The sequence below is a fragment of the Phytophthora infestans genome, genomic scaffold (assembly GCF_000142945.1).
Source record: "Phytophthora infestans T30-4 supercont1.54 genomic scaffold, whole genome shotgun sequence".
Classification (NCBI taxonomy): Eukaryota; Oomycota; class Peronosporomycetes; order Peronosporales; family Peronosporaceae; genus Phytophthora; species Phytophthora infestans.
Genome location: NW_003303705.1, coordinates 240658 through 309327, shown reverse-complemented (window position 1 = coordinate 309327; position 68670 = coordinate 240658). Strand labels below are relative to the sequence as shown.

Genomic DNA, 68670 nt, shown 5'->3' with positions numbered 1-68670 from the left:
AAATGTGGCGCTCATCGATCAGATGCGGCTAAAGCTCGACGTGCTCAAGCTCGAGTGTGGAGACGACGCCAACGCCTTTGCAGATGGCGTCAGCAAGATGCTGGCTAAGGCCAAGGAGCAACAGGCTAAGAAGGCGGCAGATGTCGTCAAGACAACTAAGGACGACATCAACATCCAGACATGGGCCGCTTCTTCCGGCTTGAATCCGCAACTGACACCCGAAGGACTTGTTTACCATCACATTCGTCGTGGCACGATGTGAGACGGTGACGAGAACCCTTTTTTTATCTTCTGCTGGATGCATGGACTGCAACAATTGGCGCTTTGGTTTCTTTTCTTTTTCGGTTGCTGTCGGCATCCCGACAAAACAAAAACAAAAATTCAGCTGAAACCGAAGGCTAGGAGGAAAGGAGCGAGCACGTGAACGCTTGGATGGTCATTTCGAGAATAGCGTCGCGGAAGCAGAAGACGCGAACGAGAGCAGCAAGCAATTTCAATCTTGTAACATATCAAAGTATTGCATGACCATTTTATGAGTGGAGGACGTTAATTTACATTTTGTAAAGTACTACTGGACATACTACGAAGTACTACTTTTAAGATTTCTACTTGAAGAAGTAAACAGCAGTACGAGTCTGATTAAGTAGTTGTCGTTGATATGCTTATTATAATTTGTAATGAAGAAAACATATACAGCAATTTAGATAAATGACTTACGTACACACCTACTTAGACCTAGCTGTGGGCTTTCCTAGCAAAATGGTCACTTACAATGCCTGCCGCACCATGTTCTTTTGCGCATCCGTCAACTTGGTGGGGAACTGCACGTCAAATTCCACCACCAGGTTACCTCGCTGCGAGGGTCTCTTCTGCAATGGCATTCCTTCGCCAGCAATCACAATCTGCGTGCCAGGCGCGATAACTCCTCCAAGAGGAACTGGCACCTCGCGTCCGTCCAGCGTCTTGATTGTCAATGTGCCACTACCCAGCAGAGCGTCGCGGAGTGACAGCTTGGCGTGGTACAGCAGGTTGTCACCGTCACGTTTGAACTTGTTGTGCGGCTTCTGCTTGATAACGAACACGATGTCTTGAGCAGGTCGGCCGGGTAGAGCGTCGCCTTGACCCTCGAAAGTCACCTTCGTGCCGTCCTTCCAACCTGGCTTTACGCTGATTTCCAGTATCTTCTGCTCCTCGCGCATTTGGTTTGAGCTCGGGTCGTGTACCTTACGCGTGATCTTGAGCTTCTTTGTGCAGCCTGTGTACAGTTGCTCCAGTGGCACTTCCAACTCACTTTTAAGCTGCTGTGCACGTGGCTGTCGCTGCTGGCCGAAGGGATCGTGGCCTCCAAAGCCCCCGCTCCTCATGCCACGCATGCCACCAAAGCCCATGTCGCCGAACATTGAGGCCATGGGGTCTCTACCCTCAGCCTCGTGAAGATTGGAGGTGCCGAAGAATTGCTCAAAGATCTTAGACGGGTCTGTGGAGTGGAAAGAGAAGCTTCCGCCCGGGAAGCCGTTCGTTGACGTCGTGTACGTGAAGCCTCCAGGCATTCCACCCATTCCATCCATACCACCGGGCACACCTCCCTCGGGTCCTTCAGGTCCAGCAGGCTGGCCTTTCAGCCCCTCTTCGCCGTACATGTCGTAGATCTCGCGCTTCTTCTTGTCGCTTAACACTTCGTACGCCTCGCCGATCTCCTGAAACTTCTTCTGGGCCTCGTCACTGTTGTTCGGGTTCTTGTCTGGGTGCCACTTGAGTGCCAGCTTACGGTACGCCTTGCGCAGCTCGTCGTCTGTGGCGCCCTTACTCACGTTCAGGGTTGCGTAGTAGTCCTTGCCCATGTTTGTGTTGGTTGTGTTGCGTATCTTGCTTTCGGGTTCTTCTTTGCTTTTTGTGGCTTTTTCAATTGTGGAATCAACTGTTGAAGTGAAATGCAGCTCTTGGTGTCGCGAAAAGGTGACTTCGCGAAAAACACTAGAAAATTCGAGATCATTACTGTTGATTGGCTGAAAACAAAATGGAGAACGAATATAATTGGGAGATAGCTTGAGACAATCTTCTAGACTTCTCCGGCGCTCGCGCGCACGCTCTCGTTCGTGCTTGCGCAACATAGTGATGAGGACATTCTCTCGCTTTTTCCGGTTGACGCGATAGTTGGATCTGCAGCATCATACGGAAGGATTCGGACTCGCGGTAGCTGGTCACAGTTTTCGGTACATCGCCATCGTCACGTGTGCTGCCATAACGCGACATGAGCTTGGCACCGCGCGATAAATCACTTGGCACTTGATCAAGGGGCAAGAGTCAGCAACTGGAAAGTCAACTCCACGGTGAACACGACCAACCTTTTAAACCGCGGCTCCTGCAGTCGGCATCGGCCAATGCCACCAGCTTCGGACAGCGCAACTCTTCTTGACAACCGGAGCACATTTCCTGCAACAGGCATACTATCCCGGTAAGTTCCTATCCCAACAACTCTGGCAAAGGGAATGCAGTCATCACTCTGGACGTACGACTTTTTCCAGCCCTCGAACGACTTTCGAGCAATGACAAGCGCTGGAAACGCGAAGACAGAAAGTTAGGATCGCGAATTGGTCAGCGGGAGTAGACAAGTGCTGAAAATTACTCAACGTACTTGAGAATTTGACGCTCTGTCTTGGACCTTTTATTCAGCGCGGCTATCGTTTTCATACGACAACACTCCCGTCCACGGATGGTGGAGAGGATATAGTCTCCAGCAGCATTGATCGTCTCTTGGCGCCGCCGAGGTTTGGTATCCCACGGCAACTCGACGATGCCTCGAATAAATACGTCCACTTTGTCAGGAGCTGCCTGACAATAGAGATAGCACACCGACATGTTGATTCGTCGTACGGACACGTCCGACGCCCGGTCTTCTGTCTCTACCGACTTCATTAACTGAAACCCGAAGCGTTTCCCCGCCGTGACCATAGAGTCCATGCGTTCGACCCAGCACAGCTCGTCGGTGAGTCCTGGTATGTGGCTAACCTTTTCCACAAACTTGAAGATGCAGCTCAACGCACCGATCCAGTACGGAAGCATCTTGAACTGTGGGGTGGTGTGAACATTTTGCGCGCGCTCGGTCGCCAAACCGCATGTACAGTCCGTCCATAATCTCGTCTAGTGTGCCGGGCAGCGTGCCGCCTCCAAAGGCACTTACCATCACAGTACGCAACACTCCCAACGAATCGGAACTACCGGTACTGCAATCGCTTGGAAGTGAGTGTCGCATGCTGAATGAGGATTCGCGTAGCTCTACACGCTCCGTGTACATATCAATACGGCAGCGTACGAATTCCATGTACTGAAGCGCCGTCTTGGCGATAATACCGTCGCTTGAGACCACGAAGGCGCGCAGCGAGGCAGCTTGGTCCTGCTCATCGTCCGCCATGGCCAAAAGTGATTCATTTATTCTGAACCGGTAGGTACATCCAATTATTGAACAGCGGGCTTTTAAAATGAAGCCATCGAATCGTCTTTGGTAAAAATTTACTGATTTACAAAAATCGGTTTGTTTAAAGACAAACCATTTTTTGTTTAAAACATTTTACTACAGTATTGGTTAGCATATCTTGCGCCTGTAAGTAAAGCTCCCGTCGTTGCAGATGTGGCTGCTAGAGCTCTACTCACTATTTTCGTCACCAGCATTCACCGAGTCTCTCGTGTTGCGTACATGTATCGAGTGAAGAGTTGTTGTCGCTCGGCGAAGTTCGATATGGTAATTTATGGGTGACGCTCGGGCTATAGCATGTGTCGGTGGCGCTCGCTAGTGTCAGTGACGCTCAGACTGTGGTTTAAACTGTCGACCTGGTTTATGGAACTCTTATTACTCGTTGCTTGGTGGCGTCCGTGTGGTGTTGGAAACCCCAGGCGAACTCTAGCTACAAATATAGCTAGGAAGACCCACAACAATATGTCGCTCAGAACGGCAAACGATGGTTCGTGTGGACCTGAAACTTCCAGTTCTGTCCTTGCATCGGTACAGACTGAACCTAGCAAACTACTTATATAGGCCAACCAGTAAAAATGATAACACGCTACTGGCACGAGCAAAGCCAGTAGGTATTTTGAATCTCGTTGGCCGTTTGGGAAGGTGTGGCGACGGCTCAAGTGTTGGTTGACATGCGAAGAGATCCATAACGGATCGTAGTTCGATCTCATCCACGGTGTGACAGGTGGGTAGAGCTACAAGTCGCAGACAAGTCTCTTGCTGGTGTTCTATACACCATCGAAAGTGGATGCTACAAGGCAGCACGCATACCCAAACAAGTGCTCCACTGTTTTTATGACTATAACAATCTAGGTCTATCGCGAACGACTTTGGCGCACGTATACAACATTTCGAAAATCGATATTAGCTGGATTAAGGGTTAAAAAGAATCGGGGAGATTTGACCGTGCTACGCCGATGCCCATCGGAAGCTTACCCCAGAGCTGCGGCCGTGGCTGTTTAACCTTACCAGGAAAGTCCACTTGCGTACTTTGATCAAGCTCAGACCGCCATCAAGCAACACCACAGTGTAAGTATTTCGAAGACGTCAGTGTGGAGGATACATCACGACTTTGGATTGACGTGTAAGGTGCTGAAACGCCGCGAGATCCACATCAAAGAGTGTGGTATATTTTCCGGTATACTGAGGAACTTAATCACATCACTTGGAACTACCGAAACAATGTTGTTTTGGACGAAGTTATCAAAAAATATAGAGAAATGGTTAGAAGAGGGGCTACGCTCTACGAGGTGAGAAAGTGGCGATACGCGGTGATTTTCAGCGAAAGCCTAGGGTTTCTATATTGGCTTTCAGAGGCGTTAATGACATCAACGACTATTTCGAGACTGTCGGGGCCTTTGGTCGTGTCTATTTCGTGAGGAGTTACCAGGGAATTTGCGTACGCTAAGAGAGCCAACGTTCGCACTTACCCTAGATCGAATTCTGTGTGGTTATTAGGCGGAGCGAATAATTCACCGCCATCTTGAAACTGCCCCATACCTGAGAAGTCTAGGTATAGTGCCAATTCTCCTGTGTACTGCCCATGTTTAATACTATTGAGTCCATGTTTGGCCACACTAAAGCAGCATTCCGGTACCACTATAACGAGTCTAGAGGGCGTGATTTAATGCCGACACTGTCACAACGTTTCGGTGGTTCGAGAACTTCAAAATACCGAAGGTCTTCAAGCACTGTGGTGTTTCAGAAATATGGGAGACTAGTGAAACGGGTAGCTATGGAGATCCGTTTGGGTTTCATATACGTGATGTATAGATTTCGATGCGTGCTGACCTGATAGCTTTGCATATCGGCATCCCTAAGTTTTGCAATTCTTCATTTTTCGTGTTCCAGATGTCCATATTCTGGTACATATCCACAGTGTTCAGCAAGTATCAGCGCGTACGCGGTCTCACTTCTGTCGCTCACCACGCCATAGGCGAGTCGGTCACGATGGGCGTAACCACGACGATTACCGCGGGTCTTTCGATCCTGTCCCGGACAGACCTTCACGACGACTCCTGCGGTCGACTTGTTTGATGATGACATCTTTACGCCTGAGCTATTGCATCAGGAAGAAGCTGTACGGCAGCGAGAACATCGTCGAAGCTCACAGCAGTCTCGAGACGACGTTGAGTGCGGACATCGTCATGAAGAGGAGGCGCAACGTTGAGCTGCACTTGATGACGAACCATCGCGGTCAAGTACGGAATAATTGACGTCATCATGTGATCGACTGACGCCTCTGTGCTCTCAGCCAGCATGGCACGCAACGAATCCTCGTTGAGTGGTGGAGAACCATCTATAGGCACAGGCGGAACACTAGGAGCCATCTCCGTGGATTCATTGGCTACAGGAAGTGCTGCGGGAGCTGCAGCAGGAGGTGAAGGGTCCGGAACAGGAAGTACCGGAGTTTCAGTTGATGAAGGTGCAGTCGAAGCAGGTAGGGCTATGCTGAGGGTCGCTCGAAACCTTGGTGCCGCCCTCCTGTGAAACAAGACGAGGCATATATATGGTGATAAGCAAGGTACCGATGATTCACGAGGAAGATGTGGTGACTTACCACCAGCTGCTCACGCTCACGTCATCGGCAAGGTTGGAGACACTGGAATGCTTGAGACGCTTGGACATCTTACGACTTGATGGCGAACTGGAGAATGAAGAAATGTCACAGCTGGCTCCAGTACCGTGGCTCTCATTGCGACAGGGGCAGCTGTGGTGTAGTGAGCCTTCTCCAGAGGTGCGGATAATCGCCCGTCAACAAAGATGCGGCCCCGTTGAAGATGTTCAAGCGATGAACCCTCAGTCACATGATGTACGGTGACTCCAAGGTGCAAGAGACTCGACGGTGTCACTACCGAACACTCAATGGATACTGGATACGGTCAAGATGTCACTCAATCCAGGCTGTATTTATTATTTGTAATAGAGTGGCCGGGTTCACATTCAGCGGACAAGAATTACCCATCTAAGGTACGAACTATCGGTGGTGGTTGGGATGAGTTCGCGGAAGACTCCACGACTCTTTGAAGGCACGTTTACCGTCTGATAAAGGGGTGCGAGCTGTTAAAGATGCGCATGCGATAGTGCAGACGACGATTGGCGTGCAAAAAGGTCCGCAACCGATCATAGTTCACTTGATATTTGTAAACATAATTAGGATTCTTATTAGGAATAGACCCGAAAGGGCAAACATAAATACAGAACTGAACTTCCACTCAAGCACACAGAGCGGCGTCCGGCTTAAAGAGACTGTGTGTGTATTGGCCGATAACTGTCGAAAGGTTTACGTGACGGCTTATTGTTGCCAATTTACACGACTGGAAGTGCTTGTATAGCATTCCTTTTTTTTTCAACCGAGTGTTGAACACTCGGTGCCCTCGTAAAAGGCATACCCGTGCCTGGTACCCTCCCGCTGTTGGAACCACGAGGATTCATAACACCAATTAGCTTTGCTCGTGCTAGTAGCGTGTTCTTATTTTTACTGGTTGGCCTACATGTATATAAGTAGTTTACAAGGTCCAGTCTGCCCCGGTGCAAGGGCAGTTCCTGGGTCTTCAGGTCCGCCCGAACGATCGTTTGCCATTCTGGTAGACGTATTGTTGTGGGAGCCACATAATTACATTTGTAGCTAGAGCTCACGTGGGATTTCCCAGCACCACAATACTGGTCGTGGGGCGTCGAGATCGTAAACGAAAAACTTGTTACTGTGCAAGCGATCAGCCGTATACTGAAGCATCACAGCCAGCTACGATGCGACGAGCTCGCTTCGCTGGACTTCAAATCCTGCATGGTTCGCAATGGATCCTACGATAGCATCTACCTCTGCAGTCAGCTGCCAGGCTTCGTGTAACAGACACCTAAAGACAGATGCATCGTCATCCTTCTCACAGTCCTGGAAGTAGCAGCAAAATTCAATGTAGTTCACAATTGAGCGCTGGAAGAGCTTGATTGTGTAAGCTACACGCGTACCACAGTCCCACTTTGTTGTCAACCTTGGAAGGCTGTACAATGTTTGCACGTCCTCCAGACGCAGGCAACGCTGTTCAGTGCAGAAGTAGCTGTTCAAGTTACGAACACGCTTAATCAAGTCCGCCTTTCCTCGAGCACTCCACTGACAGTGCAATAGTAATGCTCGCGCTTGTAGGTCGCTGTGGGTGGGTCGTACACCGTTACAGTATCTGTGTTCTCGCGCCTTCCCATCGTGTGCTGCAGGCACAGGTTAGAGAATACATTGTGCAGTCGGTAGGCACGGACTTCTCGAGCAGTTTGAAACCCTGAGAGCACGGGGGGGTGTATCGGACCCCGCCAACTGCGTCATGGCGTTAAAATCGATGCCGTACAGTCCGTCAACCGAGCGCACGCTGCCGTCTCCATTTCCACGGACGCATGTAGCTCATTGGCAACCGTGACAAGTAAAGCGACTTCTCTAAAAATTCCCGCCTCAACAATCCAGCTCACAGACATTCCAAGCTCCCCCGTTTTCTATTAGACGTGCTTCACGTGCCGTGGTGTAGATAAAGAAATGGAGAGTGACGGGCTGCAGCAAACTCTCGCAGCAGCAAACGGGCCTCCGAATTTGTCAAATATAGCATCTAATAAGTCTCGAATGTCATAGCAGACAAGATCTTGGCGCCAGCATCACCTGTGGGCCGCTGGATGAACTGCTTAAAGGACTCAGTCGCTATTGTGTTGAAAGGTAGCCCAGATGAGACTAGCCAGTGGGCAATATACACGCCGATCTCCTTCTGCGTCGGTGCCCAGAGCTTCTGGAGGGTACCGCGGTGCTTCATCGGCCGACCTTCAATCACTACGGGAGCAGCTCATTTGTTTTTTTTGCACCCGCGTCTCGCTAGTGAAATCGTCGAGGCGGGTGGCTGCCTTCTTTAATCGCTTCGACGCCTCTGCTTGGCCGATCAGGTGATTACGGTGGAGTGCGTACATGGGATCTTTGGCGTTTGAGAGCGGTGCAGCGCACGTTCTCACGCCATGGGCGCAGCGTATGGATTGCTGGTGAATTCTTGAGTGCACGAAGTGCACACGGGTGTAGCTTCCTCGCCGTCCTTGGTCTCGAACGGAGTGACCAAGACGTGCAGAACATCCCATACCCATAACGGCTTCCTTCCTGTCGATAGTGGCGAACGGATAGTATAATGCCGAACACATCGCCTGACAAATCATTCGTCATAGTCAAGTCTATAGTTGAGGACATGGATCCCACAGGGCTCCCCGGCTCGGGCCAACGAAAGCATCGTCTGAGTCGTCATCGGTGCCGATGAGTGGCTTGAATCAGAAGGCTGTCTTGCATACGAGGGCTGACTTGACAGGTCATACAGACCTTGGCCACCGAGCTCACTCTCAACAGATGGTGAAGTCATCGTTTTTCACCTGTAGATGCAGACGGCAGTACAAAATCGATCGGAGAGCTTGCCCGAGACGTAATGATCGGTGTTTCAGATGTGATGAGCCCCATGCCCGCACACGACGTAGGGGACATCACCGACAGGTCAGGACGGGTACCGTCAGTGCTGGTTTACTTCATTGGCGTCTTAGAAGTTTAGTTATTGATCTTTTGTGCGGCTGGTATATTGCAGAATGAATTGGTGCGCACCAACGTCGAGATCCCGAAGTACGATATATGTGGTGCTGGCAATTCCACCTATACTCTAGCTACAAGTGTGAATAGGTAGTCCCCACAACAATACGTCTACCAGAATGGCAAACGATCGTTCGGGCGGACCTGAAGACCCAGGACCTGTCCTAGCACCGGGACAGATTGGACCTTGCAAATTGCTTATATAGACCAACCAGTAAAAATAAGAACACGCTACTAGCACGAGCTAGAAGGTGTTTTGAATCCTCATTGTCCCAACAGCGGGAGGGTACCAGGCACGAACTTTACGAGGGCACCAAGTGTTCAACACTCAGCTGAAAAATAAAAGGAATGCAACACGCAATCCCAGTCGTGTAAATAAGCAAAATAAAGCCGTCACGTAAGCCTTTCGATAGTAATCGGCCAATACACACACAGTCTCTTTAAGCCGGACGCCGCTCTGTGTGCTTGAGTGGAAGTTCAGTTCTGTATTTATGTTTGCCCTTTTGGGCCTATTCCTAATAAGAATCCCAATTATGTATACACATTTCAAGTGAACTATGATCTGTTATGGATCTCTTCGCATGTCAACCGACGCTTGAACCGTAGCCGCACCTTCCCTTACGACCAACGAGGATTTGAAGCATCGCCTGGTCTTCGCAAGAGTCGCTCTAACCGCCACCAAGCGTTCGTACCGTCGCTCCCCAGTTTAGTGTCACTGAATGTGAATCCGTTCGTCCCATTGCTACCAATACAAACAGACTGAGCAGCATTTCGGTCTCAGTTGAACCCCAGCGAGGGTTCGTTAGTGACATAGTCGAGTCTTTGGCGCCTCGAAGTCTCTTCCTGTCAGCTGACCTTGGGTTCGTAGCTTGAACGTCTTGAACCTGGTCATGACCCTTTTATCGGATAGTCCTGGGCGATTCCCGCGAAAACACTACACAACATAGAGAAGCCTTGCTATAATTATTAAAGCCCCAGTGTGACCGAAGGACGATGGCCGCTTCCATCCTTAGGCCCTGATTGCGGCTAGCGCCAGCTAGCTAAACAATATGCAAAGCTTCGATCAGGAGCTCAAAACGATTGAACTGGAGATAGAGCATTGATAAAAAGAACAAGACGCCCAAGGATCTCCAGAATTTTTTTAGCTGCGAGGCTGTAACGGGGTACGTTGCCCTAAGTGTACCCTGGTTACATGAAGTGTGACACTTCACACTTCAGGTGTATGACACGTCATTCTCCGGGATATTTGGTACAAGGTACCAAGGTCGCTCAAAGCCAACCATTGGTCAAACGACATTGCATTTCTATAGGTAACTTATAGTTTGTTTTAAACCCAAACTTTATCTACCTATAAATATACTCAGTTTACAATCTACCTTATTTAGGTCACTTCGCTCTCTTTTGAATAAAGAGGGGACCTGTGAACTGCCGTTCACTGAGAGTTTGTATACTCTCGGAAGATAACTTCCTCTAGCGCAAGGTGCTGTGTGACCCCGTCACACTTGGTAGCACTAGTAGTCAATCCACGCCACCGCGGGTAGACTACCTGAACCTCTCCGAAGCTCGTTGCCATGGATAGGAACGACTTCTCCCATATAAACGACTCTCAGTTCGAGTCGGTTCGGAAGATGGCAGCATCTTCGGGATGGAGGCCCTGCAGGGCCAGGTGGTGTCAGCACCGGCTGAGCAGCTCGAGCGCGTCAATGCGTTCGACGCGTACGAGCAGGGCCTCATCACGCATGTGCGGGAGAACCTGCAGGCTCCGGCGGCGGACGCAAATCCGCCTCAACCGAAGCCAATACGGCTGAAGGTTAAGCCATATGAAGGGAAGGAAGGCGAGAACCTTCACTTCTGGGTCCGAGAAGTAGAGCTCGCGATGGACGCGGCTCTGATCAAGACCGAGCAACTTCGTGTTGCTTTTGCACTCTCCAACCTTAGCGGTCGTGCTAAGAGTTGGGTGTACACACGGGAAGCAACATCCCCTGGATGTTTCACATCCTGGGCTCAGCTGTGTGAACAGCTTTGAGCCGCGTTCCTCCCGGCGAACTACGAGTACCGCCAACGTTCGCGCTTCCTCTCGTGTAAACAAAGGAGGCGCGAACTGCACGAGTATGTGCAAGAGATACGGGAGCTCACGGCGTCCCTAGTGGGGAACCTACTCAACGAACACATCAAGATGACTGTGTTCATGGACGGCCTTCGAGTGGGCCCCGCACGCACTCAGCTGTTCCGGGTGCAGTCAAGCACTCTTGAAGAGGCGATTCAAGTGGCTCTTCAAGAAGAGTACAGCCATCGCCAGGCGCGTACGCCGGCCTCAGCATGGTCTGGGAGTTCCTTGTCGGCTCCCGGTCGAGCAAGCCCCAACGGACCAGTTCCCATGGAGCTCGGGTCCGCCGAACAGCGTGACATCCGCTGCTTCGGCTGCGGGAAGATGGGTCACTTCAAGCGCGACTGTCCCGCGGAAAGACTCCGCAGACGGTCCTTCCCCAAGCCCGTCCTCAAGGGTCGCTGGCAGAAGCCAGGATCCCGGGAACAGGGGAACGCCGGGAACCAGTAGGGGCGGGGCGCCCTACTGGGGAAGAATTAAGTCTTCGTGATGGGTGCGCGGGTGGCGCGTATTACGGGGACTTAGCCCCTGAGAGTCTTCGCACTCTCGAATCGGCGAAGAGCAGCGGCGGGTTGCTCGTACTACACGGATGTGTACGGGGATACGATCATCCCTTTAGAATCTTGATAGATTCTGGGGCGTCGAAGAATTTCGCACGCCGCCAGACGGTTGCTCGCAACAGCAACAAGCTGTCCGATGCTTTAAGAGAAAGCAAGGGCAACGGGACGGTGTCAGTGCGACTGGCCGACGGGAAGGTCGTCACTGTCCCCAACGTCCAAGTGAATCTGGCCGTCAAGTTTGAAGACTTTGACAGCCTCAAACAGTTCACTGTTCTCGATACGGATCCATATGATATGATCCTGGGCATGCCCTGACTTGAGAAGCACGAGACCTGGATCGAATGGCGAGGCAAGGCAATCGGTGCCAGCCGCCCTGCGCAGTCCGACAGAGCATTGGTGAGTCATATTCCCACCTCTGTCAGGACCCGGGGCGCCCGCAAGGGCTGCTAGGGTACCAAAGCATCCGGCAGATGCTTGGAAGTCGTCGACGTATATGACGACTCCGAGGATGTTTTGATGGTGGCAGCGCCCAGAAGAGGCGCTGGCCAAGTGGGTACCTTAGGTCCACAGGCGGGTAGCTAAGTTCCGCAGACAGCTGCAGCTGCCACGAACACTGAGAACAGCGTGTTCAGAGTGGGTAACAGAGTTCCACTTACGGTCGCCCAGACCTTAACTGAAGAGGAAGACGTCGAATACGCTTCCTGTGTGGGTAACACAGTGCCACACGCGGTCGCCCAGACCTTAACTGAAGAGGAAGGCGTCAAACACACTTCCTGTGCGGATAACACAGTGCCACACGCGGTCGCCCAGACCTTAACTGAAGAGGAAGGCGTCAAACACGCTTCCTGTGTGGGTACCACGGTGCCACACGAGGCCACGAGTGCCTCGGATGTCGTAGCGCCGACATTCCTAGACGTGGGCAGCAAAGCTCGATGTCACGGTCGCCGTCGTCAACGACGCCGCCGCCGCCTCAAGTCGGATCCGAGCTCCGTTCCGATAGACGTCGCTTCAAGCGACTCGGAGTCCAGGGCCCGGGCTCCTCCGACAAGGCCGGTGGAAGAGTGTGTCACATCTTCGATGGCGAGACCGGCTTACCCGTCAAGGCATCTGGTGTCCACTTGGAGCCGTTGCCAGAGGCTGCAGAGATACTGAACCTCGAGGAAATGACGGCTGGGTCTTTCCTGACCAACCTCAAGGCTGGAGAGATTGCTGAGATGGTACTCATGAGACCTGAGACCACTCGGGAGGAGCTGAACTCCTCGTCTGTCTTGGATGAGAACGTCCTGGAAGACCTGAACAAGCAGCGTCAGACGCGCTTGGGTTCTGAGATTCTTAAGAACCCCAAGGATCCGGTGTATCCTTTGGTGACGGAGTATGCGGACGTGGTTAACAAACACCCACCGACCCAACTCCCACCGGATCGTAGCGTACGGCACGAGATTGATCTCGTGCCCGGCACAAAGTATTGTGTCACGAGGCAATGGCCTCTCCCGCGCGAGCAGTGCGAGGTCATTGATGCCTTCTTCGCCGCGGAAGCGAAGGCAGGCATGGTGCGGGAGTCGAAATTCCCGCACTCGACGCCGACTTTCTGCGTTCGGAAGCCGAACGGAAAGTGGCGTCTGGTTCACGCTTATAACAAGCTGAACAACGCAGCGGTGCCGGCCCAAACACCAATCCCACGAAAGGATGTGTTGTTGAACAACATGGCCGGGAGCGTACTGTACAGTGCGCTGGATTTGGTAGACGGATACTACCAAATCCTGATGCAAGAGAGCGACATCCCGCTCACCGCGGTAAGCACTCCAAGCGGCATGCTTTGGGAGTGGCTCGTCATGCCGCAGGGCTTGTCTAACGCCCCGGCGACGTTCAATCGCCTGGTGACGCAATTGTTCCGCCCTTTGCGTACCTTCGTACAGACGTACTTCGACGACATATGCGTCCATAGCCGTGCCAAAGGAGGCAAGACGGCCATGGAGGTGCATCTAGGACACCTCTGTCGAGTGTTGGACGTAATGCGAGCGAACAAGCACTACGCCAACATCGACAAGTGCGTTTTCGCGTCACCAGAGATTAAAGTTCTCGGTTGCTTCATAAGCAACGTGGGCGTTCGGGCTGACCCAGACAAGGTCAAGGCCATAGCAGCATGGCCGACGCCCCGATCCCAGAAGGATCTTCGAAAGTGGTTGGGCTTGGCCAACTACCTTCACAAGTACAGCGCAGGGTACGCGGGCTTCGCTAAGCCCTTGTCGGTCCTCCTTCAGATAGACGTCGACTGGCGCTGGAAGCAAGAGCACCAGGATGCTTTTGACAGCATCAAGGCCAGTCTCCAAGAGGCCCCTGTTTCTGGCTCTGCCGGGCGAGACGAAGCCGTTTAGCGTCGTCTGCGATGCCTCCGATTACGCCATCGGGTGTGCATTGCTGCAGGCCGACACGGCTGGACACGAACGAGTCATCTCGTTCCAGTCCAGGCAGCTCAAACTCGCCGAGCGGAACTACCCTGTCCACGACAAGGAGCTCCTGGCAATGAAATATGCCCTTGTGAAGTTTCTTGTTCACCTTCTGGGCTCTAAGCCCTTTTTGATCTACACAGACCACGCGTCCTTGAGGACGGCGACTAACTCGCCTCACCTCTCCCAAAGGATGGCGAGGTGGCTGTCCTTTTTCGCGGAATACAACTTCCGCGTCGAATACAAGCCGGGCAAGCTCAACGTGCTTGCGGACGCCCTCTCTCGGCGTCCTGACTATGAGTTGGCCCACATCACGCGGGTGACTACGGATCTATATGATCGGATACGCATGGCGTATCGGGACGATGAGGCTGTCGCGCCTATCATCAAGTTCCTTATGGCAGGAACGAGCGCGAAGTTCGACTGGCTCTCGTCGCGACAGCGCTCACGGCTCCACCAATATGAGTAGAAAGATGGACTCCTCTATTACCGGGTGGAGCCCACTGATTCTCCACGGGTGGTCGTACCCAACGACGAGGATCTGAAGTTCGATATCCTCGCGGAGGCGCACGACGCGCCCTCTAGCGGCCACTTGGGCCGCGAGAGGACCTTTCTGTCGGTCTCTCAGTCCTTCTGGTGGACCCACATGTACAAGTGGGTCGCCCGGTACGTTAAGACATGCGAAACATGTCAGCGGGTCAAACCCGCGGGGCACTCTTCGGCTCCACTACAGAGCCTGCCCGTACCGGCTGACTGTTGGAAGTCGATGAGTCTTGACTTCATCTTTGGGCTTCTTGCCGACGGACACGGCAACACCGGAATTTTGGTGTTCGTGTGTCGGCTGAGCAAGATGGTACATCTTGCTCCAGTTCCCGTCACTGTCACAGGCGAACAAACCGCGAGGTCGTTCGTCGATGGCGTGTTCCGCCATCACGGTCTCCCGGAGACAATTGTCTCGGACCAAGACCCGCGGTTCACTGCTGCGTTTTGGAAAACGCTGTTCCCTTTACTGGGAGCTCGTCTGCAGATGTCCACTGCGGACCATCCACAGACAGACGGCCAGACAGAGCGCGTCAATCGAGTGCTCGAGGACACTCTGCGCAGTGTGTGCGCGGCAGCACCACGTACGTGGTCGACGCAGCTTCCAGTTGTTGAGTTTGCGCTCAACAATGCGGTGCACGCGTCCACGGGGTTCACGCCGTTCTACTTGAACGGCTTCCGTCACCCCAGAGTGCCTCTCACTCTTCGAGGAGATACTGACTCCTCTATTCTAAGTGGGGGAGAGGCTCGGAAAGCCCTTTCCTCCCAGGTCTTAGATGTGTGACCAGTTTCGCTGCGGAAACAGGTGGAATCCTTTCTGGATACCAAGCTGAGCGTTGTCAGCAGGGTCCGCGATGCCATGGCAGCGGCCCAAGATAAACAAAAGGAGTACTCAGACAAACATGGAAGAGGAAAATTAAGTATATTTAAGGTTATGGACTTAGTGTTGCTAGACACGAGAAACCTACCTCTAGACACTGTCAGCTCTGTCGGCAGCAACAAACTGAAGCACCGCTTCATCGGACCTTTTGCAGTCCTGGCCAGACATGGTGCGTCGTACACCATCGACCTGCCAAAGTCAATGACGACGCACCGACGTTCTATGTTGGACGTCTTAAGCGGCACTTTGACCCGCAGGGGGTTGCTGACTCGCAGACCCCCCTTGACCCAGCTCCTCGAAGCGAGGGCCGGTCACAGACGTCGACGAGGGCGTCGGAGCAGGCACCCAAGCCTCGGTCGGAACGGCAAGGCTGCGGTCAAGGCCGTACGCCGGAGGGGCTCCGTATGAACGGACCCCGGCGCCATACGCCGAGTACGCTAAGTACGCCGGGTACGCACCATACGCGTACGTCTGGAAGTGGGCCGCAGGCGGCTCCGGACGTGGCAGCAGAGCCTCGATCCGTCGGATCATGCGAAAGGCCTCGTCCAGATCGGACGAAGAGGCCCGGCGATCAGCCCGCAGGTGCAGGCTCGCGACCTCTCGCTCCAACAGGTCCAGGCGGCCCGCAAGACGAGCGAGCTCGCCCTGATTCTTGGCCTGGGCGGCAGCATCACCGTCAGTCCCAAGGCCAAGTGCAATCTCAAGCACGAGGACACGTTGACGAAGGCGGTCAACCTCAGGGCCCTGTGTCGGACCCGCAGTCGGAGCACTCGGACGAGAGTGGCTTTCGGGAGGCGCCGAGTACTCGTACTCGTACTAGGGCACCTCCGCCCCTGCTTGACCGGAATGGAGAAGTCCACCTCCACGTGGAGCGGATCCTCCAGGAGCAACGGCGTTGCGGTAAGCGACAGCTCCTCGTGAAGTGGAGGGGTTATGCCCACTCCGAGAACTCGTGGGAGCCGATTGAACGGCTCCTGATTGACTGCCCGAAGGCTGTCGCAATCTGGGAACAGAAGCGCGGCAGCTTCATAAGTAGTCCGGGGCTTCTTGCCCGAACGGGGTACGGACGATGAATACATACCGTACCCGCGCTCATCGTGAGCGCTAGAAGCCGCGCGCTTCAGGATGTCCCTTGGCAGCATACGCTTGCTGATCAAGTGGGCAAACCTCACACGAAGATCACGCTAGTCCAGGATACGGGACAGCAGCTGATCTTCATGGAGTTCTCGTAACTCCGTGGCTGAGTACTTAAGAGACTCCACCCATGCCCAGAACATGTCCTCACAAGAACTCCACGTGGGACAGTTCTCGGGCATAACCCAGGGGCATCCCCAAAGAGGATAGAGACCACCCCGGGTCTCGGGCTTCTTACGACAAGTCGTGAAGTCCTTGAGAGGGATGCGGTGTGGCGCGAGAAGCACACACCGAGCAGTCTCCAAGTTGTCAACGAACAACTGTTCTTTCTGAACAAGGGCTCGTTCATAGATGCCCCTAGAAGTGTGACCGCCCACAAGGCCACGAGGAGCGACAAGAAAGGGTATTGGCCTTTCGAGGAGAGCTTTGGGGCTGAGCTCTAAGAAGAGGTCAGCCCCAGAGCTCTCCTCGGGAGGTCAATACCCTCTTGAGCTGATGGCAGCTCCCTGGTTGACGGGTGCCACCACCGAACCCCCACGCACACGCTGGGCAGCTTGGAACTCCTCCTGCTGCTGGTCGAGGTCATTCGAGACCTCCCGGGGCTCAACGATAGCACCCTCCTCCTCCTCTTCTTCCTCCTTCTCCTCCTCTTCATCCGAGGAGTCGAAGATACTCTGATAGGAGTGTTGAGTCTCCTACTCCTCGCGGAGTGGAAACTTAGAGGCTGTACACTTCTTTGAGGGCTTGGCACCTTCGGCTTTAGAGGCCTTAGCACGCGCAAGACCCTCGGCAAGCGAGAGACGTTTGCGAGGATTCTCTTCCTCATCGCCACCGGCTTTGGGAGCGCCCTTAGCCTTGACGGCCGGACTCTCAGAGCGCACAGAGGTCCTGGGACTGTGATCACCTTGATCACTAGCGAGCGACTGCACGCTGTCATCCTTGTGCTCACTGGGCACTGGGCTATGCCCTCCCACAGAGCCCGCAGGAGCATCGTGCGTGCTCTCGAACTCGGCTTCGTCCTCACTGCCAGAGTTGAACTCACGTTCCACGAACCGAGGGTTCGGACGATTGTCTGAGGCCGAGGGCGACGGACTGCGGCGCTTGCTTGCTCGCTTGCCCACAGCCGCGTCACCCGAGGAACCGATCGCCTCGGAGGCCACCTGAGTAGCCTCCTTGAGTGCCGAGCCTTTGCCGTGAGACTTAGTGCTCTTGGCTTGCGCCTTACCGGCCGCAGCCTTGGAGCGTGTCTTAGCACCGCTCTTTGCTGTGCCACGAGGCATGGTAACGGTCGAATTGGAGACCTAGACGAAGAGCGCACAGGCTGTTGCTCGAGGCTCTAACTGTGAAGTGAGCCTCCGCCGCGTTTGTGCGGCCAGGTCGATGGTTTTCGACTTTGAGAATGAGCGTTTGTGACGAACACCTCTTCATTCTGATTGGTCGGTGAACCGAACCTAAGTGGGGGAGGATGTAACGGGGTACGTAGCCCTAAGTGTACCCTGGCTACATGAAGTGTGACACTTCACACTTCAGGTGTATGACACGTCATACTCCGGGATATTTGGTACAAGGTACCAAGGTCGTTCAAAGCCAACCATCGTTCAAACGACATTGCATTTCTATAGGTAGCTTATAGTTTGTATAAAACCCAAACTTTATCTACCTATAAATATACTCAGCTTACAATCTACCTTATTTAGGTCACTTCGCTCTCTTTTGAATAAAGAGGGGACCTGTGAACTGCCGTTCACTGAGAGTTTGTATACTCTCGGAAGATAACTTCCTCTAGCGCAAGGTGCTGTGTGACCCCGTCACAGATGCAGTAGCTCGACAGTAACCGGGGAGTAGTTCACCTTCGACATCTGAGCTACTGGTGATTCAACTAGTAGTATTTTACATACCGCCTCAAATTACTAGTTACAATAGCACTTTGAGCAGTATGTGTCAGTAGATAGTAGTGCACCAGTACCGCTAGTACAAAGTATGTCAGTTCATTCTGACAACATCAGCGTCATGTATGGATGGGTTGGTTTTTATTTGATAAAATCTGGTCCTAAAACCAGGTTGTATTCTTTTGTTTTTTGCCTACTTTGGTTTATTTAAGAACCCAATATATCTGCGTATCACATGTACATGTACTGCAGTTGTAACGGGGTTACATAGTGTGAAACACACAGGGGTACGAAGTACCCGGAGAGTTAACAAACTAGTGCTACCAAGTGCAGCGGGGCTGCCGTAGCTTTAGCGTCAGAGGAAGACGTTCGACTCAAAGAGTCACTAATACTAAGTTCCTTATCCAAAGGACACTTACAGCCCAAGACCAGGGCTCAAAGTTAATACCTTAACTTTTATGCTTCAAAACCATAAGTGTTTTATTTACTATTATTGCGGCCAAGCCGCCTAGGGGTAAATGTATCTGTTTAACTATCTAGCATAGTTAAACCTAATCAAATGCATAACGTGTGGCTTTCGGCCAACGTACTGAGAGACCTTGTTAACTCTCCAACTTATGTACTGAGCGTTTGTTAACTCTCCGGGTACTTCGTACCCCTGTGTGTTCCACACTATGTAACCCCCTGAAGAGGGACGTCCAGAACTTCGCGGTGAAGCGCGGGTCTCGATCCGAGACAATTGCCTCAGGCAAGCCATGTTGGCGAAAGACTCGGTCTAAAAACAGCAAAGCTGTACCTTCACCATCAATGGTGTCCGGCACTGCCGCTAAATGAGCCATCTTGCTCAATCGGTCTACAAAGACCACTATACCCGTGTTTCCCGCCTTATCCTTGGGAAGGCCAAACACAAAGTCCATACTCATGGACTGCCAACATCCCTTGGGGACAGGCAAACTCGCCAATGGCGCTGCCGTGCTCGGCGCGGACTTTGTCCGTTGACACGTCTCACACGTGCGTACATAGGTGCCGACCCACTTATACATCTTGGGCCACCAGTACATCGAGCTCACCGAGCCATAGGTCTTCTCCCGACCTAAGTGCCCGCCCATGGGCGTATCATGAACCTCATAGAGGATTCGATACTTTAGATCCTCATCATGAGGAACGACTACACGAGGGTTATCCTCAGAGTCGGTGCTGTAGTACAGCCGGCCGCCAACGAGTGAGTATCGATGCAGCCTCGCGCGTAAGCGCCCACACAATTCCTTGTCAGAGTCTTTAAACTCTTCGCTCCCAAGAGCCCGTAGCAGCGCTACGCACATGTCGTCTTGTGTATACGCTCCGCGTATCAAGTCAGGCATTGACGACGTCACTGTCGTGACATGAGCTAACTCGTAGTCCGGCCTGCGCGAGAGCGCATCGGCCACTACATTAAGCCGCCCCGGCTTGTACTTCACCTCGAAGTTATACTCGGCAAAGAAGGAAAGCCATCTTGCCATTCTCTGAGAGAGATGAGGCGACTGTGTCGCAGTGCGTAACGACGCATGATCAGTAAAGATCACAAAAGGCTTAGAGCCTAGCAGGTGTACCCTGAATTTGACTAGAGCATACTTCATTGCAAGTAGCTCTTTGTCATGAACTGGATAGTTCTTCTCTGCAGCTTTGAGCTGGCGAGACTCAAACACGTTCACGCGTTCACGCCCTTCGGCGTCTGCTTGTAGTAAAGCACAACCGATTGCAAAATCGGAGGCGTCACAGACGACGCTAAACGGACTATCCGGGTCCAATAGCGCAAAGATCGGAGCCTGGAGAAGGCTCTCCTTCACAGCCTCAAAGGCTCTGTCGTGCTCGACGTTCCAGCACCATGGTGCGTCCTTCTTAAGGAGATCTGATAATGGCCGAGCCATCTCCGCGTAGTTTGCGCTGTACTTGTGCAAGTAATTGGCTAAGCCTAGGCACTTGCGTAAGTCCTTTGGTTCTTGGGAACCGGCCAGTCCACGATGGCCTTGACTTTGGCAGGATCTGTCCTTAAGCCTCGCTTCCCAATGAAGCACCCGAGGAAAGGTATTTCCTCCGCGGCAACGACGCACTTGTCCAAGTTGGCATACAACTTATTAGTGCGCATGCACTCGAGCACCGCTCGCAAGTGGTCAATGTGGTTATCCACGTCTGACTTTCCGTGCTCGGCACGACTATGGACGAATATATCGTCAAAGTACGTTTGAGCGTACGCCCGGTGGGGCCTAAACAGCTGCGTCACAAGACGATTGAACGTTGCTGGTGCGTTCGACAGCCCCTGGGGCATCACCAGCCACTCCCAGAGCATACCGCTCGGAGTACTCACCGCTGTCAGCGGAATGTCGCTCGCTCTCATGAGCAATTGGTAGTAGCCATCGACCAAGTTGAGCGCGCTGTACAGCGTACAGCCTACCATGTTGTTCTGCAGAACATCCTTGGGAGGAATCGGCGTTTGCGCCGGGATAGTGGCCGCATTTAGCTTGTTAAAAGCATGAACAATGCGCCACTTGCCGTTCGGCTTTCTGACACAGAACGTGGGTGTCGAGTGCGGAGACTTACTCTCACGCACCATCCCTGCCTCGTGCTTCGCACGGAAGAATGCGTCAATGACGTCACACTGCTCTCTCGGCAAAGGCCATTGCCTTGTTACGCAGTATTTGGTTCCAGGAACCAGGTCAATCTCATGACACACGCCTCGATCCGGAGGCAGGCCCGTCGGTGGGTCTTTCGAGACAACGTCTCCATACTCCTTCACCACCGGGTAGAAGGGATCCGAAGGATCTTTGAGGATCGCCGATCCACTTCTTGCGCTCAGCGCCTTCTTGGTGTCCTCTAGGACCGCGTCGTCCACGACGGATTAGGAGTTCAACTCCTCCTCAGGTCCCAGCAAGACCACCTCGGCTAGCTCGCCTGCCTTTAAGGCTTCGCCAAACTCGGCAATGGACATCTCGTCCAGCTCTAGCAGAGCATCTGCAGCGGGCAGAATATCAAGGCTGATATCGCCTTCTACCTCCCCCGTCACTCCGTTCACGAGTGTATACAGCTGTTCACAGCAATCACGTGGAGCATCACCGCTCGTCACGTTGGACACATCGTCCGACGTCGAAGACGTCACAGACGCCCTGCGTCTTCTTCCCCTCTCCCTCCGCGACCGAGCCCGGCCGGATGAGGGCGGTGTGGCGACATCTCCGTCACCACCACCGGGTGCAGCAGCACCATCACTCCTCGAAGAGGATACAGTGTCTCGCAAGACACTCGGCTGAAAGCCAAGAGGTTCTTGACCTTCACACAGTGAACTAGGTGTCACACCTGCATCTCCTGGGCCACGCCCATGATGCCTCGACTCGCAGCCAACCGCGACCCTCGGGTCACGCAGCGGTAGGTCATCGACCAGATGCACACCACTCAGTGGATTACGCGCCACTCCGCGCTCGTCCTCGCCAGGACCCGGCGGTTGGTCATTGACCTGACCTGCACCGCTCAGCGGATAACGTGCCGCACCACGTACGCCCTCAGGGCAAACAGCAACCTCGTTGCTAACAATTTCTGACATGCCAATGTCCAGCACTACGGCCGCCTCGGCCTCGTGCTCGCGCCAAAAGCGCTTCTGCTTCCTAGCAGAGGTGGGTTCATGACTCACCAAAGCTCCACTAGGAGCAGGGTGCGACGCACCCAGCGTTTTCGACTTCCAGTCGATCCATGGCTCATGGCGTTCCAGCCATGCCATGCCAAGGATGAGGTCATACCTCGCATCCAGGTCTAAGACCAAGCAGCGTTCACGCTATCGAAGTTCTCAAACTTCACTCCAAGGTCGACAGAGACCTTCGACACAGTTACCAGTGTCCCCGTCGCGAGACGGACAGAGCTCGTATCTCTCGTTGGCACTTCCAGTGCCTCAGCATACAGCTGACTCCCTTCTAGGGTGGAGCGACGGGCGTAGTTGCCCGAGGCTCCCGAGTCAATCAAGACTCTCCATGGCTTTGCAAAGCCCTTCACGTTTGCTTGAACGACCAGCAAGCTGGGCTTGCACACACTATTCTCGTAAGAGAGCTCAGCTCTCTTCGGGGCTGAGCCCCGTTGCCCTCTACCTCCTCGAGGTACAACAGAACTCAGCTCTTCCCCAGTAGGCCGCCCCGCGCCTACTGGGAAATGCCGTGTCCCGGCGATGACCCCGAGGGTTGGCTCGCCGGAGCCACGCGCTTCTTGCGCAGAGGGCAATATGCCCTCAAGTGCTTAGTGCTATTGCACACAAAGCATCGGCGGATGCCGGCACGCTGCTCCGCAGCAAGAAGCTCCGCTTCTTCATCTTCAGCATAGCTGAGGTCCATCGGCTCTGGACCGCTCGAAGAGCTTGCGCTACTAGCGCTCCAACCAGGTCGAGCCGACCTGAAGTTGTGCTCGGCATTTAATGCCACATTCACCACCTCTCCGAAAGAGTTAGGGTGTACACGGAACACTTCCGTTCGAGCTGCGCTCACACGAAGTCCCTCCATGAACACGGTCACGCTGACCAGTTCCGGAAGAGGGTCCGCCTCCATTCCGGCGATAAGAGCTCTCAACTCTTGGACATAGTCCAATAACTCCTTCTTACTCTGGCGGGTAGCAAGGAACTTTGACCGGATACGGTACGCCTGATTAGGCGGCGCGAACACGCGCGAAAGCTGTTGCTTCAGCTGATCCCAAGTGGGAAATGCAGCGTCAACAGACGTGCCGCACGTTAGTGCCCATTCGCGAGCGCGACCTCCAAGCCTGGAGATAGCCAGCGCCACGCGCTGATGCTCAGACTGAAGCAGGGCCGATCCCATGGCCATCTCGACCTCACGGGTCCAGAGAAGGAGATTCTCTCCATCCTTCCCCCTCGAAGGTTTTTACGCTCACCATGAGCGGTTTCAGTCTCATGGACTCTTCACGCGTCATCGATGCCACCGCCGTTGCGGCGCTCATCTTCTCTTGGACATGCTCCAAGAGCGCGTTCTCGTAGCGGGAGAACGATTCCAGCCTGGCAGTGACCGCCTCTGGACCTTGCGATGCAAGATGAGCCACGCCCTCCGGGCCAAGCAAGGACATAAGCTTAGTAAGCGCGTCCTGCTGCGCCGGGGGCAAATTCGCGAACACGGGGTGTTCCATCCTCGCAGAGGATATAGTCAACCGACTCAGGAGCGGGATTGACTACAAGTGCTACCAAGTGCAGCGGGGCTGCCGTAGCTTTAGCGTCAGAGGAAGACGTTCGACTCAAAGAGTCACTAATACTAAGTTCCTTATCCAAAGGACACTTACAGCCCAAGACCAGGGCTCAAAGTTAACACCTTAATTTTTATGCTTCAAAACCAGAAGTGTTTTATTTACTATTATTGCGGCCAAGCCGCCTAGGGGTAAATGTATCTCTTTAACTATCTAGCATAGTTAAACCTAATCAAATGCATAACGTGTGGCTTTCAGCCAACGTACTGAGAGACCTTGTTAACTCTCCAACTTATGTACTGAGAGTTTGTTAACTCTCCGGGTACTTCGTACCCCTGTGTGCTCCACACCATGTAACCCCATTACAGACGCAATGAAGAAAGGTTTGAGGTCGGAGACCAAGTTTTATTAAATGCAAAAAACGTACCTACTCATGCCGTGTCTGCAGTCTTTAAGACAAAATTGAGACCACGGTTCATAGGACCGTTCAAGGTCGTGGCCAAGAAGGGCCTAGCGTATACGCTTAACCTTCCGAAGAAGATGCGCACGCATCCAGTCTTCTACGTTGGCTTACTCAAGCCGTATCAGGACCCTGCTCGGGTGAGCGCGGAGGCGTTGGCGCCAACGGTGGCTGGGCCACGACAGGCTGCGCAACAGCGGGAGGCCGAACCACGGCAGGCTGAACGACAGCAGGTGGCGGGGCCACAAGACGCAACAGCAAGTCGATCTGACCTTGCAGCTGAGCGACTTGACGCTCAAGGTCCGCGACTCGGTTCTGAACCGACTGTGGTTGCTCAAACCAGTGCACGCGGTGGTTCGTTTCATCGAGACCATCTGCAAGGCGATTCAGAGAGTCAGTCGTATCATGGAGATACTGGTTCAGAGAACCTACACGCTGCTCCAGCGCGAACACGTCGCTGCGACTCGCGACGCGAGAGTCCAGCTGCGGTTCGGCCCCTCCTGCTCTGCCCGACGAGCACGGCGAGCTCCACTTCCATGTGGAACGCCTGGTGGCGAGGTGCAGGCGCCAGGGTCGTACGCAGTAACTTGTGAAATGGAGGGGTTATCCTCGCTCACAAAATTCTTGGGAGTTTGAGATTGTCCTCCGGCAGGACTGCCCTGACGTCGTCGACGCTTTTGATCGGGCACACTCACTTCCCGCCGCTACGGCGTACGACCGCGTCGTCAGGCGCCGAGCGCTTCCCGCCGCTAGAACGCGGGGATGACAGGTCGGTGGCTGAGCTCAAGCTCCGACCAGTGGCTGTAGCAGCCGGCTCATAGGAATGAGCGGCGCTCGCAGCATGAGCGAGAGGTGGTGACGCCTCGAGGTGATGGGGACGGGGTCCCTGTGTTTGTCGACGTGCTATCGACTTAGCGAAGTCTAAAGCGCAAACGTCTCTCAAGACGAATATCAGTTTCAGAGAAACTTGCTCGAAGAGCATTGTAGGAGGGGAGCCGTCGAGCTCCCTCCACCCAGCTTCGGAATTGTGCTTCATAAGCACGCTGGGATTCCCCAGGGTTGAGAACAACCGGAATGGTTCGCATAGAGGGAACCGGTTGGCGGTTGAGCTGCATATGCAGGCGCGCCTGATACTCCTGAGGAGTTGTGACATGTGGAGTCAGATATCGCTCTCGGAGCCGGTGCCGCTGCACTTGCTCATCAGCTGTCGAGGCCGCAGGTCCACACGTGTACGTGTTTAGCGGCTGCTGCTCCGCGAGGCGGGCCGCTTCGGCAGGGTTCCGCGGCTGAAAGCCGTAGTCACGGCGTAACGTTAGAACAGGTGGTCGGACCACAGGTCGGAACGACTGCGAGCGCTGCTCTTTGAAAACTGACGGCTTTGGGCCTCGTCCAGGTCATTCGTAATGACGTTGGGATCGTATCGATCTTCCTCGTCACACCGCGACGATAGCGAATCAAATTCGAACGTTCAGAGAACGGATGCGGTGTCCGCAGGTCTCTTCTTGTTTGAGATCGCGCCGACGAGCGGCTAGACCTCACAGAGGAAGCTGGAGAAGACGCGGCACCAGTTTGCGACCTCGGAGAGGTTGGGTTGGAGTAATCCTCACTACCCATGGGCTCGTCGTAGTCGACTTCGCCCTCTTCAAGTTCCGAGAACAGAACATCGTTCCCTCTGGGCGGCGCCCGCGGCTCTGACGAGCTTTGAGCTTTGCTCTCTTCTTGTTGACGGCTCATGGAGCGTTGACCGTGTCGAAGGCGATACTCTTGGTGGTACTCTGCCACAGAAAGAGACGAAGATGCTCTTGGAGTAGGCGCGGAGCGCGAGCGTAGGTCTGAGACCGCTTGAGAGCAAGATGCGCGCTGCGCTTGAAACATTGGGCCGTGGGCCGACGACGAGAAGTTGAGCATCAACGATGCGTAGGCGTTTGTGAGCTCACGGAGCTGTACAACGCTGGGGTGAGGTGTAGTAACCTCCGCCGTCTTAACAAGACGTGACCTCGCTGAGGAAAGTTTCGAGAACGGAATGTTCTCATCTTAGTGGGGGAGAGTGTAACGGGGTTACATAGTGTGGAAGACACAGGGGTACGAAGTACCCGGAGAGTTAACAAACTCTCAGTACATAAGTTGGAGAGTTAACAAGGTCTCTCAGTACGTTGGCCGAAAGCCACACGTTATGCATTTGATTAGGTTTAACTATGCTAGATAGTTAAACAGATACATTTACCCCTAGGCGGCTTGGCCGCAAGAATAGTAAATAAAACACTTCTGGTTTTGAAGCATAAAAGTTAAGGTATTAACTTTGAGCCCTGGTCTTGGGCTGTAAGTGTCCTTTGGATAAGGAACTTAGTATTAGTGACTCTTTGAGTCGAACGTCTTCCTCTGACGCTAAAGCTACGGCAGCCCCGCTGCAGCAGTAGTACTTACTATACTACTATATATATTCCTACTTCTATTACTACTACTCGTCCCATATTGTGAATTCCGGTCAAATTTGCCATATTCACCGGCCTGGGTTGAATCTATCGATACAAAATTTAATCTAAGGGAAACGACCAATTTGGGGCCGGTTTGCACGAAAAGTCTTTAGGGCGGAGCTGTGAGAACACTGGTGAAGAAGAGCACAAAATATGACAGATCCTGGAAGCCCGCGTTTTGCGCTTTCTAGGAAGGCTGAAACCTCAACCCGATTGAGTATTGTCGTATTCGAGGCCGCGATTCAAACTGACGGCTCGAAATGCGACCTAGATTAGTTAGAGGCCGGAATTTTGACTTGCATTATGTATGCTTTGTAGCTCGCCATCGAAAGGGCTAGGATAATCATTATATGACATATTTGGGCTTGCGAAGCATATTGGATAGGTTATTTATTCTCAAGGCTGTAGCCACTTTTATAAAAACGCCACAAACGGGAAAGCTCTCCACGGCGCACACGACACGGCACGGATCTCCGGCCTCCCTGGGCCCGCGAAGACGCCTTCGCCTCCCCACGCGCGTCACACACCTGCCCAAGGGATGTGGCTCGAGCCCCCTGTATTCCGCTGCTCCAAGGCCCCCTCCTGTGATGTGCTAGTACCCGAAAGGGCGGGGGCCATGCTGTCTAATTCAAAAGCGCAAGAAAGCGCACGAGAATCGACGGTAGCGGGGCAGTTAATGTCGCTCTCGTTTTGGTAGGTGATGTAATTCTTCGGTTGCAAACACGTCAGTTAACCATCCACTTTATTTGCTATGCAGCCCACACGCCTACACTAGTACGAACTCGATGATCTCAGTAGCACAGTCAGTCGTCGATGGGGCTGGATTTGGCTGTCGGCGCTTCTTCGTAAAATGAACGGCCCTGGAAGCTTGAACTTGCTGCAGCACCTCGTGAGTGAGAAGGCGCCCACCAACAGAGGCCCGCTTCCGCTTCTTGTCGTCGTTCTTGCGCGGTGCAGCCGGTAGTTTTAGAATTTCACCCTCAACGACAGCTCGCATTTGTAGCCATGTGGCAAGCTGCACGTGCCGCGGAGCGCCATTACGGGAAAAGTTTTCCAGGCGTGCGCCCATCTTGACTAGCGAAAGTGGATACAGTCCGCAGGCCTTAAAACCCCTCGAGACGTTGCGACCCACCTTCGCTCCTTTCCACGCGAGGCAAGACACCTGGATAGCATCATCTTTGCTGATATTGAAGTAGCCATTGTCGTCTTCTTCTACCAGCTCACTGATGAGTTTGCGAATCTTGCTCTTAAGTGTTGCGAGTACAGCTACATCGAGGGGCTGGAGAAGGTGGGTTGCATTTGGAGGGAGAAAAACCAGCATCACATTCAAATCTGCAGCAGTGTCGACCACCGAAGCTGAGTGGTGGGACCCACACCCGTCCAGAATTAGCAACAGCGGGCGTGGCGTAGAGCTAGGCACTGAGTGTGCGAAAAACTTCAGCCATTCTTCAAAGAGCCCGGTGCTCATAAATCCCGAAGGAGACGTCGAGACAGCCGACCCAGGGAGGCCGCTGTTTTCCAGCAGCCGGGAGGAAACCGTTTTTTCAGGCAGAATAAAAGCTGGTGGCACCACAAACCCACCAGCATTTCACATGCAACGATAGTAAGATGGAAGTTAGCAGTAGGCTCAGTATTCTACACATTACTTGAGCCACGCACCGCAACCACGTTTTTGCTCTTGAGCTGCTTTTGAAACGCGGTTTCACCCATATTGAACACTTGAGAGCTGTCCAATTTCAGCTCTATCATTAGTTTAGCTAGCGTGTTGATGAGATCTGTAGGGATAACGCAGTTCCGCTTTAAAGAAAGCGATTGGGCTGTTCGTCCTGTAAGCGCATGAAAGCGAGCCTTGAAGCGCTTGTACCAAGCCTCCCCAACATCTTGGCCACAACCCAGCAACGCTATCTCTTGTGCCTTGAATATAATGTCAGAGCGGCCAACCGGACGGCCAACAAGCTGCCGTCCAACAATCCAATCGTAGAGATGCTGCTCCGCTTCTTGAGGAAAGAACGCTTTGGTACCTTTCGAGCAGCGACCAGGGATCCCCCCTCCTTGAATGTCTTTATCCACTTCGTGATTACTCGCTCATGTGCTCTGAAGACTCAGAGACCACAACAATCGTCTCGCCTGCTTGTACTTCAGCGATTATAGCTTGCTTTTCTGTTGCAGTGTAGATTTTGACCATCGCGCGCGTTTTGGAAGTGAGCTCTGTTCAAAATTGCCTTTCCGCGGTAACCAACCATGTTCCCGCCAAGTTTGGGCTCATCAAATTGTATGGGTTTCGTACTTTAGCTGATTTCTACGAATTAGAGACAGAGACACAAAACTGCAACTACGCATTGGTCGAAATCACACCGGCCCCAAACTGATCAACCGGCCTCAAATTGGTCGTTTCCCTTATTTGAAAATCAACAGACACAGCTACGGATGGTACCTTGCTGCTCCTTTTAAGTCCGATATCGTCCCTAATGTGATTAGTGAGCTCAAGTGCTTACCCATCTTGGAAACTTCGACTAGAACCCACAGTACTTGTGTGCAGCTGGTATTTGTTACTTCGCGGTCTCCGTGACATGTCGCCTTATATTCTTGGTCACAGCAGAAACAGTCATGACGCAGTATTGTTCTACTCAAAATTTTCGTGCGCACTTCTTTAAATCTGTTATTGACTTGCCTGGAGAGATAATCCACTCAAGTACGAAATACAAGCGCTTAAGTACGATCTGAGAAAACACTGAATAGGGCGAAAACGGCAAATTTGGTCGGAATGCACAATATTTGCACTTTACCTTACACTGTACTTACATGTGCTTAAGGGCCGTTCCGAACCAGGATCGCACGGATCGCGATCCGGAGTGAATAGGGGGAAATAGGTGAAATCGCGATCTGGTCGTTCCGAGCCGGATGGCGCTCCACCGACAACTCGTGTACCAATTCTCGGGTACATCTACACGAAGTTGCATTTGGCAAAAGCAACATGGCGACAGCTCTAACAAGCTCGAAGTGGTCTGTTACCGCACCGCAGAGCGCTCGCAAGCGTACTATCCAGCCGCCGACATCTGAGGACTATGCTGACTGGACGTCAGACCAGCTCAAGCTTGAATGCACCGCGCGTAAGTTGAACGTAGTCAAGAATACATGTAAGCAAGACCGCGTGAAGCTCCTCTCTGCCTGGGATACAATCAAAGACGGTGTTGAGCTTCTGGTCCGCCAACAGCGTAAGAGAGCGACTAGCTCACGCGAAGAAGAGGTGAAACGGACGAAGAACTGCATGTTCCGCCTGCTAAATGTGCTGTTTTCCGATCGCTTCTTTGATACATTCTTGGAGACTGGACATCAGCTGCGCCGTGAAGAGCTGGATCAAGGTGGATCTACATTCTGGACTGACGTAGCAACGGAATTTGGATCTGACAACAACGAGTTTGACACGCTAATCTCCGACGATGAGGTTTTTGAAGGCATCGATCCTTCGGTTGTGATGGCACATTCAGCTGCAAAACTCCAGCGAATGTGGAAAGAAGCAAGCAGCAACTTTGCACGAGCGGAAGCAGGATCCAAAGTATCGGGTCAAAATGGTCAAGACTTCTGGGATTATTGCAATGGACGGACAGATGTCTATTACGTGGATCGGTGGTGTGAGCACCGCCAAAGCAGGAAGAGAATTTTGCGCAGCCCAACGTTTATGCAGACAATGAAGACGACTCGACAAAAGAAGGTGACCAACAAAAGAATACAGCACAAAACCGGAAGCGACGCAAATCCTCAAATGCAAACGTCGTTGCCGACCTACTGAAATCAGTACACGAACTTCTAGAGAACGAGATCAGCAAAGCACAAGAAGATACGTGGTTGGAGCAGAAATTATTTATTCAACAACAGCAAGCTACTCACAAGCTCTCGACACTAACTGCGATGCTGGACCGAAGTATGACGGCGATAGAGCGCTTGAAAGAGCTTCGACGCGAGTATATCAGCAAGGGCATTGATGCGTCGGCAGTTGGCCTTGAACTGGCAGGCCGAGAACAAAAGAGGCTGGTGCTGGAGCAGAAGATTGACGAGCTTGAGTACGAAGTGCTGAACGGGTTTCTTTGAAGCGATTTGTGGTTAGCGCACGCGGGGGCGTCTGAGGTTAAAATTCTGGATGTGGCTCACGATCACTTGACGAAGTATGCGACCTTGGGCATCGCTGCGCAAATCATCCGATTCGTAGTTGTCTGTTGGCTGGTATGAGCTTTCAGGGAGATTATGGTACGCTGCTGAAACAGCGTGAAGACTAGTTGTTGTGTTCTCAGCTTTTATTCTTCGATTGATGCAGAAGTTGTGAAGCTTCATACACGTTTTAATTACGCGGCCAACGTTCTTGAAGTCCACGACAAGTGGTCGCTGAAATATTTGCCACTTGTTCACCAATAATCCAAATGACATCTCGATACGAATGCGTAGTTGGCTGAGATAAAAATTGAAGTCAGAATACTGCCTGCCCTTCAACTCCAACTTGGTAAAAGGCACAAGTAGCGAGTTCGATAATGGGTACGCATTATCACCAACGATATAAAACCCAAGTGGCAGCTTCATGATGTCCTTGCTCAGCTTCCACTTCTTGAACGCGATGGAGTCGCCCACCTTGTCGGGAGAATCGAAGCAATAGCCCGTGAAGCGGCACAACGAGTCACAGAGAGCTTGTACGTTTAGACCATACATTTGATAGTGTCCAGAATAAAACGCAGCCACATCAGGTACCTCTTTTGCGCTTGGGGCTCTAATTTGGCACAACCAGCCGTCAATACAACCCGCACAACCGCTTAATATCTTGTCTGTGCTAATGCTGGAAAATCCGTCTGCTAATTCCTGGATTCGATCCTCTGATTCCACGGGTGAGCGAATACGAAGCTGGGGACACTCGCAAATCGCAGCCATGACCTCGTGTATGATGTCGTAAAACCCAGAAACCGAAGTACCGGCGAGACCACGAGTAGTGTGATAATTACTTCCTACTAGCCACGAAATTGTTATATGGAGCCTATTTTCGGGGGTGACAGGTTTGATACCCGTCCGTCGAGATGACTGGAGGTCGTCACGAGCGAGAGCAGGTCGCAGCAGTAGCAAGAGGTGCTCGAACGACTCCACATCCATCCTGTAACAGCGCTGGAACTGTCCTTCTAATAGTAGGGTTTGCTTGTACACAGGCCACTCCAACCGTCTACGCTTGAAACATTGGCCTTGGCCAGGGGGAAGAGCAGCAAGAGATCCAGCTATCAGCAGTAGGCAGCGACGGCGGCTAGCAGCAGCTTTTCTCGGGCCCTCTGTCCAACTTGCGAGAACATTCATCTTCTTCGCTGCGATAAAATCCGAAGATCCAGCCCTGCTTGCAATCCCAAGGTCAGATCGCAGCGATTGTCTAATCAAGAAAGTTACCCTTATCTCGACTCTGAATTGGCCAATCACAGAACGTTCCTGGGATTGCAATCCCGGTTCGGAACGGCCCTAAGTACCTATTTATACCGGTACGAGCCTTCCGAATGCTTCTTCAAGTGTGCCCAGAATTCTTGTTGAAATTGGAAATGAACTTCTACTAGTAGAAAACTGTGCCTTCCACACGTGTTCAAGCACCACGATAGCCACCCATTTAGCTACTTGCGGCGAGTACCATCGAGCGACCATGGCAAGTGCACGACAATATAACCATTCGAACCAGTAAAAAACTTAAAAATATTTGGGTTGGTTTAATTGCCGAAAATTTAAACTTAAGCACTCGTTATTTAGCCCTGAAATTTTGACATTTGAAAATACCAATGTATAACGGTAGATTTGCTTGGTAAAACTGCTGTAGTCACTACAGACCTGCACCAACATAATACTTAGCTTGCATATCGCACTACGACGCCTTCTTAAGTACCATTGCGATGACAACGATCGCCACGAGAATGGAAACACCGATGCCGAGCAGACAGCACATCTTCTTGCGGTATGACTTCTGGTGCTTGATGGCCTTCTGTACCTCCTTGTTGCCCTGCTCCACGTAGTTGGCGGCTGTGCGTACTTGATAGTCTATCTGGTCCAGCAGTTCACCCTGCTGCTCCACCAACAGCGCCAAGTCCAGGAACATTTGATGCAGCTCTGCCACACTCTGCTCCAGCTTGAGCACGTCCTGGTACTTGTCCTGGCAGTGGAGGAAAACGTCGGTGATGGATTCGGCTGCCCCACCCTGCAGAATGGCGCTTTTGTAGATAGATCCAGGATCTCCAGAGCGCATAACTGCATCGATCTCTGCCTCGGATGCGTCGGGCTTCACGATCTGTACCTGCCGCTTAACCTTGTTCTTCATATCACTCTTGTATTTTTGTTGAGCCTTCTGGTACTCCTTCATGGCATCCATGAACTTCTTGGTCAGGGTAGCGCACATGTTGTCACGGATTCTAAATATGATATAGCAATTTGTAAAGCCCCCGAAGTTTGTAAATTCCACATTCGAGCATACCGGACTTCAGACAGAGGCGTGTTCTTGTCCTTCTTCCTCTCAGCTGACTCTTTCTTCAGCCGCTCCAGTAGTCCCTTGGCATGAGCAGCTAGTTTATTCGTGGTCTCAATCACGATCCCGAGCTCGGTACTAATGGCTGGAAGGATGCACGGACGGTTAGCGGCGCGGTTAGAGTTTAAAAAAAGGCTGGGCCATACGTTTTTACCTTGCTCTTCAGTATTTGACGTCGCAAGGATGGCTTTGCTGTTTAACTCCGTGATCTGCTGCGAAGCGAGGCTGTATCGATGAGAAGGCGAGAGCACTGCGAGTGTTAATAGCACTAAAGAGAATGAGGTACAAAGCAGCAAGTGGACCTTATATTGGCGAGGTCCATCTGCATTTCCTCGACATCCTTAAAAAACACCTCCATGAACTTGGGACGAACGACGCCACGGCTAAACAGACATAAGAATCGATATTGGTAACGAACTACGAGTAGAATTATAGAAATCAGAGCCGATAGCTTTTAGAACTGTGCTTCACCTCTATGGTCACCCATTTACAAAGCATCGTTAGCTTTCCACGACATGAGACTGGAACCCTAATATCACGGAACACGCACCTCAACATCAATGGCGACCTGATCTCCCGGAGGGGACTTGCCTTTGATCTCTGCGAGCCGATCCAACATCTTGCAATCTCTGTGTACTCGCCGCTTCTAAGTGAATTATATTGCTGCCTGTATTTTCTCGGGGCATGCGACGGAACGGGCAGTTGTACAGAGCTGACAATGCAAGTCAGAGTGGTCGGTCATTTTCCTTCTGCACAAGCAGCAACTATGTATAGCTAGCTCCGTGAAACGACAAACTCAAGTGCTTGTCTGGATAAGATGCTGTTGCGAGTCTGTCGATATTTCTCTTCTCGAAAGACAAGTTCAGAATCCTGTTTGCGCTGTTCTAACAGTAAAAATCAAAGAGCCCTGTCAAAACTGCCTTGGTAAGCTTGAAGTCCAATTCCATTTCGCTACGTTTTAACCGGCATCTCAGCTCAGTATGATCAACCAAGGAGATAATATTCTCCTGCCGATGCAACTTAAGTCTGCTGGACCACCCACCTTCAACGACCTCGGGGTCGCCATGTAAATAATCAATGAATTACCTACCGGTACTTTACCCAACACGAACTATTTCACCGTCCTCAAATCCATATCATTGGTCAAAACATAGCTATCTAATCTTTACTATGCCTACTTGGGAAAACCCCTAGTTGAGCCAAAGGCCCCCTTCCAGCGGAGTCTTTGAGTGTGTAAACTGCGCCAACACTCTTCGCCTTCTCTCTTTGCGCGTGCCCCACGGACGTATCTCTCCCCCCTGCGTCCGTCCTTCCTGCCACCACCACGCTCGCGGACCGCAAGAGAAAACGAGGCGACGGAGGGATGTCCCATGACGGATACTACGCCTCCTCGCGGGACGACGCGCCGCCACCAGCCCCGCACAGCTCCACCTCGGGCTTCAGCGATACCGCCAATGCTAATTTGCACGCCATGACTGGATCGAACGGACTCATACCGCGTACCCACGTATCGCTACCGCCACAACTTCAGGGCGACGAGGACCAGTCCATGAGCGACTCGGACCGCTCCAACTCGTCGTCTGCACTCAATTTATCGCAGGCTTCTGTCGTGGATATCGTAAAGGAAGGTAAGCGCGTCGTTGCCGCCTTTCTGAGAGAGACGCAGTGCTACGACGTCATCAAGAACAGTGGCAAGGTCGTGGTATTTGACGTCAAGATCCCCATCAACCTCGCCTTTTTCGCACTGGTAGAGCACGGTACGCACACACACCAAGCAGGATGTGAAATTATGCTGACTAATTTCTGTATTTTGCTGCCACTAGACATCAAGTCGGTGCCCATTTGGGACGCCGAACAGGGAAAATTTGTGGGTATGTTCACGGCTACCGATTTTGTCAACATCTTGCGTCATTTCTACATCCGTGGGTCGCCCATGAACGAGCTAGCAGAGCACAGTATCGTATCCTGGAGAGGTAAGCTGCTGGATGAGTAGTTTATTGCTGCAGGACTGTTTCTTTAGCTTAATGCTGCTGTCTGCGTTGCTATAGCAATCCCGCGATCCCTGTCCATGGCACCAACTCGGGAAGAAATGGTGTCGGTCACACCAGAGCACAACCTCTACGACGTTTGCAAGATGCTTCGCGACAATCGGCTTCATAGACTTCCCGTAGCAGACCCGACCCAGAACTCGGTCTTGGCTGTCATCACGCACAGCGGGATTTTGGAATACCTTGTAGCCACCTTCCGTGAGCAACGCAGACTGTTCGACCAGCCCATCTTCGATCTAGGCATTGGCGTCTACAGCGGCTTCGTGACTGTTCCTGAAGATATGCCGCTTATTCGCGTGCTGCACACTTTAATTGAACGGAGGGTCTCGGCGGTGCCGATAGTGGATCCAAGTGGTAAGAGTTGGCTAGTGTTTTTTTTTCAATGCATGAATGCTGTGGTGGTGGACTCACCGCTGTTATTGGTGCCAGGCGTTGTTGTGAATATTTATTGTGTATCGAACGTCACCGAGTTGGTGAAGGACCGGTCACTTACCCAGTTAGACATGCCCGTGGGGGAAATTCTAAGGATCCAAGCTGCTGAGGTGGGCCTATAAGTCGACTACTGTAGTGTATTGCAGTGGAAATGTGTAGACTGACCGCAATTTGTGCTGCTGCAGGGCAACGTCGGAGAAGGTTTACATTTATGCTACAAGACTGACACGTTGCATATGATATTCGAGCGGTTCGCTGCGTGCAAGGCGCATCGCTTTGTGTGCGTGGACGAGTATTCGCGCTGCGTAGGGCTCGTATCTCTTAGCGATTTGTTTAATTATTTCCTCGACTAGCGAGCAAAACTTACAAAAGTGTCTTGCGCTCAGACGACAGAGGACAGACAGACTTAAAAGGAAATGAAAACACCGACCGCAAGTCGATGCTCGGGGCAAGAAGAGCAAATACTACTTGTAGTAGTACTTGTATATCGTAGTACAGTTGAGAGAGGAAGTACAGTGTATCTCTTGACAGACATTGCTAGGCCCTTACCACCACATCAACCGCATATTGAGGCAAACATGATCTGCAGCGTACGAAGCGTAAACGTTAATTAAGGTACAGTAACACCAGGATAATGCCACCACGACCGGTAGCACAACGTTCGCCTTGTTACAAACCCGCCAAAGAGCCAGGAGCTCGTCAAGTTGAGGACCTCAACACTGGAGCCACGATCACTGCACCCGGAAGGAATGCACGCCTCCGTACAAACGGTTAAGGAGGAATTGACTGCATCGCGGTCGCCTTCATTAATCGACAAACATATTCTGATGAATGTGCCCGACCTCGTTCAATCAGCGCAGTGTCCCAAGGTGGCGACGCAGTTGATCCAGGTCGCAGGAGGGCAGTCCGATGGGCGGCTCGCGTCCCAATGTCGTGTATCTGTTATAAATTTTGGCCAGCAGATCGTCCTTCTCGCGGCGCTGTGCGATGCTACGCGCCTTGTCCGGGTCTGCGTGGCCACCCTGACGCCAGTCTCCCATGCGAGCTTCCGCTGCGTCAGCCGCCCGCGCCCGCTTTTCTGCAGCAGACGGTTGGACCCCATTAATCTGCGAGCTTCCTCCAAATGTGTGTCCGCCTCTAGGCTCCTGTTGTGGGCGCTGCTGTGGCCGTGCGGTCTCCGATACGGTCGAGAGCTGCGCCTTCGACGAGCAGCACAAGACTCTGCTCCCGATACTGCGCTAATCAGTTTCTGTTTTGGGCTTCAGCCTATCTAATCGAATACACCTTGCTTAAATAATACTTGAAGCCGAAACTTATTAACTTTGGGTGAAGATGATTCGCTATTCTGGGTTTCGTAGCTGCTCGGCCATCCGTTGCCACTTGCCTATCCTCCCACTACCAGTGCCGAGATAGAGATCTACGTAGGCAGCCATGTCGTCCGCGATGGCCAAGATCGCCGAGCTGGAGGCCGAGTATGCTCGTACGCAGAAGAATAAGGCCACCATGAAGCACCTGTGTCTACTCAAGGCCAAGATCGCCAAGTTGCGCCGCGAAGTGACGGACGCCGGCTCCAAGTCTGGCGGTGGCGGTGCAGGCGAAGGCTTCGACGTCAACAAGGCCGGCGATACGCGCGTTGGGCTCGTAGGCTTCCCCTCCGTGGGCAAGTCCACACTTTTGACTAAACTCACTGGCACTTTTTCCGAGTCGGCGTCCTACGAGTTCACAACGCTCACAGCCATCCCTGGAACGCTCAACTACCGCGGCGCTCGCATCCAAATCCTCGACCTTCCCGGTATTATTGAGGGTGCCAAGGACGGTAAAGGTCGCGGTCGACAGGTCATCGGTACAGCTCGTACTTGCAACGTCATTCTCATCGTGCTGGACGCCATGAAACCTGCCACACACAAGAAACTCATCGAGTTCGAGCTCGAGGGATTCGGTATTCGCCTCAATAAGAAGCCAGCCAACATGGTTTTCCGTCGCAAAGAGCGTGGTGGTGTTAACTTCCAGACTACCGTCCCACAGACCGAACTGGACGCCGACACGGTCTACCAGATCCTGCACGAGTACAAGATCCACAACGCCGATGTGACACTGCGTGCCGATGTGACAGTAGACGAATTCATCGACCAGATCGAGGGCAATCGCGTGTACATTCCGTGCCTGTACGTGCTTAACAAGATCGACCAGCTCACGATTGAGGAGCTGACCATCATTGACCAGATCCCACACAACGTCGTGATCTCAGCCCACCACGGATGGAATCTGGACGAGTTGCTGGAAACGATCTGGGACTACTGTCACATGATCCGCATCTACACGAAACCGCGAGGCAAACTGCCCGACTACAACGCGCCTGTTATTCTACACGAGGAGAACCCGACGGTCGAGAATTTTTGCCAGCGTATTCACAAGTCACTGCTCAAGGATTTTAAGTACGCCTGGGTCTGGGGATCTTCCTGTAAGCACCAGCCGCAAAAAGTCGGCAAGGAGCACCAGCTACAGGACGAAGATATTGTGCAGATCGTCAAGAAGGTGTAAGGATGGAGCGTAGCATTCGATCCAATCGAGGGACCTCGGTCACAATGCAGCTTCAATCGATGTTTTCTGCTAGCTTTGATGCGTTCCGGATGCCAACGACGTCTAGCACCGACACAAATGGGTACGGTGGAGCGATTTTTTGTAGAATCTTCATCCCTCAATCCTGGCAATACACAGGATAGCGTCGATCGCTTCATTGCGTCTTAGTGACGCACTAATACACATGTACTACTGTACACATTTGACTGTAGCTGGGCTAAATTGATACTACTGGTAGTACTATGTAGTATATCATTGTGTAGTAAGGTATTGAAGGTATTACAAAGTTGCCTACGCCGCGTCTATCGGTTTTCTACAGGTTGACACTCTGCTGTTTGCACTGGTTAAGAGCATCGAGGTAGAACTGGCAGGCTGCCACGTCGTTCGAGTTGCGGTCGATGCAATCCAGGAAGGCCTTACTGTCGCTGGCGCACACGGCGGCCGAGGACTTAGTGGTGGGAGCAATAGGAGCAGCAGCGACGGGCTGAGGTACGGGCTCGTCCTTGGAGCCACTGAAGGAGTCGACGACGGCGTTCACACCATGTCGGGCGATGGCACTACCCGTTCCGAACGCAAATCCCTCAGCGACAGTAGAGAGAAGACCGCCGCTGACACTGGGAGCGGGTGCGCTGACCGGAGTAGGGGCAGGAGCGGCAGGCTGCTTTGCAGGGACGGGCGCAGCCTTGGTCGGGGCGGGCTTGCGAGTGGGGGCGCTGGAACGACGAGAGCGAGCCATCTTGACTTGTATTTAATATTAGCTTCAGCTGGTCAATTAGATTGTAAGGTAAACACAAGCTGCCTTTTTACAATCATTCTGATTGAATATCCATTAAATGTAAATTTTACATACCGGTACCCCGAACGTTCTGGAATCCGATTACTTGTACTGGTTGCTTGCTAGCTTGGCAACTACTCGTATGGATAGCGTGCAAGCAGCAGAATTGTGGCAAAACATCGTTAAGCTTACCACGACAAGATATCGAGAACAAGTTTTATTCGGAAAAATACGAAGCAAGAAGTTTGCACAAACTGCTGCTTTATTTTTAGAAAACTTTTGCTTTGTCGGGTCTGTACAAAATGAGCAAGCAGGTGAGTAACTCATACTTGTACTTAGTATGAATAGTGTACAACAGGTAAAAGCAAGATGCTCCAGTAATCCAGAAAATTTAAAAATCCTATACCGGTAGAACTAGGTACATGTAGCATTTGTGTTTACAGTCCCATCTCATTTACCGGTACCCGTCTGAAGGAATCGATTGAGGACGACATTAACAGCTTCCATAGATCATCTTCTGCAGGTTCAACTTGACTTCCCATTGTGCCATTGCCGTTGTCCGTTGCAAAAAGAGGGTTTTGCTGATTTTGAAGCTTAGAGCTGTCCATCGTAGCAGCCGCGGGAGGGTTGGTCGCCATGAAACTTTTTGGTACAATCGGTCCCGTTGATGCTCCTACTTTCATTCGCTGCTCCTCCAATTTCTCTCGTTCCTCCAGAATCAGTCTCAACTTCTCCTGCGGAGATTCCATCGCGCCGATAGCGCTGCGAGCACGGTCTACAGACGAGGATACCAGGATGTTCCAGATACTATCATCATCTCCATCCATTGATTAATCGCTGAACAAAGGATTGCTGCCTTTAGCAAGCGGGGTCGCTGTCGTGCCTCCAGTCGAGGAAGAAGCAAGTAGCGACGCTAGAAAATTTGTTGTAGAAGTTGTCATTGCCGTCGGTAACGTCGATGCAGAAGTTGTCGCCAATGCCGTGGCTGTCGTGGGGATCGCACTTTTGCTCTCAATTCCGGTGCAGGATGATGAAACAAGAAAAAACAACGCCGACTTTACCGTATCGTCCGAGAACATTGAACCGGTCGGTGCGGCCCCCTCTGGTCCGGCCACTTGCCGAACTTCATCTATTCCCTGACATGTCCCGTTGGCCGTATCTGCAGCTTTATTGAGATAGCTAATTGGGTCCGGCAGATCCGAACTCGCCGGGAGTAACCCGCTTCCTTCCACGAATTTGGCTAGGGATAGAATTCCGGGCTCTGGATCGTCCGAAAACAGAGGATTCTTGACTTTTTGTGCGGTAATTGGCGGTGTCTGGGCGGTTAACGGCTTAAATCTCTTTGGTATTTCACTGACCGTTGTCTCTGTTCGATGTCGCTTCTTCCCTTCCCTCGGCGGCATACTGAGTGTCACCTTCAGGGAAATCGGTCGTTTAGAAGTTACAGCATGCGTTGTAACATTCATACTTTGAGTTTCACCATTGAAATTTCGAGGGGTTTTAGCGTTTCGCTTAGGTTTCCGCTCGATTTTACTCAGCCGAGCAGGTTGGCCCTTGAGGAAGTCTGGGTGTCTGTACTCTTCACGTGTGTCGTCCTCCTCGCAGTCGCCGCGCATGAAGCCATGGTCCACGAGCTGCTGGCGGAAGGCACAGAGGCGGCCTCGAAAATAGCGCGGTAAAATTTGCGCGTCGAGTGCAGCGCTGTCATGAACGGAAAATGACACACCACCCTCGTCCCAACTGATGATAGCCGCGCTCTCGTGGTCTAAGATACGGTAGAGCTTGCGCACGAAGCCCGTCGGTATTCCCACCGCCATGGCCAAAGTGGTAAGAAGTGCGGTGGGAAGCATATGATATGTGATTGGATGAAAACGGCACATACCGGTAATGTACCCGTGCTGAAATGTAGATGTCATTGAAGCAGTTTTAATAGCTTACATGCTAGCACAAGTTATTAATAAGTATTAATGATATTAATAACTGTTAAAATTAATTCACGATGCACTTGTCCCTTTACCAGACACCCAAAGCATGAGGTTGTTCAAGGTCTCGTCGGAGAACTGACCGTTTTCGACGATACCTGGCGGTAATGTCGGCAAAACCACGGGTGGCCGGCCGTCTGCGAAGATATTGTTGATGCTGCACGTAGTGCTCGTGCTGTCAGTATTCGTCGTGGACGTTACTGTGGCGCTTACAGTTCCAATTGAGGCAGCAGCATTTGCTTCCCGTCCGTCAGTTGACAAGGACGTGCTGAGCAACGATAACAGAGCCTCCATTACGTCTTCAGACATGGGTTCACCTTTTGGCGGAGCTGTGGCGTCTAAAGGGCGTACAGATAACCCGTCCACAGCCAGCCCTTGCACGAAGTTGCTTAATGACTCTTCTTCTCCAAATAACGGATTGCCGGCCAACGCTGCTGGGTCGACGACAGCATGTTTAAATTCTGGTTCGGGTTCTTGTTGCACCGGGTAGGGCGCCACTCGATGCACCCCTCTACTAATAGCTCGGTTCTTTGCTATCTTGATGTCACTTGTTGTACCAATTGTCACAGCAGTAGTCTTGCGCTTTTTCTTTCTAGGAGGCCTCTTCCTTGGCAAAGGCATGTGTGCGATCTGGTTGAGTATATCTGGACAGCCACGTCGGAAGAACCGGTGGCGATATCTCTCCTGTCCTTGCTCTGTTGTCTCGGATACGAAGCTGTGCTCTTTAAGTTGCTGACGGAAGGCGCTGAGCCGGCCGCGGTAGTATCGAGGCAGCACTTGGCTCTCTAGTGCGTCATTGTCGAGCATCACGAAGGACGTGCCATCGTCATCCCAGGCGATGACAGCCGCACTCTCCTGGTCCAGAATGCGATACAGCTTGCGCACGAAGCCCGTGGCAATGACTGGTAGAGCAGGTGTTTGCATTTCTGGAACACTTGACAATTTGCAAAAAAGGTTTAACTCGACACAGCAATTTGAAGAATGAACCCGGCCGGCGGAATGATTTTCACTTGGTTTAAGTAAGGGCTCTGTATCTTAAGGTGTCAAAGGTGTCCCGCCAAAATCTGAACAGTGGGACCACGTTGGGCGCGGGAGGAGCGTACAATAAAGACACTAGTAAGTCTAGTTACCTCATGCAATAATTGCAATGACAATGTCATTGACATTCCTGCCACAGACTTATTCACGTAGGCCTCACATCGTGTGGGGCTTTGTCGTCGTTTCGCTATGGCGCCAAAAGAACTTTCTCTTGGATTTAAGCGCCAAGACACCAACTCATGAACGAGCGGTCACTCTTCAGGTTCACCATGTATTGCACGCTTTTTTTTTTTTATTGTCCATGTACTGTACTACGATTTCGTTTTGGGTTACCTTTGTGGACGGAAAGCAAGCTAAGCTAAGGTCTTCATTTTTCGTCCCAGCTCGTCGGGGATACCGACTTGCGTTTTGTCAGTTTGTGTGTGTTCGGCGATAATCCCGCGTCTGACTTGGTTGGAGACTTGTCCCTGTTAAGTAACGATACCAAAGAAGTTCTCCGAGCTTCATTTCTACCGGGCGACAGATCACCACAGATTTCTTCGGTTGTCACGACTCCGGCCAACGGCTCGATGTCAGTACGCATTTCGAAGATTAAGGCTTCAATGGCGCGCGAGTTGCGAGTCGACATGCTAGGCCCGGGGCGCCCATTTGCATCTGCTTTGCCTGTTGAATCCATTTCCGGAGCTTGAGGCGGTGTGGCCGAAGTTGCGCTATCGAAAGCTGGTACGATAGCTCTTAGTCGACGCGTTAATGTCGAAGTAAGAGAGCCCACCGTCTCGCTTATATTTCCCACAAGACCACTCGGCCGTCTCTGTAATTTATCAGTCTTCACCCGTGGTAATTCACCAGGGGCCATTTCGGCCGTCTTTGTCTCCTTATCTCCTTTATCTTCAGCAGGTTGAGACGAAAACACGAAATTATTTTCTGTCACTGGCATCGCTTTATCAACTCGAGTGCCGTTAACGTTGTTAGCGAGCGCTTTGCGGGCGTTATTGAGCCGTGACGACATTTTCATCTTGAGTTTCATCACCAGAATAAAGTTATTGACTGGTGTGAAAGCAGCTTCGATCTCCTGCTGCGTTACCATCACTTCCCGACTCGAAGGTCTTCGAATCAGTTCATCACCTGCTCCCAAGAGCCACGGGTGGGTTTTGAGCAGCGTAACCGTGATACGTTTGTGGGGGCTCTTCTCCAAAAGCTGAGTGAGTAGTTGAGCGCATTCAGCATCAAGATCGGGCGGTAGAACCAACGGATCCTCGCGAATTGACATCATCACATCACTCAATGATGCGACGCTTGTGCCGAATGGTAGCGTCCCAGATAGCAAGGTGAACATGGTCACCCCTAGCGCCCAAACGTCTACCTGATAAGGATCATATTCGTCACCAGTCGTGCATTCCGGGGCGAGAAAATGATACGTCCCTTCGGTACTACGGAGCTTTAAAGCAGCCGCATCCCCACCTTTGGCTGCAGCTGATAGTTCGTCTTCATTCATATGAGCAACTCCAAAGTCAGCGAGCTTGTACCGATCACCAGATAGAAGAATATTCTCGGGCTTGATGTCGCGATGGCAGATATGGTTACGATGCACTAGCAACAGAAAGGAACAAGTTGTTAGTAGCTGGCTGGTCCAGGCGTTTCAATGAGTTTAGAGCAACACGCGTACGAAAGACTAGTGCAGCGACGACGTCACGCATGCACTCGCGAACGGTTTCCTTATCTAGTACACCCGTCGTGGAATTGCGAGCAATATAGCGAGATTTCTTGTCGTCCCAGTGCATGACCTGACCGCCGCGGATGAGTTCGAGCACCAAGAACAATTTATCGTCGGCCGGGCTATCGATGACCTCGTACAACCTGACGAGGTTCGAGTGTGCTAGCTTTTTCATGATAGCTACCTCTTTTTGGACTTTCTGGAGATGGTCACACGAAGCATGTTGATAATCTAGGCAAGAAGGTGCTTTCAACTGAAGCAGGCTACCTGGAAGACGTTGGAGAGAACAAGTTTCCCGTCGACACGTTTGTACTCGCGTTTGCGCTTCAGGATTGACTTGTTGACGATCTTGAGCGCCTAGATCGCCACAGAATTGCGTGTTGGTATGTACAAGCACTACAAGCGTCACGTTTACAGTTGATCACTCACAAACTCAACCCCTGCGTCGTTCTGGCAAAGATAAACTTTCGAAAACGTGCCCTCGCCCAGCATATCCATGATCTTGTAGCTGTTCACATAGCTGGTAGCTCCTACAGAGTTTACCTGTACTTCGGCGGTGTCCGTCTCGATCACATCCATGGCTCGTTCGCGACTGTGGTCTAACGTTTTCAGTCCCAAACGAACCCCCGAAACTAAAACGCAGTGTCTACAGCCCGAAAAAAACACGAGGTCACTCATGTTCGCAGGACTATCCTTAGCCAGCTAAACCTGGCGATAACAACGGGCATCAGGGTGATCGTTTTGGGGGGGGGGTGAACGAGACATTCAAGTTATCCATAAACACGTTTAAAAGCTTAACTTTGAACTACTTTTTTAGTAGTCCTCGACGCAAGTGGCACCGAATCTTGGCTTGAGTTTTGAGGCAATGTAGTCGTTTGCCACCGACTTCAATTGATCGTTGATGTTTGAAGTAAATGTGTCGTAGATATCGCCCTTTATGTTAATCTTGTCGGCCGAGAAGTCTGCCACAACATCCGTGATCGCTGAGATAACCGGCCCAGAGCCGTGGAAGCTTTAATCGGAGTTGGAAATGGAGTCGAAGTCTAACGCAACTGTTTGAACAGCTGCAGACTTGGATCGAAGCAGCAGCAAGTCCATGATGGTGTTGTACTTACCATCAACACCTGCAACTTCAATGGTGGTGAGAGTGATGTCTTTGCAGTCTGGTGCACCCGGCGCACAGCCGTACATGTCGACCTGCACATTCGCTGACAGTACAGGCTTGTCCAGTGTGAGTGATACATCGACAGAGATGGACGCGTCAATCTCCTCCAGCGTCAAGCTCACGGTAGCGTCAATTGAAACTTGACCAGTGCAATAGGCCCCGAGATCAATGCTGTTCGACGATGAAGCGTTTATGTGCTCCGGAACAATATTTGCAAGTCCCGTCACGTTCAAGTGGTCAAGCATGGGCGTGAACGGCCCAGAATGGAGTAGGAAAACGTCCCGAGGTTGATGTTCTCGAGTACAAGTGGATCATAGTCATTCATCAGAGTGGACAATAGTGTCGATTGGGCCACCACGTCGACCGCGTTGTTCAATAGGAGGAACTGGGTATCGTGTGTCGCGAAGTCCAACAAGGAGCAGCTTTCGTTGACGCTTTCCCAGCGGTAGTCGCACAGGTGACGCTGATGATTGCCAGAAGCGCAGCGGTGGAGAACGCGAGAGTCTTTGTCATAGTTCGAGTGTGTTTGGAATGGCAGGTTAAAGGGTGAATTGGAAAGTGATCGAGTCTGGAACTGTGGCCTTTTCAAAAGACAGACCTGCCCCCCCCTATGGATACTCTGCTCCTTAGGGCTCCATCAGCTTTTATCATAGCCAACTGGGTCGCACTAGTCGTCCCTCATGAGCCATGAGGTGGACGCCACCACAAGATCGGAAGGCTGTTGTGTAGCATGTGGACTCCACTGAAGGTAGTCGATCCAGGCCTATCCACCGAATCGCATCTGGACAAGAGTGCTTTTAATGAATATTAACAAGTCATGTTGGGACTTTGGCTCCGGCTGCCCCATGCGATGACCGAACCGAGTCGCGATCGGGGTGCCGACGTACTGCAGGTGCTCTGCAGGAAGCTGGTACATTTGGATGCAGTGCCGGTATCCGTGACGTGACGAAAGCTTTCGTGATCCTTGAAGTTGGTGTCACTGCATCGCATTTCGCATCATTTTCGCTGCTTTGCTGCCGGCCGACGGCCCCACGACGATCACTGACCCCGTGACGCCGAGTCGCGAAGCGTAGGCAAGGCAACCTATCGTCCACACGTCGCTTGGCTCTGTTAACCAGACTTGTCTCCTGTAGCTGGTGCTGGAGTTGCAGCTCTGGATCGAAGCTCTTCCGCCGCTACTATCGGCTTTGCAATAGTCTTCTATTCAGTACATTGTACACGCATACCATCATTTTAAAAGAAATATCTCAAGAATTTCTGCTGTTGGGAAGTGAGCATTGTAATGCTAGAATACCCCACTTTGTTGCAAGTGAACAACAGTTTTTTGCGTCGTGTTTAGGCTTCATTAGTGCAACCTTCTGATAACATTCTCGCGACAGCTGCATTGTAGACGGCAAAACCCAAGAAGAAAGTAGAGTCCACAGCTGGCTCGTATTCCTGCACGCTGTGTCCGGGCCCCCAGGCGCTTTCTGTGCTTCCTGTATACGACATCGTGCGCAAATATCTCGCTCTCGCTCTTACTGTTTTTGAGTCGTGTGTGTCTTGTGCGTGACTGAGGGCAAAACGACGATAAAACCCATCTACGCACCTCAAAGCACCTGTAAACCCAACTGCGGACGGCCTTAGCGCCGTCGAGGATATGAACCGCAGCGCCTTGGACCTGCACCGAGTGGCCTCCGACGTACTGAAGCAAGATATGGACCGTAACGGAGGCGCTGCGTCCCCTGGTCAGCTGAGTTTCAGTACGTTCCTCATGGACGAGGTATCGTCCCCCGTACAGCTGCAGAAGGTCTCGAAGCGACCCCCGCCGTCACCTCTTCCGCCTTTGAGAGCCCAGGGTCTGTCCAATGTGCCCCCACGGCGCCATAACCCCCCGCTGGACACCTCGAGACGTCGAGGAGGGTCGGACGGAGATATTCCCGTGTTGGAGGCGGCAAGAGACAGCAGCGGCTTCCGATTGGACGGCGCAGATCAAACCGTGGTCGAAGTGAACAGTGACGATGAAGGAGGAGCGGAAGCGAAGGTCGTGTTGGGCGAATACGACGCCGAAGAGGACGATTTTGTGCCGGTGTTGCAGACAGCGGAGGACGCGCTGAGAGCTCACAGACACATGGGAAGTAAAAAGTTTTCATGGAGAGTATCAGCGAGACGAGTCCCCGCGGGCAAGACGGTTAGAGTACCAGATCAGGAGACGCTACTGAGGATGTCCGCGAGAAGCACAGAATTGTCATCGAGCTACTCAAGCAGCAACTCACTAGGCTCAAGGAGAAACTCCTCGTCTATGCGAATCGAGCGAGAACTGGTGCGCAGTGGCTGGCTATACAAGCAGGCGAACGTTATGTACGTTAACGAGAGCGTGTTTTTATTTATTTAAGAGAACTGATATTAACATTTTTTTTATTGCTATAGGAAAACCTGGAAGCGACGGTATTTTGTACTAATCAAGCGAACGAATCTAGCAACCGGTGAGTACTGGGCCTCTCTGCAATACTACAAAGGCAGCAACTTTGGCAAGCTACGTGGCGAGATGCATCTGCAGGACGGTATGTCAGTGCGCTTCCTGGAACCGGACGAGACCAAGCGACCGTTCTGCTTTGAAGTAGCTGGCGAGGACTTTTCCTTTGTGTGCTCTGGATCTAATGACGACGATGCGAGCGCCTGGGTGTGTCTGCTTCAAAGCTTGTCAGGTGGTGATAGCAGCACTATTCCACCTTCGGCCGGTCTGCTAGGCACGGCAGCCGCCAGCAGCCTTCTACAGGCATCAGATGGGTCAAAGGGTCATCGGATTCGCATTAGTACGATCGACGCTAGGAGTATTCGCATCGTAGCCGAGTTGCGTCGAGTGCTCCACACAAGCAAGTCCCCCGAGGCGGTCAAATTCAAAAGCTTTATTGGCTCGTTCGAGTCACGAAGTTCGGGCGCTCTCCGTGAATTCCGCGAGTTCCACGCAACGTTGACCGAATCCATTGTGAAAGAGCACGGCGCACGCATCTTGGCAGCTCTTAAGGACCCAGGAAACGACAACGCGAACGGAACTATCACGGCTGCAGAGAAGATACAAGACATGCTGCCGGTCTCTCTTGATATTTTACGCTCAGCTGTCTCTCGTCATGTGGAAGAAGTGCTTTTCGTGCCACTGCAAGGCAAAATCAACGCTTTCTTGCGTCGTGTATATCACGAAGAAGAGTCGTCTATTAACCGCAAGGTGAGATGGCTGCAAGGCAAAGACCAGATGTACTTCAATATCCCGGTGCACCAGGTCTCGTGGAAAGAATGGCGGAAGGCGTCCAGAATTCTTGCGCAAATCGCCCAAGTCCAGCTGCCTGCAGCCAAGTATGACGTGCTCACAAGTACGATGAAGGAGGTCCAGTCTACTTATGCTGAGGAGCACGACACCATCGCTGAGCTGGAGCCACTCGAGACTGACGATATCATTCCGATCTTCACCTACGTGCTGTCGAATAGCGGACTGGAAAACCTCATCTCGCTTAAAACCTTGTTGATGGAGCTGAATGGATCCTGGTCCGTGGGCAGATCTCCTGACGATGAAACGTCGCTGAACATTTTGACGCATGCGGTGGATTTTATCAGCAATGTGAGCATCCCAGCTGTGCTGGAGGACATCTTTAAGGACCAAATTACGCTATCGATTGACGGAGACTGGCGCCGTGTTCTGGAGTTTGAGGTGGAGTGTACCTATCGGTATGGCGCCGTTGTGGAGCATATATCTCCTCACGGTTATTCTGCCGTTGGGAATATTATAACGCGGGGGTTTGTCTTAGTGACGGTGAATGGTCAAAACGTGGTGCTGTGGCCGTTCCAAGACATCATGACGCTACTGCTGCAATCGGCGTCTCCTCATCGACTCGCGTTCATCCCGGGAAGTAGTTACTTCAAGATTCTGACGTCCAACAAGGCGCTGTGGAACGTTGCGTTGATGCACGCGTGTCAGCGCGGCGATGTATTCAGTGTGCAAATGCTGCTGGCGAATGGTGCGGACGTGAATTATGTTGCTCATGAGTGTGGAAGCAACACGCCGCTTCATGTCGCAGTCAGTGCGCTTCACTTTAACGTTGTGTCGTACATGCTTCAGCACGGAGCAAAGGTGAAGACGATAGGCGAATGTGGACGCAGCGCGCTGCATATGGTCGGATCTCCGTGTATGATGCCTGCGACGATGACGACGTCTAGCGACATGACGAAAGCGGCAAATGGGGCGTCGGCGACGCTAAGCGACTCGGACAAGGCCGTGCTAGTCGTAAAGAAGCTTCTCGCCCATGGAGCTCCTGTCGACACTGTTGACATTTATGGTAATACTCCTGTGATGTTGCTGGCAGAACGAGGCTATCTTGGTGCAATCGACGCGATAATGGAAGCTGATAGCAATGTCGACCTCAATGCTCGAAACTGGCAGCGTGGTATGAGTGCTCTTGCTCTTGCAGCGAAGAGCGGCCGAGCAAATGTGGTGGAAGGATTGATCGACTATGGCGCCCAAGTGGACATTCGCACGCTGCATGGCGAGACACCGCTGCATTTTGCAGCAGCTAGTGCCAGTCAGCGTGTATGTGAGCTTCTCGTGAGGAAAGGCTGCGACGTTGATGTTCGTACGAGTGAAGGGCTGACGCCGCTAATGATTGCTGTCGCTAAAGATCACGGAATGGCCATGGAGAAAATCGCTGCTCTATCGCCTTCTGTGCCGTCTCTAATGGGCGACACTCTCCACGATGGACGGCATCATCACCAGAAGACAACAGTTGATTTACGCAACAGCATTCGTGTGGACAACTCCTCCGTCATTTCAACGATGAACTATCTTGTCCAGAGCGGCGCAGATGTGTCAGCTGTTTGCGAGGTTTACCGGACACCTCTGCACTATGCTGCCCTGTACGGCTGTGACGAGCTGTTTGCGTGTCTCCTGGCCAAGATGGGCGACGACTCGAATGCGGAAAGGTTTGATCTGTATGGCCAGTCGGCAGTGTCAATGGCCGAAGCGAGTCGCTCCTCGCTCGCCCTTGCAAGTGAGAATATGTCGAATGGTGACTCAACAGTGGCCGATGATTACTGTGAAATGGGTGATAACGATGACGACTCAGACGACGACGATGAAGACTTGGATGAAGTGGAAAAGGCAGACATTCCCATGTCACTGACAGGACGCAAAGATCTTTCTGGGAAGAGTTTGAGCATTAAAGATCTGGTGACCGAAGAGAACGATGGAGTTGAGGAGATTATTGCGGGCACGTTCGATGCTATTGCTGGTCTTTTATTACGTTATGAGAACTACCGACTGGAAGAGCTTAGTGCGCTCATCTGGTCCTGTGGCTATGCGTCGAGTGGAGGCGGAGATAGCTATCGTGAAATGGTGGACATCCTCCGAAATGTGTGGAAGCAGTATTCAGTGGACACAGGCGCCGGCTTCTACGTGCGACGCATGGTCTTGAGTGCTTTGAACAAGCTGGTGGAGATTTTGAAGCACAGTGTGGAGTGCAACATGGACATCTGTAACTACGTCGCTGAGTTGTACACGGAGCTGGTCCCTCTTGAGGACGATCTAGCGAAGGAAGACCCACAGTGTGCGCAATGGATAAGCGTGTCGTTGTTGCCCGAGTTTGCTGAGGCTTGTCAGTCCAACCGTGTGCAGGAGTTCCAGGTGCTCTCTTTCTGTGAAGGCGACTACACGTCGCTGAAGCAGTTTATCTGCACCGCGAAGCAAGCAAACCCGAACCTTGAGTTTTTGGACGACGACCTGTTCGCTGCCGCGGTGGGAATGGAGATTATCACGGAAACGATGCGACGCCGAATGTCTCTCGCTGGTGTGTGGAAGGCTGGAGAGACGAAGAAATCGTTCGTAGTGAAGCCCGAAGAGACGCTCGAGACACTGTCGGAGGGACGATCGACAACGATCACGCCGTGGCAACCGAGAGGTGTGAATGTGGGGCGGTCGCATCCCTCGGAACAACGCATGGCCAGACTTTGGTATGTCCGTGCGACTACATAGTTGCAGCTATGAATGTCGCTTAAGCTGATTGTTTTCTTCCCTTTTCTTTAGGATCTTGGATCTAGACCCCAGCATCATTGCCCAGCAGATCACTCTGATGCAGCATTATCTCTTCAGCAAGATCAAAGGTGAATATCTGCGTGTGGCGTAACATGCTATGATAGGATAGCTAACGGTTTTTTTTAACGTTTATTTAATGCTCCAGTGTCCGAGGTATTGGCGTCTAAGCGTAACGCTGAGAAGACTCCAGGGTATCAGCGGCTCCGACTGCTGCATAATCACATCTCGATTTGGGTGGTCAGCCAGATTCTGATGCGAGGCGACGTGGACCAGCGTGCAGAGATCCTCGCGTATTTCATTCGCGTTGCTGGGGTGTTGCTCTCACCCCTACAAAACCTCGATGGGTTCATGGCAGTCATGAATGCAGCAAACGATTCCTCGATCTTCCGTCTGAAGAAAACATGGGGTCGACTCCTTCCGCAAGCGCGAGATCTATGGCAAGAGTTGGTTCCACTCACGGAGAAGGGAGCGCGATCACTGAATAAGTTCACGAAGGAAGCGACGCCCCCACTGATCCCGTACATGGGCGTTGTCATTCAGAACGTGCTCGCACTCCAGGAGTACCCAGACCGAGTGGAGGGAGACCTGATCAACTTTAAGAAGATCCGTTCCATTGGTGGCCTCATTCAAAAGATACTGTCGTTCCAGAAGACGCCGTACTTGTTGCCGACGGACAAGCGTGTGCTGGTACGTCCAGCCTGTTCTGCTCACAGATTTACAGGATGACTTCAGGTTAATATTGCTTTTCCTTAATTGTACAGGAACACATCTGCTCAACAGTTCCATTCGCGGACGGAGATGCCTGCTTTGCGCGGTCGTTGAAGATCGAGCCACGTGTTGCTGATGCTGGGACCGAGACATCGTGATGCCCATGAAGACGAGTGCTTCTCCACACTGTACCTCACTGATGTCTAGGCCAGTATTACGAGAGACGTTACAGTGCGTGGAGTGAATGCCGACCAGATAACCCCCGGAGGCAGAGATCTGGTATCACCGTACGTAATAAACTATGAGTGTAAGTAGTGCAAACTATAAGAATGTGTATTGGACTGTGAAATTGTAGCGAGCATTTTGCTTTAGTGTTTCTCTTCTAGGCCACCGAGCTTCCCTTTCCCGTCTCCAACTGCAAGTGCTTCCAGAACATGAACATCGCCAGCGGGTAGTGCAGCATCGCGATGATCATCAGGAAGAATGCTGTCTTCAACGACGTGTCATCCTTCTCACCCAACGGACCCGCCTGCACCAGCCACAGCACGAACGTCAACATGGCCGTGAAGGCCGCCACACCCGCCAGGAAGAAGCCTCCACCAACCCACTTCTTGTCGCCTTGGCGGCACGTGATGGCGCCTACGATCGCGATGATGACCATCAGACCGTTCGACATACTCATACCGCCGAACGTCATGGTTCCCATACCGAGAATACTATATGACTTGTCCAAAAACTTGTCGAACTGCGTGGCGTCCATACCGGCAGCAGTCGCCAGCACCGTTGCGTACGCCAAGCGTTCGGCCTCACTCACATCTCCAGCCTTGCCGTAGCCTTCGCACGTGGCGTACTCCGAGTATTTGGTCCACACCGTCTCGTTGATGGCCTTAAGATCTTCGTAGCCAGATCCGAACTTGTAGAAGAAGCAATGGTCGAAGGTGGTGGTCCAGTTGGCGAGCTCGCTGTCAATACAGAAGCTCATGAGTCCCGCTTTGAAATTTGTACTGGCGATCTCACTGGTGAGCGCAGGGTTGACTGTGGAGTTGGCTGTCCACATTGGAAGGATCATAGCGACGGCGTTGTAAAGCGTGGCGAAGATGATCATGGCGATGGCGCCGTATCCGTGTTTCGAGATCGCCATTGAGCGAATGTTGTTTGTTTCGCGTCGTTCGCTGTGTAGCTTTGCCAAGATTTGGAGAGTGAGGTCCTGAGTGGGCGAGATGTCCGAATTTACCTAGCAGTTCGTTCCCTCTGGGTCCTGTAATCTCTAGGACGGAAAGTCGAGCGATATACACACAGGTGCGCATTGTAAACGAGGTAAACAAAGGATGCCAGCTCAAGGACTTTAATCCAGGACCTCACTCGATTCAAATCGCATCAGAGCTGGAGCAGTGATTGCAATGGCGACGACACCAAATTTACAGCGCAATCGAGTGGTTCACGGATTTTCGTGTTGAAGAAGCCACGAACAAACAACAAGTGGCTCCAGTCTGCACTGTCGTAATGGCGACACAGATGTGCCTTTTAGTCTAGCCCAGATTTCGTCTCCACAAACAGCATTAATACTTCGTCGTTCGCACTACATGTAACAATAAATAAATGGTTCTTGTACACTGTAAGATACTACAGCAGTGCTGTAACAGCACTAATATATAACAGATTGGAACAGCTGTCGAAAGCACAATTGTGTCTGTTGTTTACCACTGTTGCTCGACCTCATCAACATGGGTAATCATAGTCAGACCACATGAATCCAGAAATTATGCTTACTACAATTCTGCGGTGAGTGTCGATTGCTTACAGTTTGGGCTGGATTCTCTCCTTGTAAGCTCACATGCATCGAAGAGCCTTTTTGCCTCTGGTATGGATATCAGTCTACTATAATGCCTGTAGAAAATGTAAACAGTGACAGGAGCTACCAGGTACCGGCTCAAGGATGTTGTGCCGCACTGCCTCATTTTCCAATTTGCTCTTCCGGTTAAACCCCTAAAGTAGCACACCCATTTACCGTAACAACAACAAATCACGATGGCGGTCAGCAAGTTTGCGTTCGGGGCCATCGCCATGATCATCATCGCCACGGCTTACAACATCGCCGCTTTCATCCTTCCCGGAGCTCGAATAAGACCGTGAGCTCGGCACTTGCCTCGGAAGTATCGAGCACGAGCTTCAAGGCTGGTCTCCTGGGTTTCTGCGTCGACAGCGAGATGACCAATGGCACGTCGTTCGACCACTTCTTCTACTACAAGTTCGGGTCCTCGTACGACGATTTGTCGGTGCTGAACGCCGACGTGTGGTCCAAATACTCGTCCGATGGGATCTGCAAGGGCTACAGCAACGCGGGTGACGTGAGTGACGAGGAGCAGACGGCGTACGTTTCGGTCCTGGCCACGGCTGCCGGCATGGACGCTGTTCAATTTGACAAGTTCCTGGACAAGTCGTGTGGTCTCCTGGGCACGGCCACAATGACATTCGGCGGCATGAGTCTGTCGAACGGTGTGATGGCAATCGTCGCGATGGTGGGCGCCATCACTTGCTGCAAGGGCAACAAGAAGTGGGTCGGTGGAGGATTCTTCCTAGCGAGCGTGGCCTGTTTCACGGCCATGTTGGCTTTTGTGCTAGGTTCAGTCGAAGCCTCTGGGTAAGGAGGATGACGCATCGTTCAAGGCGTCTTTTTTCCTGATGATCATCGCGATGCTGCACTACCCTGTGGCAATATTCATGTTCTGGAAGCACCTGAAGATGCAGCAGGAGGCGCAGAAGGAGTTTGACGAGGATCACTTGACGTACACAGGCGCTGAGACGCCTGTGAGCGGGGCTCCTGCCACTCTAGTTTAAGTCAGACTGCGCATGATAATATAACTAACTAGTAGTTTTTTCCTTAGGTATTGCCCCCCCCCTCTTTGACCCGCTGTCAATTTTTTTTTTGCCGTGAACCACCGCAATTTGGCACAATACCTCACATGAAAAGAAATAAAGACCTTAAGTGTCTGACCCTGACTAATTATGGTGATACATGTAAGGTCAGAGCACAATTTTTCGGGATTTTAACTGCCCGTTTTATGAAAACTACCGATCCAATTTTAAATAAAGCATACTAGAATGATGAGCCCAGCGAGATCTATCCAAATCCGGTCATTTTGATACACATTGGTGAGATTAACAAAAAAATTTCCACATTTGTGACGTGACAAAAGCGCGAATGCATGACTAATTTCAAAACACGACTAATTAGAGTGGGGCAGGAGTCTGCAACTTCCATATAGCAGTAATCTGTAAATGTAGTCTCTCTAGAAAACCTTAACGCGTAGTTAGTTTGTACGAAGCTTATTAATAGACTAGAGGATGGGGCTGGTAGCGAAGTATGATGGAGGAAAGCATAAGAATATACAGATACCGCTCCCACTTATGATGTTACCACTACCTAATACCCTGTTAATATCGATGCGTTACATTTATTCGTTTTAATGCGTACCGTAAAATGTTAAGGCTAAAAATGGAGTCTTGCACCGACATTAGAAAATACACCCATCGTTTTTCATATAATACTCTGAAACATATGTTGTAAATATGGACATCATAAGTGGGAGCAGTATCTGCAATATCAAAACAAAGGTGGTAGTTTCGGACAGTAAGGCCGAACAGGGGGTACTGATCGAAGCTTGAACGGCCATTGCGTCACGCACAGTGACACTGTCGTCATTAGCGATAGGAACGGACACGGCGAATAGCACAAAGCCTCTCTTCGTCTTTTTCCGTGTCTCCTCTGCGTCCAAAAGCGCGTCGTAGCGGCGCTCCTTAGCCTCCGAAGGGAGGAGATGCTACAAAAGTAAATGATAGTAGTTAGTAGCAGTCATACTACTACATTGTACCATGTAGTACTGTATTTAATATATGTAGTAGTAATAATCTTTAGCACGGTACTATAGTATCCTTTTGGGTACTATTTTCAAATACCTAACCTTCGATATTAGCTTCAGCATAGCTCTGTTTGGTTAATCTCGATAGCATAATACCGCTACTACTACTATCCGGGTTTTGAGGCTAGTATGCTGGTGTAAGCCCTATGCACTACCAGGATAATTCAAGCTACCTAGGTACGTGACAACCCAACAAGGATTAATTCAAGGACGAAATATGTCACCCACAGAAAAAGTAGGTATTTCGTCGACACAATTTTCAAATTAAGTGATTTTATCTTTTCCATGTTTCTCATAAATACTACAGGCTCTTTATTTGCTACAGGTGTTTCACGGCCTTATACCGTATGGTATAACATTGAGCAGGTCTACGCCAAACTCTCGGACGCCTTTACCTTTACAATAAGTTTGGCAAGCTTCGTGGTACTATCCCGCTTTGTGTATCGAAGAAGCTCAATGAACATTGGCCTGACTCTCCATCAAAGATAGGTGTAAGTACTAATGATATTGTATGCTGCGACGATGGTTGGGGCTATTAAGATTCGGCGGTGGAGTATGCGGCCTTCAGTCCAGCGCTGAATCAAGTACGTTCCATGACATCAGAATACAGCGTCAGGAGAGGTAGACGGCAGTGGAGGCATCGACGGTGTTGCCTTTAAGTCGTTCGTGTAAGAGATACAGAACTTTCTAGTACTTGTAGATGATGTAGCCCGCTTTCTCTGCTCGAATTATTGCCGGCTCATATGTAGTTCGCTTTGCTTTGTCCACACGGCGCTGTCTATTTTGATGGGCTTTACGGTTTTCTTTGCAGCGTGGTTTCAGATCGACAGCAGCGACTAGCTCCCAGCTCCTACTATCAGCAGCTTCAACACGCTCAATTGCAGGCATCACAGCGGGCTTATTCCACTTGTCCACTAGATTTATCCGTACAGTACCAAGTAAATGGATTTCACCATCGGTGGATTTCAGTAGTGCCTGAGCAAAAGTGTGCCTCGTGTAAAAGCTGTCTGACACGACAAGTCGATGACCAGTAGGAGAGGGAGAGCGTAAAGTCTGTGTTTGATGACCCGCCATCGCAATTTATATTGGAGTTGCTGAGTCCGCCTCAAAAGAGATATCATCGACCTGCAGCGTGTTGTAGAGAGGGATACGCAGTGTAGGAAACAAATTCGTATAGCGATCGGCTAGTGTGAATGGCATACTATTTCCAGCTGAATCATCCCATAATGAGTGCACGTAAAGAGAGCTTCACCTTACAACCGCGTAAAACCGAACGCCGTACTTGCCAGGCTTAGACGGCATGGACGTCTTAGACCTTGTCCTTGCTTTGGTACAAACTGTCATTTCATCAATGCTACTGACTCCTATCGGTACTGCAAACTCGGCGAATCGCTGATGAAAATGGTTCATAACGCCACGACATCGCCAAAGTGGATGTTTTGTTTGTCAAATGAGGGTCGTTGGGATGGTGAACCGTCAATGCGTCCACGTATTTGCTGAAATCGATTGCGGTATTTTGTCTCGATGAATGCACTTTGTCCTAGAAAGAGGCTACTAGACCAAAAACCATCGATATCATTCATAGGACAAATAAACAAGGGAATTTCAAGTCGTTGAACTCGCTCTCTGTTACTGATGCTTGTCCGGTGCCAGCTAGCACGTCCGAAGTCCACTTCCTCAGTCTCTCCTTGAACACTCCCGTAGAGAAATAACTAGAATACCCCGTACCGTAGAGAAATAACGATAATACCCCGCACTCAGCGTTCTTTTCATAGGAATTTTTATCTTGGCCGGCTACTGACACGTGCAGACTGCAACGATCTTGCCGAGCAGCCATGTACTGCTCAGCAATTGTTTCGCTCTCGTGGAAACGGTGGTTATACTCCGGGACCGGTCCTTCAACGCTCTTCATAGCTGCTTCTGCATCGGATACTTCGCCTTCGTCATTAGCGAGCACCCCATCTCGTCCAAGTCTTCGATCTCCCAATCGCCTGTCACATCGTCTTCAGCGCTCATAGCGTCTGTCCGTCCGTTTTATATGTGAGTGACTGGGAGACCCTCTAACGTGCTAATATCACTGTTTGATACGTAACATGAGGCCATGAGATGCCCTGGTAGAGGGCTGTCGAGACCTCTAGCATGATCATAGCTACATCGCAAGGGAGGTGGAAACGAGGTTTTTAGCCAATTCAATCGCCATATATATTTTGGTAGAGGTCTTTCTGGCCCTCTAGAGCAGACTGTAACTGAAGGGTTAGCCCTTTTAACCCTTTATCTATCATGTGTTTTTAACCCTTTTAAATAGATTGCTTGTAAAAAAGGACAATCTAGGTCATCCAGTTTGCGTTTACTGAAGAGAGGCTTGCAGACAAGAGCACTACACTATACTGCTTTCTTAAAGCGACCTGGCGCCATGTGAATTGGTATTTCGTTTAACAGCCCATGTCCCACGTGCTGCTCGGTGCGAACACCAAGCTCAACCCGAAGAGCCCCAATTCGGACGGGCTAACGTCAGACGATTGGTATTTGGAAAGCCATGGCCGAGCAGAGCGGAGGTGCGTCGTCGTGATGGCTTCTCGCGCAGCCACGACGGATCGCTGAGCCGCGTTGCATTGCAGTGTACTAAAGCGACATATAGTGGGGCTAATGACGCAGGTTCGAAGCCTGGCTACCTTTGTTCTGCGTTTTTTGCTGTGCGGATCGCTCTTGTCCACTCCTACCACGGCGGTTCTGGGGCGGTAGCATACTGGACAACGATACCGACAGTGAACTAAGCGTGGATACAACCACTTAGACACTTCAAGCACCTCTTCTCCTGCTTCTTGAGTGCCTTGTAAAAGCCACCTTCTTGGGTTTGTTACTTCTGTCGGCGCCACCGAGCTCAACAAAGACGGCCTCGCCGTTGTAGATCCTACACGTATGTCATCTGCGGCGATGGCTGCCTGATCTTCGCAGATAACGCGAGCTCCAGTATTTGACATGCGGCGATTTGTTAATGCGTATAATGCGTGTAGATACTTACTATAGATGCGCAGATGAGTCGACGATTAGATGAGTAGCGAATAGCGAATAGCAGCTACAATAGCTCACCCATCACCGCAGCGACGAAGTATGCCCCTACATTGGGAGAGGACTGCCGAATAGTGGGTTCGCTGAGAATTTGCAGCTGTGAAAAATCTAGGAAAATTTTCTTGAAATGATTGAAGCTGACCATTTCTCCCAATCATAATTCTCTTTCGAAATAAAATAACTAAATATAGTGGCATTAACTTATCTAACAAAAAGTACGTCTTTATCTTTATTTATTTGTTATAATTGGTACAATGAAGATATAGTGCATACAAAAAGTGGGTTTAACTTAGTTATAGTAAACAATTGCACAAAACCAATACCAGTCCAACTTTCTAGTACACATCACCAAATTATGCACTTTATTACGATGTAAGCATGATTCCCATGATATACGGCACTTGTCGAGCACTCTACAACAGTCACATATTACCGTATTGAGCGATTTCTCTGCAACCACAAATATCTTGCAATTGCTCAATGTATTTACCACTTTTTCTATTTCCTTATATGGTTGAAGTGACCTTTTTACGCGGTTGCAAAGACTTCGTGTATTACGGTACTAGGTTCGTTAATAGTAGTGCTAGTAATCTATAAGCTCAAATCAATTAGTGTTGGCTGGTCTTTGGTTTAACGGCTTTTGTGATTCGCCAGGATAATCCATGACTTTGCCTTAAGATAGACCAATGTAAAAAAAAACAATACGCCTGGCGCTTGTGGCGTCCCCTTTTGTGTTCCCAAAAACGTGCCCAACGTGCATAAACGATTTAACTTAATTCGCAGCCAATTAGAAAGAACCACCTGACGATTCACGGAGGTGAGTGACCAGCCGCGCAACGCTTGGCTGGGCGCCCCTTCGGCGCCCCCGCGGTTCTTTTCGCTCGCGATACAAAGATTGAATGGAGTATGCGATGTGCAGCTCACTGGTGAGCTCGGCGCTGGTCCCGCCTCGCACCCGATCGCCTTAGTTGGTCGAGACTGTTAAGTTGCCTGTACTATCGGAACAGGGAATTACAATGGTTATAGATAAACGTTTTTAGTAACGGGACGCAGGGTTATGGGTACCGTTTTAGGCCTAGCAGATGGGACGTTTAGTTACCTTATAGATAAGTACGCTAAATCGTTTGGGCACTTTGGGCACGTTTTGGGGCACTCATAATTTTTTCCCAGTGCGTGAGCGAGCCAATTGCTGTCAACAGGGTACTGTTAAGCAGCATTTGCGCGGCTTTTCCATGAATATAATGCAAGAAGAGTGGGAGTAGTATCGGTGGCTGCTCGCATTGCCTCCACCGATGCTCCACTTGCTTGGTAAGGCTTCGTGTAACAAACGGACGGGATTTAAACCCGATTAAGATATCCGAATATCCCACAACGACATCGGTGGGGAAGTCGTATCACTGGATCTTTGGCAAGGCAAAGGTAAGTGGTCGTACCATTTATTCAGCGTCTTTCAACCGTTCTCAAACCGAGCACTTGCCAAAGACTCAGGATGCATCAGGAAAGTCTTCGTCAGCTCGGAACTTAATCTCCAAAAAGTCGAGTGCACTTTGAACGCGCAGCCACGACGCGAAAAAGCCGTGCATGCTGTTTTTCAGCGTGACATAAAAAAGTTCCATTTAAGAACAGGTTCGACTAAGTTGTTCAGATCATGAGCAAAGCAGATCTGAAATGAAATCAGAGCCCACCTCAAACTAAGTATGCGTCGTGCGCTTCCGCAATGGCCGGCGATATCTGCTACAACAGCGCTGATTCTCCACCCGTAACGCATCCCTTTCTAAAAACAGACTCCATTTACTCAGCGATTGCAATGGTATGCCTAGATCCAGTACGTAGAAGGGCATATGTCGTACCACAGCCGAATAGTACCAGCTGATAGCCGAGTAAATGAGCGCGAGAAATACTCTGTCATACATCGCTTAAAACGCTAGCGCGAGCACAGTCGTCTCTTCCTTGTACTTCATGAAGACCTGTACTGTCGTAACTCTCGCAGCCGAGTGCATATGCATCCAAAATTGGACCTCCAAGGTTTTTTGCGGCTTGGCAGTGGAAGGAAGTCCACAATCATCTTACGAATATGGCGATGCATCCGAACATAGACAGACGTTCAATGAAATTGTCCGGAATGCGGTTGTCAGCATGAATATCAACGAGTAATCGCATAAAGACCTCTAATTCAGTGTCTTGCGACGGCCCAGGAAAGAACTAATCATGCGCTTTTGTCTCTTTGCGCTTTTAATTGAAGATGCTTTATCACGTGAGCGTATTGATGCTGGGCTGAATGCTTCGGAATGCGCTGAATTAGACGAGCGAATCGTAGGTTGTGCAGTAGCACGAGCTTGAACGTATGCATACAGTATTTACAGCTTCTCAAAGGGATCCTATAGCTCTCAGTCCTTCCAATTATTCTTTGGGCCCCGAGCAGATGGACCAAGTGATGTCGTGCAGTGAAGTCCTTCTCCGGTCGGTCTAGAAGCTTGATACGCGTTGTTGCAATGGTTACAAATATGAAAGGCTTTATTGCTGTCGGCGTCTTCGTTCAGGTCCGTGAGCTTGCTGCACGCCACGCATGACGGGTGCACCATGTTATGACGTGTTGGACTTCTGTGTGTTTGAACTTTGAATTGTAAGACCTGGAGGTCAAGGTTGTAAAATTGCTAGTGGTGGATACAACATTGCATTCGTGGAAACTGGTTTCCAAGATTGTCCAGCAATACGGTTTGTCGGGATCTGGTACAGGAAACGGATTCACCATCTGTCGAATTAAATTGGAGTCTACTACTATCGTCGGTTCACTAACCCGGAGCCTACACGGTAGGCAGAGATTGGCAGTAATTTGCTTCGCCAGTAATAGATAGTAGTATAGTACAATTACTATAATTGTAGTAGCCAGTACTTTTGTCAAATCTTAATCTACTGTTGCTAAAGTAGCCAATAACTCTGTCAAGTTATTGGCGAGTTAATAACGAGATCCAGATTGGCACCTGACAATCCTACATTTACTGATCGGCACGCTATTCCTATCACTTCTCGGCCTCTTCGTCGCACGATTGCATAATTGGTTGCTAAATGCAAAACATGAGGTCCGTTCAAGGCCGTGGGCAAACTCCTCTACTGCTGTTTTGAGCGACGGCTGTTCTTTAAAGGTTATATGTCTCCATCCTCAGAAGGCACGTTGCTAAACCACTTCGCATTTTTCTTTACAGGCCCAACATTCGACAACATTGACGACTACCACCTCAACTACGATATAGTTTGCTTTCATCAGCTGCGTCAACCCTGAGTTGACTTAAACGAACCCGTGCTCTGAATATGACAGAGAGGTCCCTCACCTGTTCTCCAATGACCTGTACGACCCAGGCAACATCTCCGTGCGGTGAGTTACATTGAAACTTCTATTGTTAATTGGTTACTAATTTGCTTTATGCTACTATAGGTTTTGTAGTGACGCGTGCGTTGCTGCGTGGAAGATCGAGAACCCGTCACCGGAAGTGATGCCTTCCACAATCGACCGAATAGACGCTTTCGATGCTGCGGGCTGGTCGCCGGGCGCGCCTCACCATACTGGACAGTCATCCTTGATCACCGAGAGCGAGACACTGGAGCTGTCCTGCAGCCAGTCGTCGGAGGAGACCACGCCACCTGGAAGCCAAGTCTACGCGGATTCTTATGGAATCCCGCCTGGTGTTCACCACTACCGTCAAGTCAGCAAGAGGGAAAACGTGCGAGAAGTCGCGCACATTTTAGCGACGACTTTTGTAGTCGGAGAGGACGACAATGTGTGCCCCCCCCCTCTGGTAGCCTCAGCTATCAACGGTTCGCCGGTGTCCACCCTTCACAAACAAGCCGATGAAGTCCTGAACAAGTGGCTGAAGCTCGCTGTATAGTAGGTCCGCGTCGTCGTCGACCAGGCTCTAGACAGCAAGCCCCCCCCCGCAGAGGAGTTCACCCGACTACTCCTCGTGCGACGTCAGGACAGAGTGTGCTGGCGTCTACGAGAACTCTGCAAGCACGTAAACGTCTGCAAGTAGTTTCGTGAGACGGACACTCCGTTGTTTCCGTCAGTCGTTGCACTTGCTTGGGTTAGGCTCGGACGGAGACCGTCAAACTGTTGGAAGATGATGCGCATGCGCGGGATCACTCTGGACGAGGGAACGACGAGCAGCTGCTACTGCCGGAGGTTTGTGGCTGGAGCGTGGTACGTATGGAGCGGGGAACGTGAGGCTGTGAGACCTCCACGTGGAAGACAGTAAGGATAGGATGAGTAGGAAGAGTAAGACCGAATCTCACTCTCCCTTTTGCGTTGGAATCCACGACTGCGTTGCACACGAAGGCGCTGACCCGAGGGTCGAGCACTTCGAACAGGTTTTGAGCCCGATGAGCGATGCCATAGATGAGGTCGCGCGCGACGACGCACCAGCGTCAACGCCAGCACCCGCTACCGGTCGCGAAAGGATCGGTATGGCCGAAGACATAGAAGAGAAGAGCACCACCGTCGCTCACGAAAGGGGTGACGGTACCAATACCAACGGCCAAGGCCAAGCCGTCGGTAATGACCAAGCATCAGAGATGTTGGAGATCATGCGTGGTCTCGCTGGGAGACTCAAGAAACTTGAAGAGTCCCAGACGAAGATCGAAAGAAGGTTGGGTGACGGAGAGAAGCGCGCGCGCACCGCCGACCCACTCATGACGCCGCCGATGAACTCGAGTTTGTTCGCATCGGGGTTAGGTCGTGGGACACGTATGCACATCGACTCGCTGGCGGGATCCCCAGAGACCCCACTCACAACAACACCACGCCGACCGGCGCCGCCACCGCAGTATTTCGGACAGCACCAGGTGGGTTACGGTGTACCACTCTCTGATCTACAGCGGCTATTTGCCGCAGCGCAAGGCGGCCAAGGTGATCGACCTGGACCAGGGCCCCAGCAGCCACAAGATGCACGAGTGCAAGGTGGTGCTGGCGGCTATTCAGTGCAGCAAGGGACGCCTGCACGGTATCCAGATGCTCGCCAGAAGAAGTTGTCGATACGCCCATTCGATGGAAAAGAATTGTACGTTGGGCTAGGCTCGGGTTTCCTGGAGTGGGGCCGCCGTTTCGAGCGCCAAGTACAGCTTGCGCAGTCAGCCTGTGGGTTCTGGTGGTCTGAGGACGTGAAGGTGGACCTGTTGGGACACTACCTGTCCGGAACCGCGGAGCGGTACTACAATAAGCAAGTGGGCGCAACTATTCACACTGAAATACGTTATGGAACGTATGCTGGAAGCATTTAAGACGAATATCACGCCTGCACAGGCGATGAAGCTCTTCACTGCACCAAAGGACGCTAAACGCAACTGGTCGGAGCACTACATGTACCTCGTAGCCATCTCCGAGGCGTGCGGCGGCGGAGCTGACTATCTTGCACTTAATAATATAGTGCAGTACGCGTCTCCTGAGTTACGGACGGTACTAATGGCCAAGGTCGATGCGAGCAGGACGGACTATCTGCAGCAGGCCGAAAAACTGGCTCACTTCGCGCAGGCCTGGGAGTTAGATCCGGTAAGGCACCGGAGCCTTGGAAAAGAGCTGGTGGGAGCAGTTGGCGAGGCGCGTGGTAGAGAAGCGCGTAAATGCCACGAGTGTGGTCGAGTTGGGCATCTGCGCGCAGCGTGCCCGGAGCGTGGGCGAGGAGGCGACGGGGAACCGGATTTGACCCTTGCCGTAAAGGAAGACACGGTTGCGACCGAGGAAATGTGGATCCTGGACAGTGGATCTAGTAGACATCTAGTCAGTGACGAGTCCTGGCTGGACGAAGTGGAGGAGTGCGAGAACGTGTGTGTGCAGCCCAACGGTGAGCCGTTGCGCATAAGAAAGAAGGGCACACTGACACTCAGAGTCTCGGCATGCGGTGCCGAGCAGACACTCAAGCTTACGGACGTGTACTACGCCGAGGGCGTCGTACATAATTTGATATCGTACGGAAAATTAGACGAAAAAGGTTTCACACTGACCTATAAGAGCGGACGACGCGTCGTGGCTGCTAAGAATGGACAGCGTGTGGCCTTTGACGTTGAGCTACGAAGGAACGTGCTGGTTGTGTGCGGATCGGTAAAGAAGAAGCGCGAACTCGCGTCAAACGTGATCATGGCCGCGCTCACTGAGGTGGTGGCGGCGACCGACGGCGAGACGAGCAATGTGCAGAAGGGCACGCTGGTCGAGTTTCATCGACGTCTCGGGCACCTGAATTATGATGCCGTGGAGCGGTTGGCACGCGAGCCAAGCTCCGGCAACGAACTGACCGATCGACGGAGAGTGAACTGTCTGACTTGTGCCGAGGGCAAGCAGACGAAGAACAGACAATCGAGCAAGGACTCTGGTGAGCATGCTTTCACAGATCGTGTGGGAGGCGTGATCTGTTCCGACCTTAAAGGACCCATGACCCCGAAAGATCGCCTGGGTAACAGATACATGATAAACTTTGTCGACCACAAATCGAACTATTGTGGGGTATTTCTCGCCAAGACGAAGGATGTAGCGGCAAGAAAGTTCGAAGAGCTCCTCGTCTACTTCGAGAAACGGTTCGACTGCAGGATTCACGTCTTACGAACGGATTCCGGAGGTGAGTACGAAAACGTAGATTTGTTTTGCAAGAGAGCTGGTGTCGCACGACAGCGCAGCGAGGCGCGAAACCAAGCAAGCAACGGAAAGGCTGAGAGGATGCACCGGACCATTATGAATATGGCCAGGTGCATGGTGTTTGCCTGCGGGCTTCCTCTCAGTTTCTGGGGAGATGCTGTTAGATACGCGGCGTACATTTTGAACCGGTCCCCAACCAGCTCCAACCCAGGGCGTGCGTCACCGATTAAAGTACTGACGAAGCAGACGCCGCAGGTAGGGGAGATAGTTGTTTTCGGGTCCCCATGTACTGTTTACAGGGACCCGCGGAAACAAAACTTTGCACAGAGAGCTCCGGCAGGCATGATTGTCGGAATCGGAGAGGAAACAAAGGGCTACAGGGTTTACTTGCCAAAGGACAAGGTCGTGATCGTGACACAACACGTGAAGAACATAGAGACGCTCAACAAAGTGCAGAACGAGAAAGTGGAGCGACTGTACCTGCAGGACGACGAGGACGTACCTCAGGAGGAGTCGGAAGCTGCTAAGAAGACGCCCGAGGGCGGTGTGGCACCTGCCGAGGCAGGGAATGCGAGTGGGAGCGCTAACAAGCGCTCCAAAAGGAAGAAGAAGAACTGGACTAGGGATCGCCCAGTTACGCGGTCCGTAGTCCAACGGTCAGGAGGAGACTCCGCCCGACGTGGTGAACAGTTTAGTGGAGCCGGACCCAAGGAACTACCGAGAGGCAATGAAGAGTCGACACCGGTCGCGGGGGCTGAGGGCCATCGCGGAGGAGCTACAGGCTCTCGAACAGAATGGTGTGTGGAAGGTGGTGAAACTCCCGCGTGGAGCACACGCATTGCACGGAAAATGGGTATTCAAGACTAAACTGGATGCGGAAGGTGCGATTGAGCGGCTGAAGGCTCGCTTAGTGGCGTGTGGAAACGAACAGATCTTTGGCGTCAATTATAGTGTTACTTTTGCTGCGGTGATGGACATGAGCAGCGTTAAGTTGATTCTCGTGTTGGCCAGAAAGTGGGGCGTGCCTGCCAAACATGGCGACGTCCCCAACGCGTACGTTAAAGCTGATAAAGAGGCTGATTTGGACATTTACATGAAGATTCCCAAGGGGATGGAGATCTCGGACGAGATGAAGAGGTCACTGGGTGTTGGACATGGAGACGAGGTGGTACTCGAGCTGAAGAAAGCACTTTACGGTTTGAAACAAGCTGGGCGACTCTGGAGCGAGCTCCTGCATCGCATTGGTTTCATACAAAGCCTGACTGACATGTGTGTCTACTACAGACGACACGGGCGCGAAGTGCTGGTAGTCGGCGTATATGTTGATGACTTACTAGTGACCGGAACGGGACAGGAGGCCGTGGATGCGTTCTTTGCAGAACTTGCCGACTTATCCATCAAGAATTTGGGAGAGGCCAGGAAGTTTCTCGGGATGAGAGTCGTATACGATGAGTCGTATGGGTACGATCTCGACCAAGAAATCACGATCACAGAGATGCTGAATGAGCTTGGCATGGGTATGGCGCACGGAGCGCGGATGCCGATTGGACTAGAATGGAGTGATGGATGCGACATCGAACTAGAGTAATTGCCGATCTCCGGTGCATCCGCGGTTGCGACAGTGAAGAAGTTCCAGTCGATGGTGGGCAGCCTACTCTGGGTAGCTCGCTGCACAGGGCCAGATATAGCTTTTGCTGTTCACACGGCGTCGCGGCGAACGCATGAGCCCACGGTCACGGGCTGGAAGTTGGCGAAGCGAGTACTGCGGTATCTCGCTGGGACGAAGCAGCTGAGCTGCGGATGAAAGGAGACAGAGGGCGGATGGAGCCACTGGAAGTTGTGGGCTATAGTGTCGCGGACTTTGCGGCTGATAAGGGCGACAGGAAGTCGGTCACTGGTGGGCTCGTCACAGTAGACGGGATGCCCATAAGTTGGGTCTGCAAGAAGCAGACGGGTGTGTCCTTGTCTACGATGGAAGCAGAATACACCGCAGCGTCGGTCATGGCGCAAGAGCTACTAGGCGTAAGAGAACTGCTTAAGGAGCTGGAGATCGCGTTCGTAGAACCGATGCCGCTACGAGTAGATAACCAGGCTGCACTGAAGCAACTCGAAGGTGAGGGTGCTTCATCGAAAGCGAAACATGTGGACGTACGGATCAAGTTCGTTGGACATTTCACCAAGGAAAGCGTACTGGGACCGGAGTATCGAAAGAGCAAGAGGATGCCTGCGGACATCCTAACGAAGGCGTTGCCGGCCCCGAGACTTGATGAGCTGCGAGCTCAGGTGGGATTGCATTAAGAACTGGGAACACACCGCCAGGACGCAGTGTCGGCGAGGAGGAGTGTTGGAAGATGATGCGCATGCGCGGGATCACTCTGGACGAGGGAGCGACGAGCAGCTGCTACTGCCGGAGGTTTGTGGTTGGAGCGTGGTACGTATGGAGCGGGGAACGTGAGGCTGTGAGACCTCCACGTGGAAGACAGTAAGGATAGGATGAGTAGTGTGACGGGGTCACACAGCACCTTGCGCTAGAGGAAGTTATCTTCCGAGAGTATACAAACTCTCAGTGAACGGCAGTTCACAGGTCCCCTCTTTAATTAAAGAGAGCGAAGTGACCTAAATAAGGTAGATTGGAAACTGAGTATATTTATAGGTAGATAAAGCTTGGGTTTAATATAAACTATAAGTCACCTATAGAAATGCAATGTCATTTAACCAATGGTTGGTTTTGAATGACCTTGGTACCTTGTACCAAATATTCCGGAGTATGACATGTCATACTCCTGAAGTGTGAAGTGTCACACTTCATGTAACCAGGGTACACTTAGTACTACGTACCCCGTTACATCCTCACCCACTTAGGTTCGGTTTACCGACCAATCAGAATGAAGAGGTGTTCGTCACAAACTCTCATTCTCAAAGTCGAAAACCATCGACTTGACCGCGCGAGCGCGGCGGAGCCCACTTCACAGTTAGAGCCTCGAGCAGCAGTCTGTGCACTCTTCTTCTAGGTCTCCATTTCGACCGTTAACATGCCTCGTGACACAGCAAAGAGCGTGCAGAAACACTTTCTATCTCTGCAGCCGGTAAGGCGCAAGCCAGGAGCACTAAGCCACACGTGAAAGGCTCTGCACTCAAGGAGGCATACTCGTGGGGTCGTTCGAGACGATCGCACTCTCGTGAGACGCGGGTGCAGTACAAGCGCGACAAGCAGGTGTCGCGCGCAGTGGCTCCTCGTATTAAGA

General features: G+C 51.6%; 16 protein-coding genes across 16 annotated transcripts in view; 7 read left to right on the top strand and 9 right to left on the bottom strand.

Annotated features, from left to right (window-relative positions):
• The window catches only part of PITG_17401 (uncharacterized protein), a gene marked incomplete at both ends in the record, with an annotated part of 891 nt that extends 629 nt beyond the window's left edge, over positions 1–262 (top strand). The window contains one exon of the mRNA XM_002896674.1: positions 1–262. This exon is cut by the window's left edge and continues 629 nt beyond it. Within this exon, the coding sequence (XP_002896720.1) occupies positions 1–262 (262 nt within the window).
• Positions 263–634: 372 nt separating this feature from the next.
• On the bottom strand, positions 635–1904 carry PITG_17400 (uncharacterized protein; the record flags this gene model as incomplete). Its single annotated transcript, XM_002896673.1, has 1 exon — positions 635–1904. One exon carries the CDS (start codon positions 1839–1841, stop codon positions 768–770), a length of 1074 nt encoding a protein of 357 aa, XP_002896719.1.
• A 594-nt stretch (positions 1905–2498) lies between these two features.
• Positions 2499–2952, bottom strand: PITG_17399 (uncharacterized protein; the record flags this gene model as incomplete). Its single annotated transcript, XM_002896672.1, has 2 exons — positions 2499–2556; positions 2627–2952. The coding sequence occupies 2 exons, from the start codon at positions 2950–2952 to the stop codon at positions 2499–2501; spliced, it is 384 nt and encodes a 127-aa protein (XP_002896718.1).
• A 27110-nt stretch (positions 2953–30062) lies between these two features.
• On the top strand, positions 30063–30510 carry PITG_17398 (uncharacterized protein; the record flags this gene model as incomplete). Its single annotated transcript, XM_002896671.1, has 2 exons — positions 30063–30421; positions 30489–30510. 2 exons carry the CDS (start codon positions 30063–30065, stop codon positions 30508–30510), a joined length of 381 nt encoding a protein of 126 aa, XP_002896717.1.
• A 2156-nt stretch (positions 30511–32666) lies between these two features.
• Positions 32667–33939, bottom strand: PITG_17396 (syntaxin, putative; the record flags this gene model as incomplete). Its single annotated transcript, XM_002896670.1, has 5 exons — positions 32667–33207; positions 33270–33405; positions 33475–33545; positions 33623–33703; positions 33860–33939. 5 exons carry the CDS (start codon positions 33937–33939, stop codon positions 32667–32669), a joined length of 909 nt encoding a protein of 302 aa, XP_002896716.1.
• A 567-nt stretch (positions 33940–34506) lies between these two features.
• On the top strand, positions 34507–36250 carry PITG_17395 (5'-AMP-activated protein kinase subunit gamma, putative; the record flags this gene model as incomplete). The annotated part of the gene is made up of 5 exons (XM_002896669.1): positions 34507–35077; positions 35144–35293; positions 35369–35722; positions 35798–35910; positions 35986–36250. The coding sequence occupies 5 exons, from the start codon at positions 34684–34686 to the stop codon at positions 36151–36153; spliced, it is 1179 nt and encodes a 392-aa protein (XP_002896715.1).
• A 960-nt stretch (positions 36251–37210) lies between these two features.
• Positions 37211–38359, top strand: PITG_17394 (developmentally-regulated GTP-binding protein 1; the record flags this gene model as incomplete). Its single annotated transcript, XM_002896668.1, has 1 exon — positions 37211–38359. The coding sequence occupies one exon, from the start codon at positions 37232–37234 to the stop codon at positions 38339–38341; it is 1110 nt and encodes a 369-aa protein (XP_002896714.1).
• A 222-nt stretch (positions 38360–38581) lies between these two features.
• Positions 38582–39145, bottom strand: PITG_17393 (uncharacterized protein; the record flags this gene model as incomplete). The annotated part of the gene is made up of 1 exon (XM_002896667.1): positions 38582–39145. The coding sequence occupies one exon, from the start codon at positions 39114–39116 to the stop codon at positions 38694–38696; it is 423 nt and encodes a 140-aa protein (XP_002896713.1).
• A 447-nt stretch (positions 39146–39592) lies between these two features.
• PITG_17392 (uncharacterized protein) lies at positions 39593–40096 on the bottom strand (the record flags this gene model as incomplete). The annotated part of the gene is made up of 2 exons (XM_002896666.1): positions 39593–39917; positions 39999–40096. 2 exons carry the CDS (start codon positions 40094–40096, stop codon positions 39593–39595), a joined length of 423 nt encoding a protein of 140 aa, XP_002896712.1.
• Positions 40097–41149: 1053 nt separating this feature from the next.
• Positions 41150–42061, bottom strand: PITG_17391 (uncharacterized protein; the record flags this gene model as incomplete). Its single annotated transcript, XM_002896665.1, has 2 exons — positions 41150–41294; positions 41397–42061. The coding sequence occupies 2 exons, from the start codon at positions 42059–42061 to the stop codon at positions 41150–41152; spliced, it is 810 nt and encodes a 269-aa protein (XP_002896711.1).
• Positions 42062–42392: 331 nt separating this feature from the next.
• On the bottom strand, positions 42393–44468 carry PITG_17390 (protein kinase; the record flags this gene model as incomplete). Its single annotated transcript, XM_002896664.1, has 4 exons — positions 42393–43765; positions 43842–44088; positions 44157–44246; positions 44319–44468. 4 exons carry the CDS (start codon positions 44466–44468, stop codon positions 42543–42545), a joined length of 1710 nt encoding a protein of 569 aa, XP_002896710.1.
• Positions 44469–44932: 464 nt separating this feature from the next.
• On the bottom strand, positions 44933–45567 carry PITG_17389 (uncharacterized protein; the record flags this gene model as incomplete). The annotated part of the gene is made up of 4 exons (XM_002896663.1): positions 44933–44960; positions 45001–45193; positions 45310–45439; positions 45517–45567. The coding sequence occupies 4 exons, from the start codon at positions 45565–45567 to the stop codon at positions 44933–44935; spliced, it is 402 nt and encodes a 133-aa protein (XP_002896709.1).
• Positions 45568–46693: 1126 nt separating this feature from the next.
• PITG_17388 (uncharacterized protein) lies at positions 46694–47428 on the top strand (the record flags this gene model as incomplete). The annotated part of the gene is made up of 2 exons (XM_002896662.1): positions 46694–46723; positions 46787–47428. The coding sequence occupies 2 exons, from the start codon at positions 46694–46696 to the stop codon at positions 47426–47428; spliced, it is 672 nt and encodes a 223-aa protein (XP_002896708.1).
• A 391-nt stretch (positions 47429–47819) lies between these two features.
• PITG_17387 (ras-specific guanine nucleotide-releasing factor, putative) lies at positions 47820–52145 on the top strand (the record flags this gene model as incomplete). Its single annotated transcript, XM_002896661.1, has 6 exons — positions 47820–47823; positions 47883–50090; positions 50187–51030; positions 51104–51180; positions 51258–51799; positions 51874–52145. The coding sequence occupies 6 exons, from the start codon at positions 47820–47822 to the stop codon at positions 51976–51978; spliced, it is 3780 nt and encodes a 1259-aa protein (XP_002896707.1).
• A 57-nt stretch (positions 52146–52202) lies between these two features.
• PITG_17386 (uncharacterized protein) lies at positions 52203–52580 on the bottom strand (the record flags this gene model as incomplete). The annotated part of the gene is made up of 1 exon (XM_002896660.1): positions 52203–52580. One exon carries the CDS (start codon positions 52578–52580, stop codon positions 52203–52205), a length of 378 nt encoding a protein of 125 aa, XP_002896706.1.
• Positions 52581–53848: 1268 nt separating this feature from the next.
• PITG_17385 (uncharacterized protein) lies at positions 53849–54658 on the top strand (the record flags this gene model as incomplete). The annotated part of the gene is made up of 3 exons (XM_002896659.1): positions 53849–53862; positions 53982–54405; positions 54449–54658. 3 exons carry the CDS (start codon positions 53849–53851, stop codon positions 54656–54658), a joined length of 648 nt encoding a protein of 215 aa, XP_002896705.1.
• Positions 54659–68670: the final 14012 nt, after the last annotated feature.